Consider the following 72,089-nt stretch of genomic DNA (forward strand, 5'->3'; position numbering starts at 1 on the left):
TTCGGTTGCATTGTTCTTTAATAGCCCCCCTACAAGCTGGAGCAGGAGCATAAAGGTCTTGAAGTTCAAACTTGGAAATTTCTTTGTAAAACAAAGCTGGTGATAATGTCTTAGTGAAACAATCAACAAGTTGATAAGAAGATAAAATAGGAAACAAGTGAACAACATGCTGCTGTAACTTTTCTCTAATGACATGGCAACCTATTTCTATATGCTTTGTTCTCTCATGAAAAATTGGATTGTGTGCTAGTTGCAAAGCGGATTGATTATCACAAAAATCAAGGTTGGCTCGAGTGATCAGTTTATTAATCGTGTAAGAGATATAAGAGCCATTGTAATTCACAAGTGAGATTAGCCATTGCCATGTATTCTGTCTCAGAGGAAGATCTAGAAATAGTGGGTTGTTTCTTAGATTTCCAAGAGATGATAGATTGACCCAGAAAAACACAGATTCTTAAAACAGATTTTCTTGTATTTGAACAAGTGGCCCAGTCACCAGCAAGTTGATGAGAAGATGAAATAAGAAGCAAGTGAACAACATGTTGCTATAACTTTTTTCTAATGACATGACAACCTATTTCTATATGCTTTGTTGTCTCATGAAAAACTGGATTATGTGCCAATTGCAAAGCAGATTGATTATCACAAAAGATCAAGGTTGGATGTGAGTGATCATTAAATAAATCTTGTAAGAGATACAAGAGCCATTGTAACTCACAAGTGAGAGTAGCCATTGCCCTGTATTCTACCTCAGAGAAAGATCTAGAAACAGTGGATTGTTTCCTAGATTTCTAGGAGATGAGAGATTGACCCAGAAAAACACAGAAGAAATTCCTTTACCAGAGAGGATTTAAGGTATTTGAGGATTCTACGTGCAGCTTTTAGATGCAAGTCTGTGAGGCAATCCATATATTGAGATATTTGTTGAACAACAAATGATATATCAGGTCTAGTATTGCTTAGGTAAATGAGCTTTCCCATAAGTTGTCTATATTGAAGTCCATCTGATAATAAGACTCCATCAGTCTTATTGAGCTAATGTGTGGGAACCATAACAGTAGCAGCTGGCTTAGATGTTAAGAAACCAGTTTCTGTCAACATATCCAATGTGTACTTTCTTTGATAGAAGTTGATTCTAGATTTGGATCTTGCAACTTCAAATCCTAGGAATAACTTGACTTGACCAAGATCTTTGATCTTAAAAAGTCTATGTAGATATTTCTTGACAGAATCAACCTCAGAAAGTGAATTGTTGGCAAGGATAACATCATCCACATAAAACCAGAAGAGCAATGAAACGGGTGCCGGTATTTTTCACAAAAAGGGATGGATTAGAAGGTGATGTTTTGAATCCTTGATCAATAAGAGTTATTGTGAGCTTAGTATGCCACTAATGACTTACTTGTTTCAATCGATATAAGGATTTCAATAAGTGACAAACTTTTCTTGGAGGAGCTGTAAAGCCAGGAGGTATAGCCATATAAACCTCTTCTTGTAGATCACCATGCACAAATGCATTATTAATATCTGTCCAGATGCATAGTTCATCATTTTCAGGTGTGCAACTTTAGGTCAGCAACACACGAATAACATGAGCTTCAACACCATCAAGTCATGATTTTGGTCTAATGAACTCAGCAATTCCATGCCAACCATCCGAGAGACATGAATTTAATCCAATCATTTCTGATGTAGCAGCTTCACTATGAAGTTCAACTGCATTGTTTTTAGTATTTATTACTAATGAAATAAAAAAATCTAATTACTCAGAAGATACAGGTTAGTAATAAGAATATACTATTCTAATTGAAAAACTTATATTTGAACTTTAGCAAATGAGAATTTGATTGCGAGAGTTTTTGTTTTTATCAGCCTTTATTATTTTTGTTTTGTTTTATAGAATTTTTGAAGAGAAAAAAATACAGTCAATAATACAGTCAATAAATACACCATTAATAATTGAATTATAATATGATTAAGTATTTCTTTGGACAAATGATGGGTATATTATCTCAATCACAAAGCTATGATTGCCAAAAAATACTTTCATTTAAGAAAGGCAAAGAGGCGCAAGTTTAATCACCATTTCAAAAGAAAGCTAAATTTCGATAGACATTATTGCCAGAATACTCAAAACCATGATTATTATCCTTGTAATTCTCCACCGTTTGCAAATCACTTTAAAAATAAGTAAATCCACCTCCATGTGTTAAATGTTGAGTACCTTTTATTCCTTACTTTCCACAATTTCTAAACACAAAAAAGTTAATCGTCCTCTACAAAACTCTATAGCGTTTGAAAGCCAAAGAATCCCAGTAAAATAAGAACTCAAGAAGAGTATAAGGCATCACTGTACGAAGGTTACATAACCCAAATAATCTATGCCAAAACCAACCATGCGAACTGACAATGAAGGACAATATGCAAACTGTTTTCCTCAATAGAACAATATGTGTTGCCTGTACTTTGTGAAGCAAGAATACCTCTATTGACAAGAACCACATTTGATGAAATCTGATTTCTAGCTAGCAACTAAAGAAAGAATAAGATGCGAGGAGGTGGTTTCAGCTTCCAAAACATAAAAAATGCTGGTTGAGCTGGCTGACAAACTGAAATTGATGCATGCTGGTAACGAAGACCCGACGGACCTAGTGCGCTATTCGTAACAGAACAACATGATTAAATAATAACAATACTAAATAAGCTCTTTCTACATTTTTTAATCTTTTTCTTTTGGTAAGCCCATCCGATTTCTAAAGTTTCGCCCTGACTAATCCAGATCCGATCCGCGTCGCACACCTGACATGGTGGGTGAGTCTGCCAGTGAGAATTTTCTGCATTCACAAGGACTCGAACTCGAGACCTTGCTTAAGCGATAGCAAACCGCTTACCACTTGGACCAACTTTCATTGGTAATCTTTTTAGTGAAATATTAGATCATATAAATAAAGTTAAGTAGGAATTATTTTTCTTCATATTTCTTATTTGGTGTTATCAGCACAAGTTAATAAAACATAAATGTGCATTAAGATTGAAGCAGTTGTTCTTTAATTATAGAGAAAGAATTAAATATATATCTTATACTAGTAGTTTATAATAAAATACGTCCTCAAGAATATATTTTTTATTAATATAAGTTTTATTAAGGGCCACAAAAATGGTAAAAACTCACTATTTAAAAAGCTTACGCCACTTAAGTATATTTGTTTAAGACATAAACAAATTTTAGTTAATTATCAAAATTTGCATATAAAAAATTTCAGATAATAAATGTATTTATTACTAAAATGAATAACTATTAATTTATCAGTAAACTTTTTGTTTGATGAACAATTTATCAGTAAACTAATAACTCAATTAATTTTTTAATTTTCTTAATTTGAATATGTTGATTTATATAAATTCGTTTGTAATAAGAAGTCAATAATTTTGGTCTGCAAACTTATTTTCAATTTGTGTACATTTATTTCCATCATATGCATATGGAAACTTTTTTAAATGAAAAAAGTAGCTCAGCAAATTTAGTTCGTGTGGCATATATTAATTGGTTAAAGTTGTTGAATTAGCCTTAATAAACAAAAAAATAAAAACTTATATGACTAATGATATTTTTTAATCCAAAATTTGAATGATTCTTAATTTTTCTTTATTGAAGAAAAACCTAGCAATCACCACGTATCGTTAGCCACTTAACAAACCCAAAATAGAAAAACCAAGAAACTAGTTCTTAATTTTAGGTAGTTAATATTTTAAAGGTAAATGATGTATATATACCCTCAATAATTTAAGGATAAAAATGTATATATATGTCTAAACAGTGTTTTCAAACCCGGACCGGACCGGCCGGTTCAACCGTTTAAACCGGGAACCGGAGGCTAGTCCGGTTCAATTGCTGCTTAATACCCGGATTTACGGTTCAACCAGTTTGAACCGGAAAAACCCGCAAGAACCGGAAACCCGTTGGACCGTAAAACCCATCAAACTCGGCCGGTTCACAGTAAACCCAAATAAAAGGGATGATTCCAAATGATAGGGGTTAAGAAGATGATGGTTTGGTTGGTTCTCTAGATCGGCTGGGATTTAAGAGATTTAATTCAAAGAAAAATAATAGTAAATCTTTACCTTTTAGTTTATATATAACAATAGAAGCTTTTGTTTTAATTTATGTATAAGCTTCATTAAAGAGATGATATAAATATATGCTCTTATATTTGGTTTATGTGAAAACTTTAGTTTGATGGTGAGAAAGATGATTGTGGCGGCTGGGTGTTAATATTTTGAGAAAAGAGATGACAATAGCTAGGTTAAAAAGTTGAGGTAATAGGTTATTTATTGGGCTGGGCCCATATGATTGTTTGTTTTTAAATATAATAAATTTAAGAAAGTCACATGATTAGTTTATTGAGAAAACCACAAAAATATACATATTTAAATAGAAAATAACAAAAATACACACCAATGTAATAATTTACATTCATACCAAAAAAAGGTAAAAGTTTACATGTTCTAACCAAACCACTAAATAGAAGACATGTGTCACACTCAAAGCGAAAAGAAATGGTCAAAAACGTGTGATTTTTGGTCAAAAATGCGTCTGACGCGCGTCAGAAATGCGTCTGACGCGCGTCTGACACGCGCGGCTGTCACATGTCAGCACGTGTCAGCATGTCAATTTAATATCAAAATGTATCATATATGTATCTGGAATGTATCACAACTACATTTTCTCATATTTCTAAAAACAAAAACAAAAACAAATATATATATATATATACACACACACACACATATTATTTATATGTATTATTTATGTGTGTCTGAAATGTATCTATAATATATTTTAAATTAAAAAATATATGTATCACATATTTTAAAAACGCACAAATTATATTACAAAAAAATATTATATATATATATATATATATATTGTTTCTAATATGTATTCGACATATGTATTTGAAAAACATATCTTTCTATTCAATATTTGATGCTTGTCCCGATCTTTTTTTCCATGTTGCACGAGTTTTCACTTTTTAGCTCAATATATTATTTACATCCATAATGTACTTATGATGTATTGGTCATGTATCTATAGTGTATTGCAAAATATAAATGATATATAGATGATACATCAGTATTGTATTAAAATTTTATTATTAATGTTTCTCTCTATATTTATGATGTATCAATGGTGTATTTATGATATATCAGTAATGTATTACGATGTATTGGCAATGTATCAGTTATTTTGAAATCTATTTTATTGAAAATTGTGACTTAGAAACCGATTCTAAAAATTATTATAATCAATGATGTATTTATAATATTTATTTCGTTAAAATAATTAAAAAAAGATAAGAACATGTATCTACGATATATCATTGCGTATCTATGATGTGTCCAATATGTATATATGTGATATATACATGAACAAACTGAAACAATAACAATATAATATATTCATAAACAATATTTTTTCTAATACATATTAGCGATATATTACAATGTATCTATAATGTATCCTTCATTTTGAAATTTATTTTGTTCAAAATAATCATTCTCAGTTGGAGATAGATTTTAAAAATTATAATCAATGGTGTTTTCAAAAAAATTATTTTGTTAAAATAATAAAAAAGGATAAGAATATGTATCTACAATGTATCAACGATGTATTTATAATGCATCAGCGATTTATCTATGTATCTGCTATGTATCGGAAATGTATTACCTATGTATCACTAATACACACATGTATCGGTCATTTTGAAATTTATTTTGTTGAAAATAATCTTTCTGAGTTGGAGATAGATTCTAAAAAGTTATCAATGGTGTATTTACGAAATTCATTTTGTTGAAATAATAATAAAAAAGAACATGTATCTACAATGTATTAATATTGTTTTTTTATGATTTGTCGATAATTTATCTACAATGTATCGGTGGTGTATATATACGAGGTATACATCATGAATGTATATAATATGTATAATAATATATATACAATAAATTAAACCAATAACTATATAATGCTTTCACTAAATTTATCACTAGTTTGAGTTAATCTCAAAAACAGTCTAAATACATCTCAAAACTACAGTAGCCGATATGAAATATATTAAAAATTCAAAATGTAAAAGCAAATTTACAATTTTTATTTTGCATAAAATTAGATTTTAAAAATTGTTCAATTACATCTCGAAAACATATCACATACATCTAGGATACATTTCGGATACATCTCTAAAACAGTTTAATATGATAAATTTGTGGTTGAAGGGTTTTCAATGATCCTCGGTCTTTTTTTCTTCTGGGTGTTGTTCTTGCTGTCATCACCTTCACTGCTGTTTTTATTTGACGATGAAAAATTCGAAGAATTTTGAGATTTTTTTTGGATCGTTACTCAAACACCAGTTGCATATTTGGTACGATTCAGCTTTTGGGTAAAGATTGCTATCGTATATGTTCCAAGAATTAAAAAAACACACATGAATTTGATAAAATTGAACAACCCAGAACAGAATTATTTGAAGTAAATAATTGAGATTATACCTGTGTTTGGAAAATTTTGCATTGAAAAAGCTGAGAAGAAAGGCCATAATCTCCACACATGCACCATTCAATTAGAATTATCGGAGATTGAAATAATTTTGGTGGTGCTGTGGTCATGTATGTTGACCATAGATCTCCAATTTTTATCAAATGAACAAGAAACCTATTTCTTTGAAGAAAAATTATAGCTTTTTAAAAAGTAAAAAGAAGAAAATAGTGTATCAATTAGCCTAAAAAATAAAACCAACATCGCCGACCTTGTGAGCTGAGAGATGTGAGATTGAGTGTGCGAGAGAGGAGATGGCAGCTTTGGGAAGAAATGGGTAAAAAAAGTAATAATTTTACCAGCTAGGCTATTTAATGTAAAATCCGTTTGATAGAAGAGAAAAGATTCTAGGCTGTTTGTATTTGGAAAAACTATTGCCGCATATTTAATTATTCTGTAATTTTCTCTAGTTTATTTTGTTTATGTTTCAGATCTGTTTTTACATATATTATAATTTATGTAAATACTTTTATTTTTTAGTTAAACGGTTGAACCAGCGGTTGAACCGGTTCAACCGGTTGAACCTTGAACCAGCGGTCCGGGTTTTAAAACATTGTGTCTAAATTTGCAATTTGATAAAATTTAATCCTTTTTATAAAATCGGTTCAAACCATTTATTTTGCTAACAAAAAAATAATCAAAATTAGTTTACATTTACACTAATTTTATAATTTGAAAATCAAATTTCACCGAATTAGAGTTTAAAAAAAACATCAAACGTTAAAACTAGCATCAGCTACTATTTAATAAAATTAAGAGTGTAAAATATTGTTTACAATGACAAAAGAAATTCTAAATATCTTTAAAAATATGATTAATATAACACATAAAAAATGTTTTTAAAATTATAATTTAAATTAATTAGATAAAATGAGTAATAACTCATAGTTTATTTAAATTAAATTTCATATTCATTAATTTGGATATCACATTATGATCATAATGCCAATGTAAACTGAGTTCGTGTGGCATTTCCTCTTTAGTTAATGTTTTTGAAATTAGCCTTTATAAACAAACAATTTAAAAGCTCTGCCAACTTCTATAACTAATGATATTTTTTTATCCAAAATTTGAACGATTCTTCATTTTTCTTTTTTGAAGAAAAAACCTAGCAAAACTATGTTTCAACTTAAGTAACTCAAAATGACAAGATCCAAAAATTAAACTATGTTTCAACTTAAGTAACTCAAAATGACAAGATCCAAAAATTAAGTGCGATTATTATAAGAACAGTGGTGAAATAAAAATAAAGAAAAGAGGCCAAAGAAAAAAAAAGGTGTCGGAATTAGTTAAAGTACTGTTAGAAAGTAGTTGATCATCCTACATTTTTCATTCTGCTATTAATAAAACATACTCCCTCCGTCCCATTCTATTTGAGAGAATTCCAATTACTCATTATTTAAAAAAAAGTTTAGTAATATTATTTTTATATTCTCACATTACATTAAATGCATTCCAACTTTTTAAAAATATACTTTCTAAATGCATTAATTGAAAAGGGTAAAGAGTTTGACAATAAATTGAAATAACGAAGTCATAAATGGTGTTAAACTGGGGAGCCTTATTGTTTAAAATTTCAAACATTGGGAGAAAAGTTGAATACTGGACGTTAATGGCTCATTTGATCCTTACCTCAAACTATAGGGGTATGAATGACCCTTTTTAGTTAAGGGAAAGCCATCTCATTAATGGGAATGGTAGCAACGTAGGATTGAAGTAACGGAGTTACAAACGGTATCAAAATAGGGTGGAGGGGGGGGGGGGGGTTGTCTGTTTGTTCAATATTTCAAAGGTTATGGGACCAAGTTGAACCTTTCCGAATGTTGAGAACTCAATTGATTCTGACCCCAAATTACAGGGGCATGAATGGCTATTTTCCCTTAAAAGGGCCTTTTTATAAAGATACCTATTTTCAGCTAAATGTTTACAAAAATACACTCTTTTAATAGATTATTTATAAATTATTGGTAGATTATTGGTAGATGACGTATTTTTATAAAAATAATAATAATTTAAATAAGATATTTTTGCAACAGGAAAAGTTAGGGCATATGTTTATAAAAATTCCAAAAAAAATCGTACAGAGCATAATTTTTTGATTGAAAAAATAAATATTTTAAAGGAATGTATAACATTAAATCAAATGGACTCGACCGATTTTGTTCGGTCTAACCCATAAATAGCTCAACATCAAAAGAATCAGACTAATTTATTTAAGATTCTTAAATTATACGATTTTATTTTATTTATTAAGTCTCTTAATTTTTATTTGGCTTTTTTTAAATCTCTATATTTTTATTTTTTGGTCAATTGGACTCTAAACTTTTATTTTTAGATTCATTGGTTTCCTAAATTTTCACTTTTTGATTCATTTGGTTTTTAAATGGATCTCCGTTTAACGACCTTAAGGATCCAATGAACAAAAAAAAAATGAAAGTTTAAGGATCCGAAAAAGTTAAATAAAAATTGAGGCACCTATAGTTTATGGACCCAAGATAGATTTAGCCAAAAAATTACTCTTCCCAAGAGACTGTAGTGTAAACATAAATAACCGTGACATTAACATAGCCATTAAAACAACTACAACTACAACTTAATAAATAATAAACTGGTTTTTCTCCAATTGCATCATCATCTCGCTGGCTCCTCTTTATTTATGTGCTCGACACCAACCTCTACCTCCACCGCATACACAAACATTTTCTCTCCTCCCAAACAAACCTTAAACTCCATTAAATCTCTCTCTCTCTCTGCCCCTTCACTTTGATAATTCTCTCCGTTATTTTTCTTGAATTAAATGGGTATATCAAAACGTGGTCATAGGTTTTTCAAGTTTAGAATTCCTCTTAATAGTTCGTGCCAAACCAATCTCACCATCTCTAAATTTTTCTAGATTTTCTTGGTTTGAAAAATTAAAAAGTCTTTTTATTTACTGTTTGGATTCTTGATCATCTCTCAAAAAACTGCAAAAAATAGTGGTTTTGTCTTTTATATAATTTTAAGGTGTGTTAGTTGGATTAAGACAGATGATTAATGCAAAGGAATATCAGTTCGCACATGCAGTAGTTGAAATGGCTAAAATTATGCTAAAAGTGGATTACTCGAGGCTTTTTTGGTTACTTTTTGGTGTTTTTTCTTATGAATATCACGAAGGCAAACCTCGGATCCTCTAGCGTCGACTACTCTCCTCATACATATAGATTTTAGCCTAGTTTTAAACCTCTTTCTACATTTTTTACTGTTTTTGATACTGTTTAGATACTATTATTAAGCTGATATTAAGAGAACAAGGGTTGTTAAAAATCTTTTAATCTCAGCCAGCCATGAAGAAAAGTTGTGGAATTAAAGGAGGTGGATCCATTGATGGAGCAAAGCACCAACTTGGTTATGTCGAAACTGATCCTTCTGCTCGCTATGGACGTGTAAGTTTTCTATTTTTTGTTATTTTAATTTCTCTCTTTTTATAGAACATGCAATTTTTTTAAAATTTTTTTATGTTTGAGATGATGATATTTAAGTTTTATTCTTAGCTGATTATGAATTTGACATGCAATGGATGATCACTCTCATCTCAAACATTTGTAGGCAATAGAATTGAGACCTAATGCCAAACAAATTTAAACGTTTAACGAGAACTTTAATTATATCCAAAGTTTTTAATTTTAACGATTATAATCGTGTTTGGTTTTATTTGTTTTAATTGTAGTTAAATTTATTTAAATGTTTGGATATATTTTGTTTCAAGTTGGCTACAATTGGCATAAAATAGAACACTTTTGCCTATACAATTGAAGTATTTAGATGTAATTATGTTTGAATTTGTTTGGTCATTAAACCTAAAATTAAGATATAATGACTAAAAAAACCAAAACATTTATTTTTGTCAATTGTAATTTTATTTAAAGAATTGTATTTTTCTTAATTGAATAAATCAAACATGAGTTTGTTCAAGCGACATTCAAATGGACTATTGAATATATATCCACTTAGTAAAATATAATCAATTCAATGGTTGCAAGTAGAGGAAATCAAACCCAATTGATTCAATTGAACGAATTTAACTACAATTGAAACAAAATTCTTTAACTCATACTACAATCAATAAAAATGAAAATTTAGCCAGTGCTCCTGTAGCACAGTGGACATGCATATTGGTAAGAGGTCTTTTGGTCGAGCCTCACCCCCCTCCCTAATTATTAAAAAAAATTAGGTTCTAACGGATAAACACGGCAAACATTTGAATATTGTTATTGCTTATAGTTAATGTAATTTTTGAGTTTTCATTTTCATATTAAGAGTAAATTCGATCTTTAACTTGTCAATATTTAGCACATGGGGAATTAATGTTAAAGCTAGCAAAATTAAGGAGTGAGACTATTTTTGGAAAGCATATCAAGGAATTTTCATTAGATCACGACCCAATTTGACTAGGTATAGGTTCATAATCATTATTAACACTAATAGACAACTTTCGGCACTTGACTTTTGTAGAATGTGACAATTCAACCATAAAAATAGATTATGTCTATTCTGTTTTCGGACAGATGACTTTGTTCTCCTTGTCCTTTCTCTGAGTCGTAGCCTCTAGTGTGCCACCTTGAGTGTGCCACTTCTTGTGCGAAAGCTTATGAGTTAAGGTCTTTTGCCACTCCTCGTGGCTTTTAATATACATACTATTCATCAAAAAAAAAATAGATTATGTCTAACTTTAATAAAATTATTGTAATCAATATTTCTAATTTATTCTCAAAAGTTCGAATAAAAAAAAAACATTACAATTATTACAAATTAATCTATCTTAGTTTTTTGATTTCTTGTGATGAAATGGTAGTTTAATTAAAAAAATAAGATGTCAAAGTTGAAGATAGCTCTGGGTGACCTCAAAATTGACAATGACCTTAAAACCAATTTGGCTGTTGAAGTTTGACTTTTAATTAAAAACTAGTGCACAACCCTTGCGTTGCTTCGGGTCTACTATATATTAACATATAAATATATCTTTACGTTTTAGTGTATTTTTGGTGTATTAATAGTGTATTTCTGCCGTTTTTAGTATATTTATGGTGTATTTACAGTGTTTATGGTGTATTTGCAGTGTTTATGGTGTATTTGCAGTGTTTCATGGTTAAACCACAAAAAACACTACAAAATGCCATAAATACACTACTTATACACTATATATACACTAATTTTACACTATATAAACACCATAAAAACACTATATATACACTACTGTTACACTATAAAAAATAAAATAAAAAAACCAGGAAAAAAATCTATAAAAAATAAAAATTAACACTATATATACACTAATCTTACACTATATAAAAAACCGAAAAATAAAAAAAAAAGGTATTTCGACCAAACCGAAATTAAAAACCGAAAAAGGTATTTATGAAATAAAAGAAAGGTATTTTTCGTAAATGAAAAAAGTCGGAAAAAAAGTCAAAACTTGCAATGTAAAGTTGTAAATAAAATGCCAAAACATGTATTTTGGGAAATTACCACTAATTATTTCTTCCGTTCTGTTTAAAAAGAAACGAATAAACTTTCCTGAAAATTAACATAATAATATTTTATTTTATTTTATCTACTCCTATCAATTAGTGAAATTTCACTTAATAGTAAATTATATATATATATAATAAATTGAATTAAATTTAATGACTTTTTGGATAAATAATAAAATTTAATGTACATTAAAATTATTAAAAAAATCAATAAATTAGTACGAAAAGCACAATGTGAAATAGATGATTTTTCTATTTAACTGAGATAGATGGAGCATTTTTTTTTCTCATAAATTATTTTTAATGTCTATGTATAATTTATTTATAATAATGCATTCTAAAATAATGTCCATGTGTAATTGATAGGTTTAAAGTGCAACAGCAAATGTGTTGAGTATATTGAAAGACAATACTAAAACAGTGGTGAGAGAATTAAGGTGAGAACTGAGAAATAAACATCCCCAAAATTAAAAAGAAGAACAACAATCAATTTTGTCCACTGAATGTTAAATGTTTAGTCACAGCCGTCCAATTCTTTCTACAATCTTCAACGTCAGATCAAACGTTTGGTTTATTAGAACCATCCCTTTTACACAACACTTTTGGCTTTTTCTCATAACCCAAATTCTATATCGTTGTTCATTTCATTTCTAAAAGAAAATCTCTCAACTCAAAATCCCTTCAAGCCATATGGCTCAGACAACTAATAATCAAGATTTTTCACCAAATTTAAAGGTAAAATGTTTAATTCCGAGAGTTCACATGTCATAATAACTCATATTCTTTCTCCGACTTAAAAAAGCATGCGGGTAACTGTTCATGTTCGCATAGTTTTTAGGATAAGGGTAAATTCAGGTATTCAGAGCAAAACAGTTCAAAAATGTCCAACGAATTGAGGTCTATCTCATGAAAGTCGCACACTGAATCGATCAGTTTAAATGGGTGGAAGTTTGAATGCATAACCACAGGCTACTGTTAAAAATATCAAGATAAAGCCTATAAATTGATATGGCAACAATTATTTTAAATTTTATGTCACCTCTTTGTTTCTTATAGCAAGAAAATCGAAAATGTTGAGTAAATTTTTAAGATCTCAGGCTAAATTGATTCTAGAATGTGGTCTACATCATCAATTAAATGACTGAAGCTGCTATAAAAATAAATATTTTTTTAAGTACTCACCTATATCTTTTTTTAGACTGGAGCGATTCTTCTTTAAGTGTAACTTTTACACGTGCAGGTGGCTGTGATCAAACTATAAAATGCTCTGCCCAATAAATTGAATTATTAAATACCATCAATTGAGTAGAAGAATTCTTCAAAAGAAAAGAAAGAGTAATCAAAAGAGAGAAAAAACTTGCAAAGCTGATCTAATAACCGAATGTTTTGTTTCCATTTATAGAAAATTTAAAAATGGCTAGTCATTATACACTTATAAAATTGTGGTCAATAATTGTCCAGCAAAACAATGCTAATGATTTGATGTAAAATGACCCCTAAAATTTACCCCCATTTAAAAGATCTTTTAGAATACTAAGGGGTCACTTTAAGGCATCGATACAAAAGGACAAATATTATAGGGGCATAAAAGGCAATATAAATGAACCAATTTCCAGTAAAGGGCAACTACACAAAGACACGGACAAAAATATCCAAGGACAATAGAGTAAATTAAATACAAATGACACTTCACAGTTATATATGACTTATATTGTCCGTTATACCCCACAAATATAAAGAATTGCTGTGGACAAAAGAAACAATTAGAGGGACAATATAGGGTGAAGCAATATCACTGTTCAATGTACAGTGAATAATGCTTCACTTTTATACCTATAATATAGATATTAAACATGTGTTATTGTTAGTTCAATTTGTACAAACAATTTTGATTTTGATTTTGCTTCTCTTCTCTTCTGTTTCTTTTTTAATACAACTTTCCTTAAATTTTTAATGAACTGTAATTTTTTCTCTTTATTGAATTATTTTATCATCAATTTCAACCTGACATTGTTTGTTTTATTTTTATTAAATATTGATCTCGAACTTAAAGTCTACGCTATTGAGAAATACTTCTTTCATTAGACTAAATTTATTTTGATGAATTATTAGTCTAAATTTATAAGAAGAGGTCAACTTTCTTCGGAGTTTCAGAAGTGTTTTAAGAAATAAAATCAAAACGTTAAAACGTAAAATTGGACAACTTTCCGTGCAACATTTTGATTGTGCGAATAATGTACATGAAATCATTTCTCTATATAAATATTGATGCAGTTCAGAGAAATTCTTGGCAAAGGAGCCATGAAGACAGTATACAAAGCCTTTGATGAAGTTCTTGGAATGGAGGTGGCATGGAATCAAGTCCAACTTAACGATGTTTTACGGTCACCGGAGGAACTACAGAGACTATACTCCGAAGTTCATCTCCTTAAGAATCTCAAACACGACTCCATCATCAAATTCTATGCATCCTGGATCGATGTTGAAAGACGAACCTTTAACTTCATCACTGAAATGTTCACCTCAGGAACGTTAAGAGAGTAATGAATGCATTCACTTCGAAAAAATCTCAAATTCTCGTAAATTCAGTTCTTTTCAATTTTGTAAAAGAAAATCAAAATTTCGTTTCAACCCGAATTTGCCTGTTCTGTTCAGTAATTCAGTTTGGTTCTGTTTTTGCACTCATAATTCTGACATTGAAAGATATTATGCAATTGAATGTGATATAGGTACCGAAAGAAGTACCAAGGAGTAAATATTCAAGCAATCAAGAATTGGGCGCGTCAAATTCTCCACGGACTTGCTTATCTTCACGGCCATGATCCTCCGGTGATTCACAGAGATCTCAAGTGCGATAATATATTCGTTAACGGTCATCTTGGACAAGTCAAGATTGGTGATCTCGGCTTGGCAGCTATTCTTCGTGAATCACAACATGCTCATAGTGTCATAGGTAATTTCTCATAATTCCTTTCTAGACTATACGTAATTTCGAGATTTTTCAATTGCATTTCTGATATGTTGGTGACTGAGATTTTGCAGGCACACCAGAATTTATGGCACCAGAATTATATGAAGAGAAATATGATGAACTGGTTGATATATATTCGTTTGGCATGTGCGTGTTAGAAATGCTCACTTCTGAGTATCCTTATAGTGAGTGTTCCAATCCTGCTCAAATTTACAAGAAAGTAACCTCGGTGAGTCTTTTCACTCAACATTATATGTATTATATAAGCTCTCAAATTATTCGGGTATTAAATTTTCAGAATCACTAAATTTTCTTGTTATTTCATTTTGATCATGAAACTTCAATTTGTTTTAATTTACACACTAAACTTCAAAATTACATACAATGAGAAATTTCTTAGTAATTTCTGGTCAAATTGAATATCTAAGGCAACCGGATTTTGCCACGTCATATTTCTCTTGTATTTACGATGGGTATGTATTATTAAATTTTCAGTCATTGAATTTTCATTTCGGTGCAAGAATTTTTCCCTTTTGTTACTTAAAGTGGCAAGATCCAGTATGCTATTACACTAGTTTGGTCTGAAACGCCGTGGTTCGTATTTTCAAATTCAGTAACTATATTGAAACAAATTAAAATTTCATGACCAAAATGAAATTACATGAAGTTTGGTGATCCTGAAAATCAAATATCCAAAATTACTGATAAAGATAGTAGACTAAAGAAAAATTAAAATATAATCAATAAATATCCAAATCAAAATAGAATAATAACAAAATTTGAATCTATTAGACTTTAATGAATAAAATCGTACCTAATTGATCCTACCACATAAGTTTGTGAACTGTAATAACCGTTTTCTCAAAAAAGCTGTCTAGGTAAACTTTGGTGCAATGTTTTTTTCATGTCAGGGAAAGTTGCCTGAGGGATTGTACAGGATTACAGATCCTGAAGCCCAGAAATTTGTGCTGAAATGTTTAGAGACGGCTTCGAAGAGGCTGCCAGCGCGAGAGCTGTTGTTAGACCCATTTCTAGCACCCGGTGAAGCAAAGGTGATGCCGGTCGCAAATATCCCGATTCAAAGGTCACTTTCTAATGGATCAGAAGGGGTGATGCCATCTTTATTGGCTGATCCAACCAAAGACACAGAAATGACTATCACAGGGACTATGGATCCTGACGATGATACAATTTTCCTCAAAGTTCAAATTTCTGACAAAGATGGTATGCACATTTTCTCATCTGCATTATTGAGTATTGATTTTTTACGCATTACTTGTATGTAGGGTGTGCATTTGTTGGAATCGGATTAAAATATTATTTTTCTTAAAAAAAAAAAAAACAGAAACCAAGTTTGCAATAATTTCAAATCAAATCGAACAAATTAATTAGGTTGACGTTTTTTATTCTGTTTGACCTTTTCAGTTCGCTTTGCACTAAAAGTGAATTAAAAAAGATTACTACAAAAATCAAACTGGACCAAATTTTTTAGGCCTAATCACTAAAAAAACCCTCACCTTTAAACTTTTTTTCAATTCCACCCCGACGTTGAAAATTTATCAATTTTACCCACTTTTGAATTTTCCGTTTTCAATTGTACCCCAATATTTTAATTTTTGTTAATTTTTTTACTTAAATGATGAAATCATTCAATTAATTAAGTCTAAACATGAAATCAAATTCTTTTTTATTCAAAAAAGTACAAATAAGTCCTTTATTTTTAAAAACTAACTAAAAACCATAATCAAATTAACACTAATTTAAATTATTAATTAATTTAACTAAATTTAAATAAATTTTAAAAATATACAATCAATATATGCGAGACATGGAGAATGTTTTAAACAAATTTCCAAACGCAAAAGACGTTAATTTAATTTTTCAGGGTACAATTGAAACGCAAAAATGCAAAATAGGGTAAAATTGACAAATTTTCAACGTTAGGGTATGATTGAAAAGGGGCTAAAAGGTCGGGGTTTTTTTAAACATTAGGCCAATTTTTTATAGTATTAAATAGAAGGGTTAATTCCTAAAAAAATCACGAACTTTATACGAAATTTTATTTTAATCATGACCTTTAAAAGTTGCCATTTAAAGGCACGAACTTTCATATTGTTTCAAATTCATCATTTCAGTGTATTTTTATTAATTAAATTCTTCACTAAACCATTAATGAAAGACCTAAGATATTAATCAACATCAAATCTTATTATCTTTCAGTTAGAGTATCTAGGATTAGGAATTTTTAGTCAGATAAAATACACTGAATTTTACTTTGGTGATAGATTTGAAATAAAATGAAAGTTCGTGCCTTTAAATGACAACTTTTAAAGGTCATGATTAAAATGAAATTCCGTGTAAAGTTCGTGATTTTTTTAGGAATTGACCCTAAATAGAATCAAACCAAATTTGTTTGTTTGATTCAGTTATTCTATTTAATTTGATTTTTGCACACCCCTAAATTTACACTGTAGCTCTTGAAAAGGGAGACTCTAAAATAGAAAATACCGAAATAGAAATCTGCCAACTATATTTTTTTTCAGAAATGAGTTATAAAAATGAAGTTCTATAATCCCATAAGTGTTTTCAAAAATGAAAGTGAACCGCCGAATATAAGATCAGAAAAGTTCTCTATTGTCAAAAATAATACTATTGTCTGAGCTTCATCCAACAGCCAACAACTTGAATTTTAAAGTAAATTAGTTATTTGATATGATATCAGAGTCTCTAAGTTTTTGATATTCTATATTACTTATTTGATCATTTAAAATATTTGTGTTAAAAGGAGGTGAGTCCATTTGTTTGTTCACGCTTCAAATTCAATAGACATTCGTGTGAAAATGTGTGTTAAAGATAATATTATTATCGGAATCTTATCCAACAACTTGAGCTATTTTTTATGAATAGGTTATTTGAGACATGCAACATATCTTGTAAATATGATTTATGCAGCAATTCTTTCTACTTTCTAATCTGGTTTGATTTGGCCAAGTTCAGGACACACAAGGAACATATACTTTCCGTACGACACAATGACCGACACAGCAATTGATGTGGCAGCAGAAATGGTGAAAGAATTGGATATTACTGATTGGGAGCCATTGGAGATTGCTGAGATGATTGAGGAACAAATCACATCTCTAATCCCAAGCTCACAAGATCTTTTATTCTCCTCACAAGGCCAACAATACCACCGGCAGATCAGCTTCAACTACGATGATGATGACGAAAACGACGATGAAGTTCATCATCCTTTCCGCTCTGTCTCCTCCCGCTCTTCGTCTCAAGCTTCTCTTTTAGCTCTAAGCTCTTCGTATGAGAATCACCATCTCCAAAGTGGAAGCATCAACAATGTAGCTTCTAGCCATGATTGGCTTCAAGGTAATTACATTTCTTCTTTACAATTTGAAGTTTTTCAAGCTAGAATGATAATAGAAATAATTATTATATTGAGGAACAGAAATAGCAAATAAAAGTAGCTTCGATCTAATATATTTTAAATCTCGTAATTTCAATTTTTTCTGGACTTAAAATGTTTTAATATACGTAATGTTAGCCCGAATTTAGAAAAGAGCAGTAATCTAGTCCAATTCTAAAAATTAATTAAATGGTATATGATATGATGTATAAAAAAATTATTTTTAGAAATCAAATATATAAAATTATAAAAATGAAATGAAAATTCAAATATATATAGATTTCCTTTTATCATTACAAATACTAAAAATACATATCAAATTGAATAATTATTGAAATTGGCTGAGATAAAATTACGGAATTTAAATTTTTTAGTTATATAATTTATATTTTGCGGAAGGGGAAAAAAGGTTTCGATTTTTGAACCATTATAGGCCTAATAAATTTTATTGCTCGTCGTCATATATGACAGGAGAACTTTGTCTTAATGATGACACAAGCTCAGAAAGCTCATCATTCAACTCCTTCAACTACTCCAACATAAATTACTGCTCAGGCATTGAAGACAACAGCTACGAAGAACATTATTCGAGCTCCGAAAAGGTGGCACATCAGTCTACGAGATTCTCTCCGGCAGATAGCAGCTCGTATGCGAGAAATCATCGGGAATGTAGCAGCTCGAATACGCAGCAGAAGTTAAGCAGAGCTCGATCAGTCGTTGATTTACGTAGCCAGTTGCTGCATAGATCATTGGTGGAGGAGATACATAAGAGGAGATTGTTCAAGACTGTTGGTGCTGTTGAAAATATTGGTTTTCAGGAACCTGATTTTTCCAGAAGATGGTGAAAAGAATGTCCCGTTAATCTCTTTTGTTAGAGGTTAAGTTGTAATATATGTAAGCTTTGCTATGTGTGTTTTTTTTTTTTTTCAAAAGAATGTTGCGAGTGAGAACTGTTTATAAACTCAACCAATGTTTTGCGGGTTGCTTATTCCAATAAAATATTTGTTTTTATTTTTAAAGAACTAGAGCAGGGATTAATTCTAAAATATCAAGCTCGAGATTGATTGGATTATTAGCCAAAATGGTGTCCAAACTTTGTACTACCTTGTATTAAAATGCTATTCAATTTTTAATTTGTCTTTTTTTGGTACCATGATTTTACTATTTGTTTCAGATCAGTGTTTTTTATAAAATTTGGCCGTTTTTAATGGTGTGGCAACCGGAGCAATAGTTTTATTTTATTTTTTTTCCACATTAGACTGACCATAATTTCTTTGTCGGGTTTCTACATGTTAGTTTATTTAATTTGTCATTTGATGTGAAAAAAAATATATAAACAATAGTTACTACGGTTGCCGGGCCACTAAAAGTGGCCAGATTTTATTAAAAAACTAATTGGAAACAAATAATAGAAGCTATGGTACTAAAAAGGTACAAATTAAAGATTAGGTAATATTTTGATATAAAGTATAAAGATTGGGCACCATTTTAGCTAATAGCCTTATAAAAGGAGTTTGAATTTGTGTAAAAAATTTAAAGTTTATATTTCAGTAAAAATAAATAAGATTATAAAGTAAAAATGAATTGATTAGTATTAGTTCTAAATTGATTAGAAACAAGGTGTTCAATCATGAAACTAGAATTTTGCAAGAGAACAACAGCATTGTAGTCTTGCTTTAAGTTAGAGTATCTTAAGAGTTAAGGGACTCCAATGGGAGAGTTTGGGCCAAAATCCATCATTTGTTCATTCTTAAATCTGAGAGGGCTCCAGCAAGTAATAAATGTAATTATGATTATCATTTCCACCTTAAACTGGTAGCTATCCAAGAAACTCAATAATAGTTTTTAGGCTTAATTCACCTGAACGTCTATTTAATCTTCAATTTTTATTTAATAGGTCTTTTTTATTCAATTTCACCTTATTTCGTTATTATACAATTTTTTTTATTTATTAAGTTCTAATTGACAGAATTCTCCGCGTTATGGGCGAACGAAGTTCATCTAACTCCTATTAATATCCGTTCGAACGAAGTTCATCTAACTCCTTTTATTATCCATTCTGACGTAAAGGTGCTAGTTATTTAAATGATAGAGGTTTCATAGCTCAGGATTGTATGCTTTTATTGCCTGATATGCAATGTTTAGATCTAGTGTTTGATAGATGGCTTACTACTTAGCTAAGTTTGCTCTACATAACTCTTTTGAATATCAGCTTTGGATCAGGCATTTCCGTCTGAAATTTAGATTTATTTAATGGCTGACCAATCATGTTTTTATTAATAAAATCCCGTTTGATAATTATATTTACAAATTGATTGGGAGATGGATTGCATTATTGACCAATAATTTATTTGAACAATTCCATAAAGAACAACTTAAAAGATTAATTCCCGACAAATAAAAATTTTAATTGTTGTGAATAAGCATATAAAATTCTCTCTTTTGTATATTAAAATTTATGTTGTTATTTAAACAATTTAGTAAAATGATACAGATTAATAAACAAGGAGAAGAGATATGCTAATTTAAATTACGTTGAAAAGTGTAATATATAGAAACAAGAAATGAAGAATATATGCGAACTAAAAAAGGTTTAATTGTCAAAAAGAAAATTAATAACTAAGAAACTATAACTCAAATAGCAAAAACTTTGAGCGTCATTCTGTCAAGATCATAGGTTCAATTTCTCACGCAAACGCTTTTTCTTTTTCAATTATATACAAAATGTATAATAATAAACATCGTCTTATATCATAAAATAAAATTATACATTGAATTATAATGGCGGATAGAAACTTTAATCATATAATATTACAAAATTTAATAAATTTCAAGTAATTATTCTCGACGAATTCAACATTTCATATCTTTAAATTTTTCCTTGATAATTATATCTTTAAATTATTAGATAATTATATTATTACTTATTTGTTACTCAAGTGTGTTTGCTTATTAGATATAACATCTATAGATTGAGATTGTTTTATGAAATTTTAACATTTAAAACTTGTATGCACTAATACAACATCATGAACGGGTCCTTAATTTGTTTTTTATTTAAATTTTAAATCTATCACTCAGCGAGAGGTCATTTTGATTTCAATTTTAATTCTAAATAGATAGCTACACAGGTAAAATAATGTTTTATCTTTTATTTTATATACCAACAAATATTTATTTTCAAATCAAATTGAATCAAACCAACATAATTTATTCTCTGTAAAGCTTAATTATATTTTTCTCCGGTATAATCATATTTTTTTCAAATATATATTTTTCTAGTTGCATCTCGATTATTTAGATGGTGATTATTTTAAGATTAGTAGAAAATATATTCAAGTCTAACTCTCCTTTTTTATTAAAAAAATTATATTTTATATTTTATTATTATTATATGAGCTCATTTTATTATTTATGTAAATTGACTGATAAGGAATATAGTATAATTTTAAAAATATAATAATAATAGTTCAAATGATATAAGTGCTTGACGATAAACCGATAAGTTGTAGTTTCAATTACTCCTACAAGTGCTCACCTCTTCGATAATAAAAAAAAATCAGTAGTTTGAATTTTGATTTTTCTTTTTATAAAGTCATTTTTTAATATTTTTTGATAACACTACCTAAACAAATCATAATGTGCCACCACATCAACATAGAAAACAGAGGACGTGCCAACCACTACAATGGGCCCCCACTTAATCAAAACCATAAAGCCCACCACCTTCCTCTGCTCTTTCTTCTCCAATTCCTCCTCTCCCTCCCTCTCTCACATCCAACCCCAAACAATGTCTTCTCTTATACGCAACACAAGCGCCTTAAACCTATCGGCGCCGCCTCCGTCTCCAATCCCCACCGGAAAAGGCTCACGATCCGCCGCCAACGAAAACTTCTCCGAATACCTCGATAAAACCTTCAACATTCCCGATCTCTCCCTCCCTGCACCTCACTTTCCACTATACAATAACAATGACTACGCCGATCACGATCACGATCACGATCATGATGATGATCGGACGGATACATATATTCCGGAGAAAATTGATTACCGGTTGTTGGAATTAGGTGATTATGAGACGATTGATCGGCTGTTACGCTCGGCTAGAGAGTTCGGTGTGTTCATGATTATTGACCATGAGATTTTTTATGATCATGATGATCGTGATTTGTTGCCGTTGCTACACGTGGATGTTGATCGGGTTTTTTGTGATTTGGAGAAGGGTAGTTTTGGTAATGAGAAGAAGGGGAATATTTCTTGGGTTCGTTCCAGTGATAAACGTATGAAATGCACAAGATCTCAGTTTGTGACTGATAGATATGGGAGTTTCAGGTAATATTTGAAGTTTTAAATCAATTTTTAATGATTTACGACGTTTTTTTTAGATTTAAACATGCTTTTGGTTTGTTTTAATCTAGATTGGTTAAGTTCGGAATTCTTTAGCTAGGATCTTTATTAAAAAAATTAACATGAAAGCTCATCTTTATTAATGAACAGAAGTTGTTAATATTGAATCAGTACACTAGAATATTTCAACGATGATGTTTTACATAAAGAGCTTTATTCTTTTCCAAGTCTTTTTTTTGGAAAGCTTATATCTACTCTTTTTAGAATTTTTTATTTTTATTTATGAACTCCTCCTATATTTGAAATTAGAATGTTTAACTTTTAAAAATATACTTTTAGTTTATTTATAATGTGATCACCGGGTTGCTAACACAGCAATTTGATAAATTTTAAATTTATCTATATAAATAGATATTTTAATTTCATATATATATGCAAGTGTATCATTTGGAAATATACTATCGTCATTTTTGTGGCATCAAAACTTTTAATAAATATTTTTTAGTATAAAGATAATAAAAAGACTAAGGATGTTTATTTTACATATTTTTATTTTTTTTGAAATATATTAAAATTTAAACCCGGAACTAGTAGGTTAATTTAAGTTTAGATTTTGTGTCCTATTCTGTATTTTAGTTTATTTTAAGCAAAATGTACAAGTTTATCCACAACTTTAGTTTATTTGTGAAATATAACATATTTTTAATATCGTGTCTTTAGACTCTTTACTATTATCTTTTCGACCTTTGTCAAATACGCCAAGAATCAGTTTCGATCTGATATGTCATGGCGATGTACATTTATATATTTATAAAATTAATATTACATGAAATAAATAATATCTCGCCGCATCAGCTTCAAATCTATTTTAGTTATATTTGACAAAGGTCGAAAGATGATAGTCCATCTGTCACAACTTTAAAAACATTGGTATATTTGAAAAATAACCAAAATTGTGAGTAGATAAATATAATTTGCCGTTATTATTTTCTGTAAATAGTACATGATATACTGCATGCATGCATGCATAGTGTCTAAACTTTAAAGTAATGAACATTAGCATCACAAATTCACAATGCAGATAAGCCAATACATAATTAAGTGAACCTTTTACAAAACACATATTAATAACTAAGTGAATATATCCTGTTGATTAAGGAAATGTGAGCTTGCTAGTAATTAATGAGTGTATATGGCAAGTTTTCAGTGAAAAGATGGAGATAATTGCGAGTAAACTGGATGAAATGGCTGAACAATTGCGTCATATATTTGTGGAAAACATAGCAAGATTGCAATTTGGAAGTAGAATTCAAGGGAACGAGTCTGTGCTCAGTTTATACAGATACTCGGGCAATCATAGTTCGGTACAAAATCCATTGTCATCAACTGATCAGACAAGCAGCAAACATAGTGATCATACTTTGTGTCTTCATCTGCCTGCAACGCGGTCTCAGTTTCATGTCCAGTCTGCAAGTGGCCCTTTGTCTTTTCATGTTGGTCCAGACACCATTGTTGTCACTGTTGGACAACGTATTGAGGTAATTCTATCTCTCTCAGCTTCCTTAATTTGTGCTACTTTTGAATTGGGTTTAAGTCAGGACAACAGCTCGTAATTAATCAAGATTAAAATGAAAAATATTTGATATTTTTTGAATCAAACTCGAAGTTAAGTTACTGGAGTACATTCTGCAATACTTAACTTATAAAGCTATATAATCTTTCTTATTTTACATTTTAGTTAATAAAGTATTAGAGTCTAATATGTTTCACGTAATTTAAGTCTAATTTAAATATAATGAATATTCTATCAAATTGAATTTCAGTTTTGAAAACAGAGTTCAATGAAACACGGGTTATATATACTTGTACTTTTGAACTGAATTCTTGTATTATTGCAACTCAACTCAATTAGGTCCTTACTGATTCTGAATAGCTAGCTATCTTAAGATTATCAGTGGATTCAATTTAGACTATGAAAATTGCATACATAATTGAACCTTGTAAAGTCAATAAATTTGTCGAGCCAACTCGAGAAGTATTAGAAATTTAGAATTGACTCACAATATTCAGAATCAACTCAATATTAAATCGAGTTAATTTCAAATTCCAACTACTCGGGTTAACTTGCGAGTCGAGCTCGATTAATGCTAAAATGTAAATACAATTTTTTTTCTATAAATAATCGAGTTGAATCGATTCTTGATTTGAATCGATTCTTGATTATTCTATCACGACTTTGAGTCTGGTCTCTTAAGTAAAACTCGATCGTGTTTAAATCAAATTTTGAATTTTAAATTTTAGAGTAGAGTCGAGCTTGAAAATAATAACGGTTTGGTTCGATTACACATCTAATATATGTATAAATCATACATGATATGCTGTGAAAGTAAAGAATATTGAAACCTTTTAACACACAGGAATGGAGCATGGGCGATTTCAAATGTGTATCTAGTGAATTAATCTGTGAGCCAGAGCTCGAAGCAAACAATGCTACATTCTCTATAGAGCTTAAATGCAAGTCATTAGATTTAGATGCAAGTTCCAACAAAAATAATTGTAACACAATCACTATAAGACACCAAATCCTAGTGATGGTAGTCATTATTTTCTTGTACAAAATTATTATGTTTCTTTTCTCATAATCTGCTACAACACTAGAATTTAGCAGCAGGTTCGTACAGAGTTTGATTTTGATAGAGAGATTCTCATAGTTAGGTTCGTTTAACCGGATCAACCGGCGGGTCGGCTTGAATTGGCTTGGATTTTATGGCGACTAAAGAGCTGAAAGACGTGTTGTCATGGGCCTTTATTGGATGGGTTTGCTGTTTGTGGGCTTTAAAAGGTATTTTGGGCTTTCCTTTTGGGCTTTTGATTCATTTAGAATCAGTTTTGGGGTTAAGAGCCTACAGACTCTTCTATGATTGTTTGATCTGATTGTGAATCCATACTTTATATATTCAGCCTGAATTTTGTTAAGATTAGTAATGAGCAAAAATCAAATTAAATTAGTGTTTGAAACATTGAGTTAGATCTGACTGAGTAGAAAGTTTAACTTTTGATTTTAGTTTGATTTCTATAATTGGTTGACCAAACCAATAAAAAAAATCATTTAGATCTTCTTTCAATTTATTAGTGGTTTCAATTGAACTACTCCTTCTCATGTCATATTCTTATTTATATATAAATCACTTTTGAAGATATAAAAAAACTAGCCCAAGTGGCTAAGACTCTCCATTGTATTTTGCGGTTTTGGTTTCAAATCTAGTAGGGTCAGAGGTTTAAAACTGATTTAAAATCTGAAAATCTAACTATTAAGCACTAACTATTAATGTAATTAGATTCCATCTCTAAAGAAAAAAACAAATCGAGGGGATTACTATAATAATACACATGTAGATTTTGTTCAATTTATATGTATAATCTTTAAACTATACTCCCTCCGGTTCTTAATATTTGTCGCATTTGAAAAATAATTTAGTTCATAATATTTGTCATGTTATAATATCAAGAGAGCATTAATTGATATTTTTCCAAGTTCCCCCCCCCCCAATTAATTTATTGAAAGAATACAATAAACAAATAAAAATGGTAATTATAAATGTAAATAAGTTTTAATGTAGGGTTAATTTAGTAAAAGTGTTTACAAATTAAGGCATGTTAACTGTTTTCTAGGTTCTTGTGACAAAGTCAAATGCGACAAATATTATGGACGGGAGGGAGTAATTAAAAAGAAATGAAGGGAGTATAATCCTTAAACAAATCTTTGCATAATTTGAGAGCATGCACCTCGAAACTATGCTTAAAAGTTAAATCAGTGGAGGGTCCATCCATCTTTTAAAGATTTTGTTTAACTCCTAATTAGATCATTAGTTGGTGTTTGACAGCAGGAGAGCTTCATCAATTTCTTAATCTAATCTTGATTGTTATTTTCTTTTCATTTTAATTTCAGTTTTACTGTGTGATCGTGATAGGAAGCTTCATTAATTTCTTAATCTAATCTTGATTGTTATTTTCTTTTTATTTTAATTTCAATTTTACTGTGTGATAATGATAGGAAGCTTCATTATAGTTAGTTGACATATCACATTTTATGTCCCATCATAAAATCCAACGATGTAACAAATTTAGATTTCTCTTGTTTAACCAATTAAATGGTCAAGTACCTTGCACATGCACCAAAGGAAAAAATAATTAAATAAAGAAATCCCTACCAACTTAATTATCTTTACCTTCAATAAAAGTTTAGATATGTCAAATATTCTAGTGATGGATTTATAAAATAATTTTCCTTAAGAACAATTATAAAATAAAAAAAGTTGAGGACAATAGATACAATTTGATGTTAAAAAAATTGAAATTAATAATAATTGATAATTAGCATTTAAAAGAAAGTGACCACCTTTTGTTTGCAACAGTGTTTTAGAAATTGAATTATTGGCCGAACTGATACGATCATCAATCTATGGTTCAATCGATTAAACAACAATTATAGATGTAAACAATCACATGATATCTATATAAATTTGAACAAAGGGTCAACGCCCCCTTAAACTTCTGACACGGAGTTATCTAACTGAATTTATATTTTTTTGACCAACTAACCCCAAAACTCTTTATTTTTGGGTCAAATAACCCCATAATTGTATTTTTAAAACACGTAAAATACAAATCGGATGTGAGGGATATAAAAAACTAATTAGATACTTCTCTAATTGTTGCGATATAATTATCCTAAATTTATTTTTTGAAATAAAAATATAAATTATGGGGTTATTTGACCCCAAAATGAAGAGTTTTGGGGTTAGTTGCTCAAAAAAGTTTAAATTGGGTTAGATGATCGTATGTCACAAGTTTAGGGGCACGTTGACCCTTTGTTCATATAAATTTTATAATAAATTTTCATATTTAAATTTAGAATACATAATTAAAATTTTAACTAGAAGATAAAATTGAAATCTAGTAAATAAATTACCCTTTAACTAATCAATTGATTACATTAAAATACTAAATAAAGTATCATATTATTTTTGCAGTTTAATCGGCTCAATAATTTAAAATTTTTGTGATTTTGTGATTTCTTTTGTTTTCCAAAAGTTGAACTAAAAATTTAATTTTAATTAAGAATTGATACTTAATTTGTGACCAAATTGATGGAATGATTCGTATAATCTGATTCTTGAAATACTGGTTTGTAATATGTGTATGTGTGTGTTTTTTTTATGTATACATACATATAGACAGTGATGAAACTAGCTCAAGTTTTGAGATTCGAGCGTAATTTAATTTTAAATATTTGAAATACCATACCATGAAAAATATATTAAAAAAATATAATTATTAAAATTTTGAGGTAGGGCTTTTTTAGGAATTTTTTTAAGAGGGAAAAAATAATGAGGGGTGCTATGTCCTCCATGCTAGACCCTTAGTTATGTACAAATCCATCATATATATTTGATTGTCTCTCCATATGTTATCAACTTTAAAAGTTTCACAAACTTTTGCACAAAAAAGTCTACCAAGGTGTAGTCATCAATTTATGATACGGTCGGTTCCCATATACTTCAAAGCATGCATTTTGGACACAACTGTATGGTACTCCCCTATTTTCTTCGCTATTCAACCCTCAATTTGCCTCTTTCTTTAAAGATTTTTTCTTTGATGAGTTAGTGATGGAATAAATGTGTGGTTTTGGCTTTTTGGGTAATAAATCTTGTTTTATTCCATGTCTCATGATATATAAGTATATGATAAGCTTCAATATTAACTAATGGAGTGTTTATCCCACACAACGGATGTGTCACGTCATTTTACAATAAGCCAATAAATATATACGATAAAAAAACTTTATTTATTATTTACTTTTTTATTATTAAATATTCATATATGGCAAACGTCATACTGGTTCGTTTCACGAATGACGTGGCGCAACCCGTTTTATTGTATAATTATTCTGATTAATGACATTCATTCAATTGAATGAGCCCAACCTTGCTTCTACTTTTGGATCTTTTGACTACAAGGATTTCCAAATTATGTCAAAATATATAATTTACTTAACCTACAAATTTTAGTTTATAAAACTATCAATGAGGATAAATTAATATAAATTTACTTTTTTAAAGTCTTGAAGCCTTTGTTATTGATTTATAATTTAGTTTCAATGCATTTACATTATTTCATTTTTCGTTGACAAATACTTTTAACCTTGATCAAACATAAATGGTGAAATGAGCTAGCTACCATCACTAAAAGCAGTATTTGGTTAAGCAATAGTCATATATATTATAGTTATGTTATTAATCACAATACAATATAACTATTAAAAGTCCAAAAAAAAATGATGTAGAATATTGAAAAACATGAAGTATTTAATTTTATTTCATGCACAAGAGGACTTGGCCTAATGGCCAGATCCTTAGAGTTGCATGAGGTCGGAGGTTCGACCCTCCAATTCTCCCTCAGGCCGTGGTTTGCCTGTTTAAAAATGAATAATGATACTAATTAATTCCCGCTAATAATTAATATAGAATAGTTCTATTTCTGTTAAAAAAATTATATGTTATGTATATATTTCTATTTTCACCAATGATAGTGAATTTTAACTTAAATTTGTGATAACTATTAAAATATATAAGAAAATATAAAATTACTTGTAGTTAGATGAATTGTGCAGTTCACTTTGGCCTTAATATGGCAGCAGATCTTCCCTTTTCCAAGTCAATTTGTGAATGTGATGCTGCAAACGTTATCAGCAGATTGAAGAATGAGAATGCCATTGTCACATTCAACTTCCCATCGAGGACTGTTTAGTTAGTCGTTATGGTAGAGACGTTTCATTTATTTATATTAGTAGAGATTGTAACCAAGTAGCGCACTCTTTAGCTAAATGCGATATTTTCTTCGGTAAAAATTGCTTATTTGACGGAAGTTTTTCGTATCCGGTCAATGAACTTCTTTTCTATTACTTAGTTTCGAATTTTTCTTCTAAAAAAGAATTTGCGCCATCTAGATAACTATATATTCCCTCTATTTCTTTAACTGTATTTCTTATAACAAAACACACATAAAAAAATTACTAAAATTTTATTTATACAACAAAAACCATTTACACATGTATATTACAAATTAACATATTAATAAATATTCTATCTACTTTAATTAAATTAAAAAAACAATACATCATTAAAATTTAGGTTTAATAGCATAAAAAATTACGAACTTTTAATTTTGACAAATTAATACATGAAGTATCAGATTTTAGCAAATTTTAAACCCTGAACAATTTTCTGCCAAAACAATACTGATGTGTACACCGAAATAACTACTGTTCCAGCATATCAGCATATTTTTGACGGAAATTACTCAATGCTAAAATTACAAAAAATCAAAAGTTGGTGTATTAATTTGACAAAATTAAAAGTTTGTGTTATATTTACAAAACACGCTAAAATTCATGATTTTTTACGCTATTAAATCATAAAATTTATAATGACAACCATTTTATTAAAAACACCGAAGACAGATTTTTTAGTCTTGACGGGGAGCATTTTCAACAGTTGCTGATGCCATAGGCTTCAAACTTCAAAAACAATTAAAAAAAAAACAAAGATACTAACTTTTCTAATCAATGACTAACTGTTTTTTAATTATCTCAGCCATAGAAAAATCCACTACAGTATAAGGGTTAGTGGTCAAAATAATTAAAGAAAGAGATAATATGATAAGGGTAATGCTGTAAATAAATTGAGTCGAGTAGAGTTTTAAAATGTTCATATTTTGGTTCGCTACATAATAGAAAATGAGAAGAGAGAAATGTAAATCTTTATTGAATCAGAAAATGAAATCTTGATTACAAATGAAGATTAAACTAGCTAGTCTATTTATACTAAGCTAGAGAAGTAACTGCTCCTAACAAACTTGCTGACATGGCATCACACACTGAAAGTGTGTTTTCATCAGCAACAGAAACTTATGACTGAGATCGATGACATGGCACAGATGACAGCTACAACAGCAAGACTGTGAATCTTGCTCAGGAAGAAAGCAAATGCAGCTGAGGCAAATGCAGCTGAAGCAAATGCAGATACAGATACTTGTGTTACCCTCCCTCAAGCTTAACCATACACATTGTGTGGACAAAGCTTGGCAACAGCAAGATCAAATGCAGCAGGTGGCAAAGGTTTAGTAAAACAGTCTGCAATCTGAAATTCAGAACTGATAGGAAGCAAATGCAGTAAACCAATGCCAATCTTTTCTCGAATAATGTGGCAATCTATCTCTATATGTTTTGTCCTTTCATGGTATACAGGATTATGAGCTAACCGAATAGCTGACTTGTTATCACAAAAAACCTGAGCTGGCAAAGAGAATGATTGGTGAAGATCATTAAGTAGATAAACAACCCATTGAAGCTCACAAGTCAATCCTGCAAGGGCCCTGTATTCAGCCTCTGAGCTAGAACGAGATACAGTGGTCTGTTTCTTGGATCTCCAGGAAATTAATGAATTTCCAAGAAAAACACAGTTACCAGAGATAGATTTTCTTGTGTCAGGGCAAGCTACCCAATCTGAATCACAGAATGCTTGTAGTTTGAGAGTGGATGTAGCAGAGAAAAAGAGGCCTTTGCCAGGAGCCTTCTTAATGTATCTCAACACTCTATGTACAGCTTGCATATGAACATTAGTTGGACAATCAAGAAATTGAGAAAGTTGCTGCATAGCAAAGGAAAGATCAGGCCTGGTTGTGCACAAATACAGAAGTTTACCAACAAGCTTTCTGTATTCTGTGTTATCAGGAAGAAGATCTGCAGGATCCTTAATGAGTTTTTTTGAAGTAATCATAGGTGTTGGAACAAGTTTACTGTCAAGAAAACTAGTCTCTGTCAAAAGATCCAAGGCATACTTCCTTTGAGACAAATTTATACCAGAATCAGTTCTGGCTACTTCAAGACCTAAAAAGTACTTGAGTTTGCCAAGATCTTTTATACTGAATGTGACATGAAGATAGTATGTCTTGAATAGCAGAACTAGAATTACTTGCAACTATAACATCATCCACATAGATCAATAAAGCAATGAATGTACCTTCTGCATTCTTGACATAAAGAGAAGGATCAGCAACTGCAGGCTTAAATCCTTGAGCACAGAGAGCAGAGGTTGGCTTAGAATGCCATTGTCTACTGGCTTGTTTGAGACCATAGATGGATTTCTGAAGCTTACAAACTGTGGATGATTTCTTAGTGCTATCAAAACCTGGAGGTAGTTGCATATAGACCTCTTCTAGTAAATCTCCATGCAGAAAGGCATTATTAATGTCTAACTGATGTAGTTGCCAATTATTTATAGCTGCTAATGACAATAAAGTTCTAATGGTTGTCATTTTGGCAACTGGAGAAAATGTCTCAAAATAATCCAATCCTTCTTGTTGATTGTAACCTTTGGCAACCAGTCTAGCCTTACACCTTTCAATTTCTCCATTGGATCTATATTTTACTTTATAGACCCATTTACATCCTATGGCCTGCTTTTCTGGTGGCAAGTCAGTCAGTATCCAGGTTTTATTTGCTTCCAGAGCATTGATCTCAGTCTGCATTGCTTCCTTCCAACAAGGAAGCTTAATGGCTTCACTATAATTTTTAGGCTCAGAAATGGAAGAAATGCTTAAGGAAAAAGCTTTTTGAGTAGGTGAGAGATGTGTGTAGTTTAGAACTGAGGATAGGGTGTGTGGTGTGGTTGTTGTTTTAGTAGATGGTAGTGAAACAATGTAATCCTTCAAGTGTTCTGGTAAGTGTGTTACTCTCTGAGACCTTCTGAGTATAGGAAATTCATCTTCTTGAAACTGAGCAGGAACTGGCAAATGATTCCTGGAAGGTGAACTCCAAGGTAAAACTGGAGAAGGAGGAGTTTCAGAAAGATGTCTCTGAGTATTAATGGTTTGAGAGTGAAGAAAATCAATATCCAGAACAGGATTATCATTTTGGCTAGAAGGTGAGTAAGATGATTTTTCAGAAGAGGGAAAGATGTGTTCATAAAAGACAACATCTCTAGAAATAAAAAGTTGGTGAGTTGAGAGATTGTATAATATGAAGCCTTTAGTGTTTGAAGGATATCCTAGAAACAAGCATTTTGATGCTCTGGAATCAAACTTTTTCTTGTGTTGCTCTACATTTGCTGCAAAACTGAGACAACCAAAAGTCTTGAGATGATCATAGGATGGTTTGTTTCCATGACACTACTAGAAATACCTGAATTGGCGACGGAAATTAGCGACGGAACAAGTTTCCGTCGCTAATTTGGCTAATCACCGACTGATCTGGCGACAGATTGGTTATCAGTCGCCAAAATTAAGAGAAAATGGTTACCGACGGAATTTTCGTCGGTAATCCGTCGTTGATTTTGGCGGGGTGAGGGAGGGAAGAATTGCCGCGTTTTTGTTTGCCAAAATTAGCGACGGATAGTACAGTTCCGTCGCTAATTGCACAACCATATGAAACGCACAGTTTCATTAAACTAATTAGCGACGGAAACTGATAATCGGTCGCTAATTAGTTTAATGAAACTGTGCATTTCATTTATCTTGATTTTAGCGACGGAATTACTGTCCGTCGCTAAAAACAAGATAAAGGAAACGCAGCAGCCGGTCTTCTTCCATTTCAGAAACCTAATTGAAAAAAAAACGCAGCCCGGTGTCTTCTTCTTTCTGCTGCCGCCGGTGTCTTCTCCATCTGCTGCCGCCGGTGTCTTCTTCATCTGCTGCCGCCGGTCTCCCTCCTCCGCTAGTCTCTTTCTTCATCTGGTCTCCCTCCTCCGCTGCTCCTCCTCTTCCCTACTGCCGGAGCTAAACCGCTGCCGTCCTCCTCTCACCGGCCACCGCACATTTGTAAGTTTTGTTTTTTAATTAATGAATTGGTTAACTGAATTTAGGGTATTTTTAGGGTTTAATATTGTTTAATTAATTGAATTGTTAGGTTAGTTTAATTAGATTTTAATTAGATTAGGTTTAAATTAGATTAGGTTTTAATTTAATTTCTAGAATTAAATTATAAAAATTTCAGATTATTAGGTTTTAATTTAATTGAATTAGATTAGGTTTTAATTTAATTGAATTAGATTAGGTTTTAATTTAATTGAATTACATTAGGTTAGTATTTATTTTGATTTAATAGATTATTTTAATTAATCCTTAAGTTTATTTTAATTAGGTTAGTATTATTGGATTAGGTTAGGATATTTTGTTTTATTTTATTTTAGTTAAAAAATAAAATAGTTTATTTAAATTTATTAGATTATTAATTAGTAAAATTTTATTAATTTTCTAAAAATAGTAATAAAATTAGGGTCATTTATAATTAGATTTTTATAGTTAATTATGATAATTTGAAATTATAGAGAATACTATTAGTTTGTTTAAGTTGATCTATACAATTAAAATTACATTATATTATTATTATAATAAATAATAATATAATTAGATTATAATGATGTTCTTTAAAATTAGTTGAATAGAATAGTAGTAAAAATATTACTTAATACTTGTAAAATTATGTAAAAATTGACATAATTCATGATGGTTTAATGATATAATGAATTGATGGAATTGGTGTATTGAATATCTTTGAATATGTAATATTTTGCTTGCAGGATTTCCCTAAAAAATGGGTGATGCTCATTTTTAAGGGAAATGCTGCCGGATTTTCGTTAATAATTAGGAAAAAATTTAGTAGTACTCAAAGAGACATTTAATGTTAACTTGTAGTGCTCTAACAGACTTATTTGAAACTATTATTGTAGGTTTTGTCCTTATTACGTTTATTCCTATTGTCGTCCACCCACACCGTTTTTACCATCCACATTCTCTTCTCATTTGCGGTTCTGCTCTTCAACAAGTAAGTATTACTGCATTTTTGTATTTCATTTTAATTAGTTAGAGTAAATTGAATAACTGTGCAATTTAATTAACAAAGATTTTATTCACACCGAATAAAATCTTACCTAGCCGTAGAAACCCGTCCCGTGTGTTCAAGAGATTGAACGACACGGGATTGTACGTGTGTACAGTTCGTAAAACTGCTGTCGTCTGCGTAATTTGATCACGAAAAAACATATATGTATGGATATGGTATAAAAATATTCGGTAGTTTTCTGGCGTATGTTCTCCGGGTGGCTATTTAATATAGGCTGTGTAACGCTTATTCCTTACGGAATATATAATTACCGTTACACACCCTATATTATGTAATGCACCTGGGGAACGACGCCGGAAGGCTGCCGAATATTTTTTCCGTATTCATGCATATATCGTGATCGAATTATGGGGCGCTGTTGAGAATAAACCCAACTCGTAGTAAATCCGGAAGTCGGATGTCGATCCCACGAGGACTAAAGGTTTAAAGTGAGTGAAATCGCTTATGAAATTCAATTCGGAAAGCACAAATAAAGATTGGTTTTTTTGTAACAATTCTAACAACGAAGAATCAACTAAACGCTAAAATGTAATAACTCAAAAAGCACTAATTATCAACGATTTAAAATCAATAAAGGGAAACGTCAAGGGATTGGTAATCACACCTAGGTCATGCATTCATGGTTGGTCAAATCGGAAGTGTTTCAAGGGCCGAGTGAAGTCTAAAGCGTTATTCTCGCTCTCTCGAGCCTCAAGGAGCAACAAAACCGCTACCTAATCACCTAATCAATACCAAGCTCACTCTCGTGTTACAAGGCATAACCAAACAATTAACTAGCGATTAATCAATCAACTCTAGAGCCACCTAAGTTCAAACCCACTCTCGTGGCGCTCTAAAACCTAGGTTTTCAATCCTATTAGTCAATCTAATCAACCACCTCTCGGTGCATCAATCAAACTCTAAACATGCTTAGGGTAGCTAATCCTAAACAAGCAATAAGCAATAGGAGTAAAACATGAGTAAACAACATCAAGAACCAACCAATCATACAACCCTAGGCTATCATACCAACCCCCTAACAAGGGGCTTAGCCACTCATGGCTAAGTTCTCAATACAAGCACTAATCAAACAACTAAACATTAAAAAGTAGAGAAAGATTACCTTAAGTAAAATGGAAGAACAATAACTCATAAAAGATAATGAAGATTCCACAATAAATAAGCTTGCATTAATTAATAAAAGACCTTGTTCAATCAAAACATTAAAAGCTTCACTTCACCAACAATGGTGGAAAAGATGGAGCACACAACTCTAAAGAGATTCTAAGCTATTTTTAGGAGGCAACACAAAAGGAATAAAAATAATGAATGTTGCATACCCTAATTTGAATCATAAAGTAGTACTTGTAGTAGTCTCAAAAAGGAAATAAAAACATCCTACAAATGAGTGTTGGGCAAAAAGAGGAAATGTGCAAAAGCCTTAGTCCTTTCTTCAAATTTCTGAATCCCTCGAATAAGTCATTGCACGATCCGTGCAACTCAACTTATCCAAGCTTGCACGAATCGTGCAAGAGTCTTCAAAAGCTTCTGCCCACAAATCTGGAGGTTGCACGATCCGTGCAAGGTGATGCACGATCCGTGCAATGCTCTGGATTCTAGGAATTCTGCCATTCTTTCGCTTCCGGCTTTGCTCTTCGCTTCCTTTCTTTGAATCTCCCTCTTTTCACGCCAAAGATGCATCCTAACGCTCCATAATCCTGAAACGCTTAAGCACACAAATAAGATATAAAAATACCTCAAAGTGCATAGCAAGAGACACTAAAATGCATCAAAAACACTCTATATTATAGGAGTAATTTACTCCTATCAGGCGCCAGTTTTGCGAATGGGATAGGACCCTACCCTTTTAGCAGTCAATTACATTGACTTTGCTACTGAGCTTATGAACCAGTGCCTAATTGTACGTCCTCCAGAAATGAATCCAGACCGCAGCTGGATGTATACGAGGCATGACAGAGGCTTCCTGCCGCCAGATTTTTTCCCTAATCTTGAAGAGTTCGTGAATTTTGCTGTGCAACATCCCGAGTGTATGAATGGAGAAGAGATAAAATGCCCCTGTTCTAGGACAAAATGTAGAAATACGAATTTTCGAGATGTCGAAGTTGTGAAACTACATGTCTTGCAGTCTGGGTTTGTTCCAGATTACTATGTCTGGATTCACCACGGTGAGGTGAATGTCCCTCCTGTTGTTCAGCAGCCGGTTAATGAATACGATTACTATAATGAGGGAGGGGGAGATTTAAACTCCGGTCAGAGAATGGTTATTGATGCTGCTGGTCCTGAAGTTTTTGAGGAAGAGACCCCGAATGAAGAAGCTCAGAAGTTTTTTGATATGATGAGTGCGGCAGAAGAAGAAATATGGCCCGGAAATAGCAGACACTCACCCCTGTCCGCATCTGTTGAAATTTTGGATATTAAGTGTCGACATCAGGGGTCGATATCTTTAATTGACGACACCTGCCGTTTATTACAAGAACTGCTTCCAGAGAACAACAAAATGCCGAAAAATTTTGCTAATATCAAGAAGCTGGTGAAAGGTCTCGGGTTGCCGGTTGAGGTTATTGAGTGCTGTTTGCACAACTGTATGATTTACTGGGGGGCGGACGAGGATTTAACCCACTGGGGTTCCTCGTGGAAGAAGATTACAGCAGAGCATAAGGGCTTCTACTTCGAGGAGTTCAAGGTTGTTAAATATTTAAAATTTTAAATATATGTTTAACTTTCTTTTTTATTTCTAATTATATTTATTTTTTAATGGTTTGCAGAAGGGTTTTTGCTGGGACCCGACCTACCCTGAGGATCTGATTAGAGGGGTCTTCTACCGACATGCGGGCAATCGGTATAAAGATACTCTCCACAACATGAAGCCGGATAAAAAAGAGGGCAGTGTTAGTGCTGATACTTGGGCGTCATGGAAGCGAGACTGGGATACTGCTGAGGCTAAGAAAAAGTCCGATATAGCACGAGCTAATCGGATGAGTGAGCCGTCCGGAGCTGGCACCGGACCTGTTCGACATACCGCAGGATCGCGATCGGCTACGAGGCATAAGACAGTTATGGTATGTTTTTAATATTAATAATCGTGTTAAATATTTTGTTTATCTATTAATTAATTTGTTCATTTCATATAATAGACTGAGGAGCTTGGTCGAGAGCCCACTTTGGCTGAGTTGCATGTACGGTTGCACCTGACCAAAGCAGATCGGACTGTCTTTGTTGACAAGAGATCAAAGGATAAAAATGTAAGTTTATTTTAACCTTAAGTGACTGTTTAATATGACTTATATATAACTTTAATTATATAGACGTTGTTTATAGGATGTTTACGTGTTTGTTATGGGTGTTGTGATTGCTGTTACTTATAGTTGAACAGAGTGTCTGTAGTTTTTGCAGGATGTCCCTGAAAAATGGGTGATGATCAAATTATAGACAAAATGCTGCCCAATTTTAGTTAGAAATGTAAGTTTAACTAATTTAAAAATTTGTATTTTTTAAATCTCAGGACCGTTTTCAGGCAGAGCTTGCTGCAGCAACACAGTCTCAGGCAGCTGGAGAAGGGAGTTCGTCGACTCCAGAGCCGATCGACGAGAACGAGCTGTTTTTGTCTCTCGAGGCAATCAAGAAGCAGCGAGTCTACGGTATTGGATCGGCTTCAGCATCCTACATCGGCCAGAGCAGCGCTAGCCGATTGCGCCGCGACGGATCATCCCAGCTGGGGAACGTTAGTACTGAGGACATAGAGCAGCGTATTGCTAGGGAGGTTGAGGAGCGGCTCGAGCAGCGGATTCGTACTGTGGAGGCGGGTTTCGAAGAGCGGGTCGAGCAGCGGATCCGTAGTGTGGAGGCGGGTTTCGACGAGCGGATCCGTACTGAGCTTGCGCGGCTGATGACTACACTCCCACCCGAGTTACGCCCGCAGTTCCCACCACCCCCACCCCCTCCTGCTGATGACACCACCAGTTTAGAGTAGGCTTGTGATACACTTGGACATATTTATGTTTTTTGTTCGTATACTTTAATATTAATGTTTTTTGTATGCTTTTTGACGTTTATATATATATATATATATTACGGATTTGGTTATATATATTTATTGTTTCTTATGTATGTGAATGGTATATTTAACAGGTCTAACGAATAACAGAAAAAATATGAAAATAAGCCGTAAAAAAATAAAATTTTGCCAAAAATAGGTAATTTAGCGACTACCTGTTTTAACTTTAGCGACGGATTTTCCGTCGCTAATTAATCATGACACGACTGTTTCTTGCAGTTGGCGACGGAATTTTCCGTCGCCAATTGAAAGAAACAGCGACGGAATTTCCGTCGCCAAGTTAGCGACGGAAATTCCGTCGGTAATCCGTCGGAAAATTGGTCGGCTGGCCGACCAATTTACCGACCTTCTGCCTCCAACTTACCGACGGAATATTCCGTCGGTAAGTTGGCGACAGACAGTGTTTTGGGTCGCTATTACAATTAGCGACCCAAAATTTACCGACGGACGGAGTCCGTCGGTAATCCGTCGCTAATTACAATTGGCGACGGATCTCAGGTGTTTAGCGACAGATATTTCCGTCGCTAAACACCTGTTTTCTAGTAGTGTGAAGTCTTTGATATGGTGTTTCTTCATTAATAACAGGAGAGGGGATCCTGTTGATTAGGTAAACTTCATGACTAACACAATGTGCCCAAAACTGCATAGAAATCCCAGACTGGAACTTCAGGGCTCTTGCCACATTCAATATGTGTTGATGTTTGCGTTCTACAATGCTATTCTGCTGTGGTGTATGAACACAGCTTGTTTGATGCAGAATTCCATATTTATGGTATAGCTCTGGAAATTTGAACTCAAGACCATTATCTGACCTCACAGTCTTTATAGTTTTGGAGAATTGATTCTGTGCATAAACCACAAAATTCTTCAAATGGCCCCTGGTTTCTGACTTATCTTTCATTAGAAAAATCCAAGTATGTCTAGAATGATCATCAACCAAAGTCAGAAAGTACCTATAACCTTGAATGGAATTTGTAGAAACTGGTCCCCATATGTCTACATGTAACAAATCAAAAATAGCATTGCTAACAGAAGAACTCACTGGAAAAGGCAACCTTTTTTGTTTAGCATAGTGACATACATCACAAACATCTAATCCAGAAACTTGAATAGATGAGTCTATCTTGTGAAGTAATCTTATTCTATTAGGTGACAAATGACCTAATCTGTAATGCCAAACATTAGAGTCATCAATACTATGCTTAGCAACTTTATTACATGAAGAAATTCTCAAATCATCCTGCATCATGATGTACAACCCCTTTTGCTTTCTAGCTAAGCCAATCATTCTCCATGTAGTTACTTCCTGAATAAAGCAAGCATCATGATAAAGAATTAAGCATAACTTCTTATCATCTGTGAGTTTGCTTGCTGAAATGAGATTGAAAGTGAAGTCTGGGACATGTAGAACATTGTGCAGAACTAGATGATCACTCAACTGTATTTCACCTACATGTGTTACTGAAACTAGCTGGCCAGTAGGTAATTTCACATGAACATTTGTAACACTATAATAGGTTTTAAAGAAACTTGAATTGCAAACAATATGATCAGTTGCTCCTGTGTCTAGGATCCAAGTATCTTTATAGGAAGTAGCAGTAAAAGAACAAGTATGAATAGTACCTTGTTCAATGGGGATAGAGTTGAAATTTGCAGTCAGAGAATCAACAGAATTGACATGTGTTGTACTTCCTTGTGGTATACCTTTAGCATCCTGTTGAATTAAGGCCATGATCTTCTGGCATTGTTCAGGTGTGAAAGGGAAAACTGATCCTGTTGAAACAGAAGAATCAATATTTCTATGATGAGCATTATAAGAATCAGTGTTTGGTCCATGCTGCCCAGGATCATTCATTCCAGCATTTTGATTCATTTCTGATGGACCATGAGTTGAGAAATCAACTTGATTAGCATAAGAGCTCTCTCCTCTGCCTTTTGAAGCAAAACCTGGTGGATAACCATGTTTTCTATAGCATATGTCAATAGTATGACCTGTATAACCACAGTAAGAACACAGTTTTGGTTTAGCTCCTGGTATGAATGGAAAACCAGGAGGAGGCTTTCTGAAATTTCCTCTGTAGTTGTTTCCACCTCTTCCTCTAGCATAACATACACTAGACTCATAATCAGAATTCAGATCAGTATTATCTCCATCATATTGATTGTTTCCTCTAGCAAGTAAGATATTAGGATCAACTGCATTTCTGGCATTATATGAACCAGAAAGCTGTCTCTCATTTTGAATCACCATTGAAAAAACCTTGTTCATAGGAGGAAGAGGTTCAATCATAAGAATTTGCTGTCTCACAGTTCCATATTGATCAATCAAACCTTTCAAAAACTTAATGACCTGATCATTAGCAAAATTCTTCTTAACAATCTCATATCCATTGCAAGAGCATTTAGGCAAACAAATACAAACAGGAAAAGGTCTTAAACTCATCCATTCATCCCAAAGTGTCTTGAGATGAGTAAAATACTCAGTAACTGATAAAGAATTTTGTTGAAAACTGTAAATTTCTTCTTGAATATCACCTAACCTGTATGAATCTCCTTCTGAAAAACGATCTTTCAAATCATTCCATATGTCTAATGCTGTATCCATACAAGATATACTATCTGCTATGGTAGGAGTAACAGATCTATAGATCCAGGACATCACCATTGTGTTACACCTCTCCCAAGCAGCAAACAAATTATCATTTTCATTAGGAACAAGAATTGAGCCATTAACGAACTTGAACTTGTTCTTGGAGATGAGTGCCATCTTCATAGATCTGAACCACGAATGGTAGTTGCTTCCATTGAGTAAGTTTGAAACAAGAATCAGCGAGGGATTCTCATTAGGATGTAAGAAAAACGGACTTGACATTGATTCTTCTGGTCTACCTTGAAAATTTGCCATAATAAAACTGTTTGTTTGCTAAGAAAATTCTTGTTTGTTTGCTGAGAAAATACGAACTGAGAAAATCAAAAGATGGTTTTAAAGCTCCGATACCATAATAGAAAATGAGAGAAGAGAGAAATGTAAATCTTTATTGAATCAGAAAATGAAATCTTGATTACAAATGAAGATTAAACTAGCTAGTCTATTTATACTAAGCTAGAGAAGTAACTGCTCCTAACAAACTTGCTGACATGGCATCACACACTGAAAGTGTGTTTTCATCAGCAACAGAAACTTATGACTGAGATCGATGACATGGCACAGATGACAGCTGCAACAGCAAGACTGTGAATCTTGCTCAGGAAGAAAGCAAATGCAGCTGAGGCAAATGCAGCTGAAGCAAATGCAGATACAGATACTTGTGTTACTACATAAACGGGGGATGTTCATGTTTATTCAAGTTTTGAACAAAGAGGTGTTCATATTCAGTTCATTTATAGTATATTGTGTTTATGTTCGCTTAAATTACTATAGTAGCCTATATTTTATTATTTTATACTTTATTCTTTCTCGCCAACTTTTTTCTATTTGTTTAGTTCATGTTAGTTCGTTTAACTACTAAATGAGCTTGCGGTGCATTAAACAAGCTCTCCCGCGAGATTGTTCGTTTAGCAGATAAGTGAACGAGCATAAATAATTAAACATTTATATTTTGGGTTAATTACATATAAAATCACCACCTTTACACGAAATTGCAAAAATAACACGACCTTTAAAACGTGGCAATTCAGGGCACCACCTTTCATTTCTTTTCAAAAATAACACGGGCACATTTTTAGTGGCATTTTTACTGACGTGGCATGACACGTGGCACTCCTATTGGGTGTCAAGGTCAGCAAAATTTTATCTAAAAACGTGTCCATGTTGTTTTTGAAAAGAAATGAAAGGTGATGCCCTGAATTGACACGTTTTAAAGGTCGTGTTATTTTTGAAAATTCGTGTAAAGGTGGTGATTTTATATGTAATTAACCCTTATATTTTTTATATCAAAACTAAATAATTTTATTTTAAAACTATATAGTTTTACTAAATTAATAAAATATTTTAAATTTAATTAATTAGGAGCTATTTCAGAAACTCTTAATCGGTCATCCATACAAGTCGATTTGCGATCTTTTTATCAAGCTCATACATGAGTGTCACGACCCAAAATATTGAGCCGCAACCGGCGCTAGAGAACGGGAGTGATAGCTCCGGAACCCGTAGCAAGCCTTAAATCACTATAAATTTTTCGCAAATAATAAACAAATCACAATAAACAACGGAAGCAAATATACATATATAATACATAAACCAATATTCACACTAACTGTTCTGTTATCCTCGCGGGCTCTAATTACCGTACCTCGTACGAACTGGCCTCGCGGTACTATATACATCAGTTAGTGAAACACAACATATCACCGACATCTGGTGCCGTGAATGAAACTTAAAATACGTAGCCTATCAAAACATATAAACAAGACAGCAAGTATTATGTACAATCAAAATGTACTGCTGTCTAGGCTATGACTCTGTCACATGGGACCACTACTGCAGCATTCACAGAAGTCAAATACTATACATATTACAGCTGACTTCTGGACTTCAAAATTGGCCTCTAGCTAGGTCCACATACTAAGCACCTGAAAGACATCAAAGGTGAGGGGTCAGTATTTGGGAAAATACTGAGTGAGTTTGCATTTACTAACGGTATTAATATAAAAACATAGCATCGTATCTCAAGAAAACAATAATATAAAACATATAAACAGGTATTTGATCCGTACGAAACTAATATCCTAGCATGCGACACATCTCTTGAATAATCATATATCGTTCAACCCAATCATAAATTTCAAGTTGTGAGTCCAACTCACTGGTGGGCCCAGCCCACTAGATACGGGAACTTCCAGACTACACCGTAGCCGAGTTCACTCTCGTATCGAATTCATATCATATCATACATATCCAATCATTTCTCAAATGCAAACACACTAAACTGACTCAATACTGGTGATCACACAGCCTATTGACACCCAATAGGTAGCTAGTTTCTTCGGATCGCATACTAGTTCTCGTATATAAACTTGATAGAAACATATAACATTTAATCAAATCATATATTATGCGATGCGTATAAACAATATATATATCTATATAAAATAACTTTAATATATAATACACGAAAGTAAAGTGCAACTCACAGTGACCGCAATCCAATCAATATTGTGGTCGATGAAATGATATTCCCTCGCTATCCCACGTCTACTGACCTCTCTGCTCGCTGACACGTCTGATAAATAATTAACGTTTAATGATTAGACGTGAATCTCGTATTCCTATACGTATAATACTTTTAAGTTTTAGGGTTTAGTTTCATTCTGATGAAGTTTCAAGGAGTTTTCAGGACAATGCGCAGGTGCTGCCTGCACGCTGACACTGTTTAGTAAAATGACGATCTCTCCCAATTGAACCGTTGGATCAAGATGAAATTTGACAGAGGCGTTCCTAAGGGCAAATCTATAAACTGACCGTTGGGATTTTGAATCTGTCAAGATTTGGGTAGTGTGCGAACGCACACAATGAGTGTGCGAACGCACACCCTAAAATTCAAGGAGTGTGCGAACGCACACTCATGACAGCCCCCGGAAAGTTGTTTTTCGGGGCTTTTCAACCATCCCGACGTGCTATACATTCAACTATACAAACCCGCATCTCGGTTTTCATTAAAACGCTATAATAACTTCAAAAACGTTAAATTCGATCCTAATATTCTATATACCTAAAACAGCCCCTTTTTAACCATTTTTAACCAAAATTTTCGAAGATTTACCTTGAAACAAAGCTTAGGATCGATAGAGGATTCGATTATGAAGAAATCGCCGCGAAAATCACTTGAATCGGACATCGAACAACGAAATGGCGGCGAAACGATCGTAATCGGCGATAATTTCTTTAACTCTCTCGATCCTTCTCTCTGCTTCTTTCTTTCATATATCATTCCATATATATTTTGGCTAAAATGCCATTTAGTCCTTGTCCTTTCTGTTTCTTACCATTTATCCTTTAAACTTTTCTTTCGTACGATTTAGTCCATAACTAAATCGATAAATTCTTAAATTATAACTTATACCCAATAAATAATATGAAACTCGATATTAATACTATCCCGTCAAAATCCAAAATTTCCATTTTCGACACAAAGTGGCTAAATTACCACTTTGGTCCCTGTACTATATTTTGGACTTTTCTTGACATTTTTTCTTTTAATTCCAATTCTAACTTTAGAATTGAAATATAATCTAAATTTTCTCATAGTTAATTTCTCATAACCGACCTACTTGAAACTTATTTACTTTATCTTTTCAGAAATTCTTCTGATATCGTCACTCTGGCGAATCAAAACTGGACACGTGGTCCAATTAGCTAATTAAATATTTTGGGGTATTACAATGAGCCTATTCACAAACAATTAAACGAGATCTCATACAAGCTGTTCGTGACCATAAACGAGTTAAACACTACTATATCCATGTTTAACTTGTTGAAATAAATGAATATAAAATCAAGCTCGAATTCAGTTCGTTTAGGATATAAACGAATACAATATGAGTTCTTATTGAGCCAAACGTCGAGTTTTTCGTGAGCGTCTCAGTTCATTTACAGCCCTAGATAAGGGTATCTCCAAATCCAATTTTATTTAAAGTGTAATCTTATCGTATAGAATAAAGCAAATTCAACTTAAGTTAATAAATTTGTTTTATTTTATAGTTTTTATATTATTATATAGTAAAGTATTTTTCTTTAAACTTCTATTATTAATAAAACTTATTTTTTTTATTTTTTATTGCTTACGTATCATTAAAAAGTGTATTAGCAAAAATACGGCAGTAAGAAGAGGTAATACAAAAGTATGTAAATTAATATATATGTAAAAAAATTTAAATTTTAATTAAAATAATAAAACAATATAGTAAAACATGTTTTAGAGTTCCGTGCTTCAAAAACAACTTACTCCATCCGGTTAATAATATTTATCGCTTTTTGCTATTTTACATAGATTAAAAAATAATAAGTATGTCTTGATTTATAATTATATAAACTTTTACTAAATTGATCATATCATTACAAACACTATTTTTATGTTTGACTAGACGTTTAGTCCCATTAAATTATTTATTACTAATACGAATAAAATTAAGAAAAAAACTCTAAATTAAGTGATAAGTTTTATATATGGATCTATTTTTTAAAAATGATAAATATTATAGATAAAAGAGAGTATTTTATTTTTATATAAAATTATTATTTTTGTATAATTGGAGAGGGGGAGTGCTTGTTGGCAGAATTGAACTACAACCTAACAGATTGTGAATTATAAAGTTTTTTTGTATAAAGTTTTTTAAAATAGAAATGAATTAAAGGGTTCTAAAACCTTTATAATACTCAAAGTTTGAGAGCATTAATTAATCAAATTGATCTGGTTCTGATAGTCTTATTTGTGGGCAACCTTCATTTCCCCTTGCCCGAGTTTGAGTGATAATAATGGAGCTGAAAACGGAAAAATTAAAACAACACAAAACAAAAATCGTCGTGTTTTGAGTATATTTGCATGAGAAGAATAGACGACAAACTGAAATAGTGACAAGCGCACATGAAAGTCAGTGACTTTTTTCACTAAATTGTGTATATCTACTCTCTTTATTAAACTATTTTTCACCCTCTATTTGGATTCCATTAAGATTTTTGTCTCCAACACGTGCAACTTTCCCTATCCATGTCCTTACATTTTCATTTTCTTCTTCCAATTATAACGTTTTTATTAGTATAATATTTTTTTAATTTAACGAATTCTATAGTAAATTGTTTCACTTAAATTTTATAACATTTCATTAGATTTGTGGAATAAAATGGCAAATCAATTCATGAATGATTGTTTGGTATATATTATACAGAGAAAAAAAATTAAGAGTATTTCTGATAAAGATATCTTACAACGATTTCAAATGATGAAGACTCGTAGAATATAATTGTCTCTTATTAAAAAGCGACAATTTCTTGATTTTGTAATGTTTTTGTACTATCAGTTGTATTTTACATTAGAAAATTTAATGATCATACATCATGGTGTTTATTTTTTGTGGTATGATTTTTAACTTTTTTTATATTAAATTGTGCCCTATTCTAATTTTAGGTCTGGCTTCGTCACTGCCTCTTGCTCTTACTCCTTATAGTAAGTATAAGTGATATATACCTTGTAAAATCTATAGATAATTCTTTTAGTTTTGATAGAATATTGTTTGAATAAATTATTTATTTTATTTTTTATAAAGCAGGTTAACTTCCGGTTGAACTCAAATTAAACTTCAAACCTTTCATTCTTTTCTATCGACGGGTCAAGTATTGTACTGAGTTTTACAACATCGCTTATTATACAATTAAATGATACTTAGTAAAGAAATAATAATTCGGTAAGAAAACTTGACAAATGATATACATATAATACTGAACATGTTATGAATAAAAATATTAAAATTTAAACTAAATATATATATATATCATGATCAGTATGAAAGAAAACATTGTCTCATATTTAATTAAAAGATTATATTGTACATCTGAATGGGGATTGTGACAATTCAGGGAAGCAATAATGTGAGCAACAAACAAGAATAATAACGTGAAAATTCAACAAAAGAGGTTAAAAGAAAAAACAAAATTAGCGTCACACGTGCAAAGTTTTGGTTGGAAAAAAGATATGTTTGGGCAATAATTGGGACAATGGCCACCTCACCTAGTCTACGTACCATGCCACTGTCTATAGCTAAAAAGGATAGGGTTAAATTAAATTAAATTAAATTTCATTACTTTTATTAAGGTAAAATCCAGAATCTACGGATAAATGTTGGTCCTTTGGTCTCTTCTTACCATTTTATGAGCACAAGATATTGTTCTTTTTGACTCACCATATTATTCACCCTCTACTGTTCCTGCGCCTCGCCGACACTCTCTTCAGTTTAGTACTAGTTTGACATACCCATATCTAATTATCAATCACGAAAAAGTAAAATTCTCAGAACAATTTTAAAAAAAATTTGAAGAAAAATGAACAATCAATAGTGATAAATCACTGCCGCTTGATCAGGTCAACTGAGCTTGAAAAGACAAAAATAAAGAGCAGAACGTCAGTCAAAATACCGATGGGGGACACCGGCAAATCGCTCCGACGGTCTAGTCAGTATTTAAGGAAGAAGAGAAAGAAGAGAAGAGAAAACAGAGTGTAGAATCAGAAATAAGTACCTTTTAAGGTTTGTCCATAAGGTGGTTTATATAGTTTTACCTGGTACAGTCTTACCATAGTGGATTATTGCTCTTTTTGGTCCCAACAGAATCGGTTATCTGAGGTGGCGCCTTCTTATTGCTTCTCGTTTATCGAGTAGAATAAGCGACGCATAGAACCATCTATGTGTCAGATTCTGTTAGAGTTTGTTAGAAAAAAGGATTAGCTCGGTCGCGAGACAGGATGCCGAGCTCCGATTCGCCTGTGACCGATGTGTCTCGCACCGAGGTGATCGTACTTTGATCCGACCTTTAGTGTAATCTCCGTTTTAGCAGGTCGGTCACAGTAAATATCTTGTGTCGGGTCCCCATGTTTGCTTGACATGGTGAGGTCATATGTAGGTGAGGCTGTTTTACCGCCTTTATATTACTGGTCCCGTTATCAATTAGTGTATTGCAAACGGGGGTAAACATTTAAGCAATGGCAGCATATGCAAATAAAGGTTACACCCTAAGTTGCACGGAAACGTTTTCGAAATGAGAAAGCTCTCCTTACATAAGGTTTCCATACATTCTAGGTCACACCCATTAAATCTCGCTCAATGCCCTAACATGGTTAATAGGATTTCAAAAAATAATGATACTCTGAAGAAATCAATATCTGATGTGGGCAAAGACGGATCTAGAAAGAGTATTTAGTCGGAAAACTATCCAGTTTATAATTTTAAATATCTTAAAAAATAGTAATATAAGATTGAAAATAAATGCAAACGAGTCGCAACACCTCACAGCTGGTTTAATTTCTTTTTTTAAGTTAAATAATCCTTCATAATTTTATTTCTTCTTCAATAAGTCTATTTTCTTCCTCTCTCTTTTTCTTCATTTTCTTAAAAAATGGACCAAATTTTTCGTTTAGTCTATTTTTTTTTAAATAATCAGATTACACATCGTTTGACTTAAATTTTTTTATTTAAAATAGTCAGAACGATGTTTAGTTTGAATTAAGTAAATTAAAAAATAGCCGAAAGAATCGAATGATGAAATTCCGCTCCTTCCGAATTGAAATCCTGATAAGCACGTGCACGTAAGACATGAAGAAGGTGATTTTTCGGTAAAAAAAAATACCACAAACTCTTCTAAACTATGAACTTGGAGTTTTTTGTGCTCGAAAGAAAGTGAGGTTTTAGAGGGAGTATACGGTATCAAATATTAAGCTTTTCTGTATTAATTACACTGATTAAGGAATTAGATGGAACATTTTCACAACTAATCTATTACTAATATATTATAATCAATTAACCGATTATTCCATCCACACCTAGATCTTTAGTCTTGGCCAGCCAAATTGGTGGGTCCAGAATTGCATGGCAAGATAGAATGCTTGTGGCGAAAGTAGAGGCTAATCATGGTCATCAACTCTTTGCATTCCATACCAAAGCTGCGGAAATTAGACGATTCTGTCGTAATTTGTATCAATAAACAACAAACTAGCAAATTGATTTATTTTGTTATGTTTTATTTCGTTACTATTTGTAGCTCATGGCATGGTCCAAATAGAATAAATATGTTTAAAATGGCTAAGGTGACAAATTATGGGTACCTAATTTGCTATATTTAAAGCCATTCCCCCTCCAGGTGGGTCTATGTTCATGTGTCTATTGAGTAGTAGTTACTTTGTTATCTCAAAGAAAAAATTGTTTTTTTGACTCTGTACAATATTTTTAGACCACATACCTAAATAATACTGCTAAACTACTAATGTTGAATTATTATGAGAGCAGCAAATTGTTAATGAACAAAGGATTAATTTACCCCTTCAATCTAATATGAAAGATCAAAAAGGTCATTTCTTGGCAAATTTGGATCGATTCAACCAACGTCTATGCCAAACCGGATTGCTTTCACCCCTCTGATAAAAAAAGATAGTGAGTTAATAAATTAAAAAAATTAATTATAATTAACTCTAATTAAATCTAATTAACATTCTAATTAAAAATCTAATTAAACCCAGTTATATTAATTTTTAAATTAAATTTGAGGATTTTTTTACACCTTTTTTATTTTCCAATCTTCTTCCCCACTTGATATCTTCTTTCTTCAGCAAGTGAGCAGGAAAAACCCAGTAATTCAATTTATTCTTAATTAAATCGCATTTGAAATACCAACAACCGGGAGGGGGGGGTGTTATTTAAGGTTTTGTTTAAAAAATAAAAAATCTATTTAAAAAGAATTAATAGAATGTTAGGATTTAAAGAGATCTGCGAGGAGATTTTAGGGTGCTTCGGAGCTTCGGATTTTAAAACAATCCTTCATACACTATTCAATAAAAGATTGAGATTTGCAACATGACAGAACTCGCTTACAAGTTACAAAAAGACAAAATCCATACGGATACCCCTCTACTCTATCAGTTTTTTTAAGAGGTCTCTACCCCAAAATTGTTTATATTTAGGTCCCCGTAGTTGGCAAAATTCCAATTTTCAAATTCTTTTGAGGGACTGTAGGAACAAAAAAATTATAAGTATATGACTGGTGAAAACTAAAAAGGACCTGAAAATTAAAAATAATATAAGTAAAGGGACCTGAATAATAAAAAAATAGTACAAGAGTTTTTTGAACAAAAATAATATATTATAAGGATTTTTAGATAGATTTAGCCTTACAAAAATGGAGTTTGAAGCTCAACACCAAATTTAGAGTATTTATTAAAGCTAAACCCCTAACTCATAAACTAAATTTAATTTTACAAAGTTAATCAACAACTCGTTATGTGAATCGATGACGGAAGGAGGAGAAGGTATGAGAGTGTCATTGTCCTTTCCAAATTTTCAAAATTTTAGCACCAAGTGGTATCCAAAACACATAATACTATATAATTATAAATATAATCGAAATAAAATACAATGCCTAATTTATTTTTTATAATAATTGAATGTAATTTTAAATTTTTATTAAACATATTTTAAAATAATTATAGCGATAAACAAAAATATATTAAATTTAATTAATCTTTTTATGTTTATAATTTTTTAAAAAATTTATTTTAATAAACTAAAATATTTATAGAAATATTATGGTTTGATAAATAGTCAAAAGTTATCTGAATTTTGACTTTTTTTGAAAGAAATATAAATTTAAGGTTTAAAATAAATTTTATTTTTGACAATCAAACCTTTTGACTAAGTCAAATAGCATAGTTAATTAACGAAAGGGGGTAATAGTTAATTTAATCAAGGTCAAATGTATGGATTGGACCCTCTCGTTAGGTTCTATTTTGAATTTGGACCCTAATAAACTTTTTTTAGATGGAGGTGCTTAACATTATAAAATAATTTCACATCGGATCTTCCGAACTTAAAATGTCACGTGTTCGTTAGTGATTGACATACTTAGCGCTAACGTATTAGATTCGATGGTCACATCTGCCAATCATTAACGAACATGTGATATTTTAGGTTCGGAGTGTCCGATTTGAATTTTTTTTATAATGTTAAGTACCTTCATCGAAAAAAAAGTTCATTAGAATTTAAATTCAAAACCGAACCAAATGTGAGGGTTCAATATGTACATTTAGCCTATAATCAAACATCAAGGATAAATAATTGACTTTTTAGAAATCATGGAGGAACTAACTATAGTCTAAAATCGAGGAGGAATTAGTAATTATTCCAAAAGGATATAGCATCCACTTCATCATCCTTGGAAAAGTAATTCTTTTATCAAATTTTATTGTATTAAATTTTGCAAATTGGAATGAGATGAAGTCTATGCTTTACACCATTTTATAATTGTAAGTTTCACTGGAAGAGAACTATTGCAACCGCAAAATTAGGGACTCTCTAAATATTTATTTTAAGTGAGATTCTACTATTGTTTTGGATGTCAATCAAGCATGAAATTGCTGGTCTAACAAAGAGACAACACTAAGCATCCATCAACCATGCTTTCTAATCAACACAATTATTTATATTTATATCAATTTTCTCCCTTTTTCACAGATCCAAAGTATATTATATGGAAGTTTTAATTGACAACTGCATAATCATTTGTTAAAGAGATGAAAGAAATAAAGCAACTTAGCAATTTAGACAACTACTATAAAATAACATAATTTTCAAAAGTGCATGTGATTGATTACTCTCTTTTTTTTATTTAAATAAGGTTGCGGATTGAAATCGTACGTATTTATATATAACCATTTAAAATTTGAGTATGTAGGTTTATCTCTCGCTAAAAATATATTCGGTTTGAATGAAAATTAATCTAGATGTAAAAAGTTTAAAGATGTCGCTATATAATTAGAACTAGTTTAGAGCATTTCATAATTAAATTTAAAAAAATATAAAGAAAATTTATGTATATATGAATGAGAATCCAACATAAAATATTTTAATTACTACAAGTTCCAATCTTGAATAGATACATTTATAAATAGGATTAAATCAAATGATTTAGTTGATGTGATGAAATTCAATTCGGTGGTTATATCTACGGATCACGTAATTGTCATAATTTACCTAAAAAGATTTCCATATTAAGTTATTGAGGATCCTACAAAAGTAATCATTTAATTAGGACCATTGATTATCTTGCCATGACAAATATAAACCCTTAATTAGATTAATTAAGCTGTCTTCAATATATAATGCGCATGGTCTTTCCTCTCTAGCTAGTTCTTATAACTTGCTAATCTCCTCTTCAGCTTTTGAAATATTCTATGCAATAACTTTTACTTTTTTAGAAAGAAAATTTCTCAACTTTAGACAAAGTAAAAAGAAATTTTGAAAAATCATTAAATAATATTTGGTGTGCTATAGAAAAGCTTTTCATGTTTTTTTAGTTGAAATTTTGAAATTTAACCTTTTCATATTTTAACAGCCATTGTTCAATTCAACTTTATTAAAGATTTTGAATTAATAACAACAGTTTTTTTCTCTGTTTCTCTCGAATTTGGAGAGTACCTGAAACTGAAAATTTGCTAAGTGTGCCCTAGAAATTGAAGAACAAACAAATAAAACTGAATCTTTGTCCTTAAAGTGTATCTTCTTTTGGAGTAAAAGCTCAAGTTTTTGTGACTTTGTATGTCAGTTATTTTTCTTTGATTATTCCAGCAATCCACATGCTAAATTTTAGTACTATTTGTTTTATTTAATTCTACTTTACAATTGATTTTATTTAAAATAAAATATTATCAATTTTATAAAATTAAAAAATAGAGTTTGTTTTGAGAATTAGTAACAAAGTGAATACAAATATATTAATTTATAATAATTTGGTAAAATTTAGTTTTGATCCAAAAATTCAATGTATTATGTAATTTCCATTAGTAAGAACAATAGGAGATAGGGATAGAACTTAGGATTAGTTACTATTATTCTCATTAGTTTAGGTCTAAACTGCTGTTTTTTCTTGAATTTAAAATATTACTTTTTTCCCTCTTACATTTTAGTTTTCTTTTTTTCAACTGAAATCCCCTTTTATAAGATGGTTTCATTTATGTAAAATATAAAATTCAAGAATATAATAGTATTTTTTCAAAATCAAAGGGAAATTAAACTTAAGGATGTAATAGTAATTAACCCTAGAAATTATAGGGTGAATTGTGTTGATGTAGTGAAGAAACATTTGTCTGACTTTTTGGTTTCTTTGTACATAAAGAAATGTACAATTTGAATAAAAAGATTGGGTGTTCAGAACCTCTTTTTGAATATAAATCATTCAAGTGGGGTTATATGATATCCAAAAATTAAAAAGAAAAATCGAGTGGGGCAGATGAAATAAATTAAATAAAATTACCTGAAGGATTTGTTAGATAAAATTAAACAGCCGATAATAAAAAAAATTAACAGTTTTTATTTCAACCGTTTAATTAGCTCTCGAATCTCTCTCGACATCTAAATTAAATACGACCTATGGTGGGTACCAGATAATAATTTTTTTTTTTTCACGTTTTTGAGTAGTAGTCCCAAGTCTTTTTTAGAGTGTGCAAAGAGAAGAAATTGAATAAGGATTGCAAAAAACTAAATCATTAGAATTTATAACCCCACCCCCAATAAATTAGAGAATTAAAAGAAAAAACTTCTACAAAAAGTATATACAAGTACAGCATAATAAAAATAATTACCAAATTCTACTTAAATTGATTCTCCATGCTAAATTAACCCTTAAATACTCTGTTTCTTTAACATATTTAAATTTTATATGAGAATCTTATAAAGATTGAAGAACAAGAAATGAAAAATAATTACTTGGATGGAATTTCTTTCAAATCAAACCAGATTTGCTTGAACACCTTGATAATAAGATGATGATACTCATCAGAATTTAAAGAAAGATAGCAAGCAAGAAGCTCTTCTAAATCCTTTGATGATCTGATATTATTTTCCACTATCATCTCCACCATTGATTCCCTGAAATCTTTCTGTGGATCAAACGATGATTTCACTATTGCAAGACTATCAGACAGGCTTTTTCTCGAGCTCGAACTCGAATTCGACGACGAAACGCTCTTTCGAGCGTTCTGAACTCTCCGGCCCGCGATTCTTGGCGAGTTAACTCGGAGCTTGAGCCCTCCAGGAGAGTTTAAAGATTGTCTCTTGACATAGTTAAATTTTTTCTGTTCTTGAATTTTGAGTTTGACTACATTTCTGTAGTTGGATGGTTCTTGCTTTTTGTCGATCTTTTTTGTTATAATCGGAGGAAGATCAAGATCGGATATTTCTAGCTTGTTATCGAAATTTGTAGCGTGTAATGATTTTTTATCGACGTCGATGATTATGTCGTCGTCAATGGCGTGAGAAATGAACATTAGTTTATCAAGAACACGATCAGACCTGAATTCTGGCGGAAACGAGTCGTCTTCCTCGCAGAATTCTGATGATTCGTCGCGAGAGCTGTTTGAGCTGGAGGAAAAGTACGCCGGTGGGGAATCACGGCAGGTGCAGGCGGCGGAGACAGGCTTGGGAGAGGAGTGTTTTACGGCGGCTCTTCTCTTGGGGAGTCTTCTTTTTGATGATTTTCTTGGTGGGTCATGGAAATTATGAGTTGGAGAATTGTGTAATCTTTGATCATTTGGTGTAAGTTCTCGAGTGAAATGGTAAGATTTTCTGGGATACGAGGAGTGACAGCGGCGGCGGTGGTGGTGGTTCTGGTTAGTTTTTGACGGCGGAAAAACTGGCGGTGGTTGTTTTTTCTTGGGAGGAGGAGGGTTAGGGTTTTTGGATTTGCCGATGTCTTTAAGCTTGTAAAACCAAGCATTGGGCATCATATCAGATAATCGGAATCTGTAGTTGCCCATGAAAACTTGATCTTCTTCTTCTTCTATCTCTGAGTGGTTTGGTCTGAGAGTGAGTGTTCGTGCGTGTGTCTGTGTCTGTGTATCTATGGAATCAAATTTTTGTCTGTTTGGCTGTAAGCAAATGATAGAAATGAATTGAAACATTGATATATAAATAAAGATTGGCAATTGGGGTGGGAGAGGGGTGGTGGGGTGGGGCAAGAGCATAAAATTAAATTTTATTTTTTATTTTGTCTGGAAGCTATGTATAAGATATATTTGTTTAAGTGGACTATCTTAATACATTGTGAATTTTATGCATGAGTATATAATACGGAACAACAAATATAAAATTTGCATCCATATTATGATCATTGGGACGGATCGGTGATTTAAAGACCGGACTGGTTGAACCGATTGAAACGAAAATCAATCAGTTGTTCGATACTACTGATTTAAAAAATCAAAAGCTTAGTTTGACCATACCATTAAGTTGTTTTGGAAGTTCGACCTAAAACTGAAAACATGTGGCCCTAATAATTCGGCCACCAGTTCGGTTTTTAAAGGACAAGAATATAAGACCGTAGTTCAAATCAGCATTCTAAAACTAAACCAACTATTATAGTCATCGATTTATATTTCAAGTGGTTCAACTATCGCTCTAACAAGTTAGATAAACAATATATATGAATTTATACATTTAAAATTTAAAAATGATTGAATTATTAGTAAAATAAAATAATTTAAAAAATAAACAATAGATTCAATTATCTTTACGCTTTAATTAGTTAATATATTTGATTTAATGACATTGGATTAGAAATTAAATTTTTATAGAAAAATCAAACCAGACCGATCCGGTTCGGTTCTTAGAAAACTCTTGAAACTAATAATGAATTTTTTAATGAATAAATTCAAAAAGAAAAAGGAAAAAGTGGAGTGGGTCCAAATGGTAAATGGGCTTATTGGATTCTGACTAAAAACCTAGCAAAGCAAACAGAAAATTGTTCTTTTATCATGATTGAGATTTTGTTTATTTGTTAACTACAAGAGATTCCTTCAAGTTTATCTTGTGTTGAGTGTAAGTAATGCAGCAATGCTAGCTAAGCTATGGAGCTCGAATCCGTTTTCGTACTACGGCTAGGTCAGTTGTTCATGTCCATGTGGCTTACATGCAATTCAAATTCTGCCTTCTTTACCTTCCATTAATCCACCGGTTGCTTTGTTTCTTCGTTTGAGAGGAATCAACAAGTAGGGTGGCCACGATTCATAAACCGGACGTTCTCAGTTTGAAACCGTCGATCTCCGGTTCCACCAAGACAATAATGGGCTTGAGACCACCCGATTAGTGTTTGTAAGACGGTTCGGAACTAGCCGGTTCAATTTACAGTTAAATTTTAAAAAAAATGAGCAAAAAGATTATATAAAATTAAATTGATGAAAAAAAGACGGGATGATTTTTTTAAAAAATTGAATTAATAATTATATTTTTGGGTTTGAAATCAAAACTGGTGGTTTTTATTCCAAGAAATACTGGACTGAACAGTCTTTTGATTCCACATTTAACCAGTCTCGAGCTGATTTCGACCAGACCTATTCTAATCTTGCTCCGAGCAGAAACCGACCTGGGGCCACTTCTAGCAACAATAAACGAATAACTATGTGTTACAAAATAAGAAATATTAGTTGTTTACTACTACTAACACATGCTTTGACATAATGAAACATTACAATCAATAAAAAATACTAATTATGAAGGATGGTGCAAATCATATACGTATTTCATTGAGGATGTTTTGTTCTTGATTGAGCAATGATAAGCTTACTAATTATCAAAATTAATAAATTAATTAAAACTATAAAATACTCCTATTAAAATTTAGAATCTATTCTTGTTGAGAAGTAAACAAAAACACAATCATAATAAAAGAACAATTTTCCGTTTAATTTGCTAGTTTTTTAGTCACAATACAAGCTAAGGTATGCAGCTGAATTCCGTTGTGGTACTACGGCTAACTCCATGTGGCTTACATGCAATAATACAATATATACCTTCTTTACCTTCCATTTATCCATATCATACTTGTGGCTTTGTTTTTGAGTTTTATAGGACAAAAAAACAATAAACTAATTATTAATTTACCTCCAAATCATTCACAATTCTTATCCCAAATTTAACTGAATTTTATAACAACATAACACATGCACCCCGTTTCATATGCCACAAGGGGAGATTCATTAGTAGATGCAACCAGAGGCGGAACTAACTTCTGTGAAATGGAAGGCTTGATTATACAATATTTTTTTCGGGAGCTAATTGTATAAAAATGCTATATATTTCTTGTAAGAAGAGAAAAATTGAGGGAGATTTATGTAAAAGATAAAATTGGGGAATGCCTCTAATGATATATGTCCGGATCCGCCCTAGATGGAACTATACTGTTTTAAAAATCAGTCCGGATCGGCCGGTTCATGTTGTTTTAAAAGAATATAAACAATATTAAATTTAAAATTATTTACTATTATCTTTATAGTTTATATATAATATATTATTATCTCATAATTTTTAAAAAATATTATTTAATTACAATATTTTAATTTTATTTAATTAAAAATTATTTGTAAAAGGGGTTCGGTTATATAAAATTATAGAAGTAAAAAAAAGTTATTTTTAAAAGTTATGGGAAAAATGCTAAGTCAGACCTAAACCAAGAGAATTATATACTAGTAGTTATCCTTTAATTTAACATTGCAAATTTGAAAAATTTAAGTACAAAATGTGTTATTAAATTCATATGAACAAATAACTTAATTAGACTATGCAACATTACCAAAACAATACCTAATTAGCTTTTGATTCAAATTAAGCAAGAACTGCAAACCTTCCACATCATTACCTTTAAAATATTTTTTAAGATGCAGGTATTTCTGTTTATTATCCGGCCAAAAGAGATGGCTTAGGTAAATCATGAATAGGCTCAAGATTTAGAGTGCCAATTGGGTGAATTTTAAGATATTTTTTTTCTTATGGATACTTTATTAAATCAATTATTAATTTTAGAAAACAAAATATAATTATTGTTCATCCCTAAATTGCCAGGAACGAATCAAATTAATAATTATCATTGTTTTTTGAGGAAGCATATTTAAAAATAAAGTAAAAATTAAACTAATATAGAATGTGGGCATGTTGTCCTTCAATTAACTAGTGAGTAGTGATTTATGCCTTTGTCTTAATAGATTTAGAATAATTAATTAATTAAGCTTATTGTTAAAACTTAAGAGAAAAAGAAGAACCAACATAGACAGGACAATGACATCAATTTAATGCTATGGACTTTATTTGTATATCTAGATCCACTAGGTTTCTACATAAGTGAGTGTAGTAGTGCCTATTATTTATTTAAATTATTATTTACACCAATTTTTTTTATTAATATTTATAACAAAATTTTCAATACTCCCTTCGTTCCATAATATTTGTCACATTTAGCCATTTCACATAAATTAAGAAAATAATAAATATGTCTTGATTTATATATAGTTTTACTAAATTGTCCATATTAATTACCACTTGTTTTATGCTTAACTAGTTCTTTTAACCTTACAAAGTATTTATTGCTAGGGATAATTTTGAAAAAATAGCAATTAATGCTTTCTTAAAACTCTAATGTGACAAATATTATAAACCAAAAGAAATTCTCAAATGCGACAAATATTATGGACCGGAGAGAGTATTATTTTTAAATTAGTAGCATATCACGGTGTTAAATTATTACTCTCTCTATTCCGTTTAAAAGGAGATGTATCCGCATGAATCAAAAAACAATAATTAATACTTCATCCATACTATTTTTAAAAATTCCATCGTAATTTACACGCAATTTAAAAAATTATTAAATTTTTCTTTTCTATTTATTTGTCCCTATTAACTGAGTCTCATAAATTATGTTTAGTATTGACCATTTACTTCAAGAATAAAATAAAAGGTAAATAAATAATTTAAATTTATTTTGCTTAAAAATGAGATTTTTAGAATTAAACATCCAAAAAAAGTGAGACTTTTCAAATAAAACGGAAAAAGTATTATTTTTCTCATTTTTTACCTTTTATTACCGATAATGTTATAAATTTAAATTGTTTTAGAGTTGTAGACTGTAGTCATTAGTTTAAAAAAAGATGGAGAAAAAAAATTATATTAAATGGTATTAAAAATCTAATATATTTTTTTTAGATATAATATGAAAAATAAGATACATTCATTTTTAGTCAGGATAGACCGATAGAGGATGCAAGCTTTATTTTTAATTTTTTTATAATTTTTGATTTTAATTTTGTAAATCCAACTCACAAATTTTTTAGTGGTCATAATAAACATTTTTATCGCATTATCACTGACAGCCAAATCTATTACACATGCTTAAGCTACCTATTTCACTTTAATTTTTCTTATTTTTGGGCTTTTTGTTTGAGACAAAGATTTTTTTTTTCAGGCTCTGCAACATTAAGCCCGCTTTAATTGCAAAACAATCCATTAGGTATACCAACTTTCAGAATTCTCCTTCCACACATTCTATTTATATATTTTCTACTTTACTTTTAAAGGACGAAATGTGACAACTGACAAACATTCTAGTTTATTTTTTTATTAAATTTTGCAAAAAAAAAATAGTGAAAAACCCATAAATTCTATATACAATCGGAACTCGAAAAATAAATTTATATCCGCGCTGAATCTGAGACGAATTTAAACTCACGTTTAAACGACTCAACTTCGATTAAATATATCTAAATTCGGCCTTTAAACAAGTATAGACAGAATTTTAAGTTAGGAGGGTGTTCTTGTAGCTGCTAAATATTGATTATCTCCGATTACTTTTTACTCCTTTTAGTTTTTTTAATTATCATGCCCTTTTTTCTGTATTATAGTTATTAATCGTTTTCTCCTATATTTGAGTTTTTGCCACAACGCAATGGACGTTTTAATCTTTTAAAAGAAAAAAAATCACTATTTTACAAAAAAATATTATCTATACACTGTCCATGACCTTATTTGTAGATAGACTCAATAATATTAACACATCATTAAATGTATTAGAATTTTTATTAAATAAATTATATTACTAATATTTTTTAATGACGTATAATAATATAGTTGTTTTTATCCATAAATAATGTAATTTACATACATATATAGATACTTTTTGATTTTTACATAATCTAATAAATGAATTTTCTGTTGAAATCATGTGTATTATGACTTTATACATGAACTAATTGTCTGAACGACAAGCAGTACTCCTGGCCCCTGAATTAAATAAGAACTCAACTAATTAAATAACTTGATCAAATAAACTCACACATTAATTGATACTTGTTTAAATCACGAAACACCATTAAATCCGCCATTGATAAGTACCTCTCAAAATTACTTCCTTTTTCCCCTTTTTAACAAATTGAAGATGAAACTCATTAATGATGAACACAATCATACATAAATAACACAATAATTTTGCATATAATTTTTGTTTGTCATATCGTTTTCCATATCTTGAATACTAGCTATGGCTTTAAATAGGTAAATATTACATAATTTTAGCTAATGTTTATTTTTCAATTCTTTTCCGAAGATAAAAACTTTCATAGATAATAACGAAAATTACATAAATGAATAATCACTCAACAAATTGAAAGAACTTTTATGCTGAGAGCTGTTTAATACAGTCATCGATTAAGCCTATTCACCCATTAAAAAGTTACACAAATACATAAATAGTTCAAATATCGAGACAATGATCTTGAAACTGCTTAATGCTTAAAACTTCAAATTTTTCAAGTCTCATTTAAATATAGATTTAAAAGACTTTCAATCTGCTAGATCCGTTAAAATTTTATATTTTCCGATTTTCATCTTCAAAAAAATTCTAAAAAAATTAAAGAAATCGACAAGAAAATTGGAAAAAAAAAATAAAAAAATATAAATAGATTTGTTTTATGTAAATTTTAATTTTTTTTTACAATTTTTTATTTTAAATTATTAGTTAAATTTTTTTAGATAAGAAGGTGTTTTGTATAATTGATAACATTACCCTCTAATTAGAATATAGGTTAAAAATGAAGAACTATTTTAATTTTTTTTCAGATGAAAAGAGACCGATTTAATGCTACGGGCAGGGGCGGAACCACGTTTAGGCTCGGGTAGGCTCGAGCCCGGGCTGCCGTGGAAAAATTACAAGTCGGAAATAGGATCGTTAAATTTAGAGGTTAATATGCTTGTAGATCCGGTTAGGCTATAGCTTCTAGCCCTGGCTGAGATTCAGAGTTAGAGGCTCCCGTGAAGGAGTGAAGAGGTTGGAGCTCTGTTCGACCGCCGCCGCAGCTGTGTATTAACCCTAATGTTGTACTGGAGAAGACGATTATTTTTTAGTTTTTTAGTTAGAAGACAAACGACATCGTTTGGCCTTCCATTTAATGTGAAAAATAAGGGCCTAAAAGCCCCTTACTGTTTCAATCAACGTAGGCTTGACAAATTTAAAGGGCCTTTTAACCATAATGTCTTAATGATGTCTTATAATATTTGCTTTTTCTTTTCTTTAAGGAAATGTCTTATAATATCTGTTGCATATGAGTTTTTCACAACTCTACAATAATATCTAAAAAATTTACTAAATATTTTAATCTAATTCATTAAATATTTTTTCAATTATCTTACTCAATTATTCTAATATTTTAATCTAGATATCTAGTTTTTATTTTTTTTAATTAAATTGGAAATCTTCAATAATATATTACTAATTATAATAATTATTAAAATAAATCTTTTAAAATCAAATCACCTCTAGTTTTGAGTAAAGTTTTTTTCTTTTATATTTTATTTATACAAATTAACTTAATTAATTTATATTTTTGTGTAATAATAATTTTAAATTATATACTTTTCAGTTTTTTTTTAGTAATGAAAAAATATATATCAAAATCCTCTTAAGTAAAAGTCATGTTCGGTAAATGTACAACATCCATTGCTAATGATTCATTCATATTAAAAGAGTTTAATCCTTTCAGTTAATTACGAATGGTATAAATTTACCGAACATGACGTCTCACAATTTAAGTGAATTTGACATCCAATGATAAAATATATGAAATTAATTAGACTACTATAAATAAATGTTTTGAATTTTATTTTTTTGATAATTTATGAATGTTTAATTTATGATTTTTTGTTAATTCTTAAAAAAAGAAATTGATAAAAACTAATCAAACAAATAAATTAAAATTATGAATAATTTTTTTATTAGAACATCAAAATTTATTGTACACTTTAATCATCATTTCGGGTTAAAAGAGGGATGATATTAAGCCCGGGCTGGAAAAAAATCCTGGTTCCGCCACTGGCTACGGGTGTATATGGAACCTGAAAACCCAAAATAAGATATTATGAAAAAAAATTCTATGTCGGGATATAAACGCAAAAAAAATAAGGCGGAATTTTTTTAAGTAATTAGACTTATTTCTTCACATTTATACATTTTTTAAATGGCTTCTAGAATATTTTTGGTTGTGTTCTAACTTAACAAATCTGGATTAAAGGAATATTCAAAGAATATCTTTGAGGCTAATGTTGGATTTTGCCTAATTATAACTCTTCTTCTTCATTAATTGTTTTCAAGTGAGATTTTGAGATAAAAATTCACTTCTAGCGAGAGAAACCTTTTATACATTGTTTAATATGTTAATCACTAATTTTATTAAGTTTCATTTCTTGGTGTTTTTTTAAACTCAAATATTTATAAGCTAAAATGTATTTTTAGGTTTTTAATACACTAAAAAGAACAATTGATGTTGAGAGATTTTGTAAACGCATACATTAGAAGTTTAATGGTTATAAAATTTTTGGTATTAGAAAAAATCAGGTTGAAAATGTGATTATTAGTATTGTATTTTCAAGATTTTTATTTCTGGTCCAGGAGAGATATTAATAATGGAATATTCGAAGGAATACATACCTTGGAGATAAAATGTAAGTGGTTGTTGAATTACTATGGATCTCACTTTTCTGTTGTTTATCTTATACTCTGATTAAATTAGTTATTAGTTATCCGAATTTCTTGTGTAAAATCTATAAATTTTAGTCATCCGAATTTCTTCAATCAAAACGGTGCCATATTTATAAGTTTTTGGTTATCGTTTTCTGTTTGGGATACTTTTTAAAGAAATAAATGAAGATGACAAAGATGACCAATGTGTAAAAGCAAGTATGATTGGTTAGCAGGATTGAATGAACATGGTGCATACACATATTCTCTCAAAAGAAAGCATTGAAATACTAAAAAGAAAATGACGTGAAAGTGCACATATCATCTCTATATAGAGCCAAGTGATTTCATTTCATATTATAGCATTCTGTCGTGTTTCATTATTTATGAATTTTTGATACATGATTGAAACTTCTTGCGTCCAAATTTATAACACATGCCCGAGCTAGTAGCACGCAAATACACACCAAAAAGAAACATTTAGATACGGATGTGGATGTGGATATAGATGCGGTGAAATAGTGTTATTTAAAAAAATATGGATGTCCAAAATATTTTCTTTAACACATTTTCTAAATAGAAAACGTAAATTGAATGAAGTATTATCTAAAACCTTAACTTAAAAAGTAATTTGCTATTTTAAATTTTTTAACCTTTTTGGAAACTATGGTCCCATTATGCCGATCTAAAAAAAAACAATAAAAATGATAAAATAGCATAATAGAGTAATAAGAAAATATATATAAAAAAAAGAAAAACTGATACGTATAAGAATGATCACTCATCCTATAAAACGGTAACAATCTGTAATATCCCGTATTTTTTCGTCATGGTTTTGTTGTGTTTCCGATTTAGTTTCGGATTATTAATGGTGGACTTAGCAAGTGTGAAACTTTAATTGGGGTTGGAGTTGTATCTTGTATGTGTCGCATGTGTCGTGTGAGTTTTCGATGGCGATTTGATTTGTATCCGGATTATAATCGATGTTGTGTTCGTGCGCCTTCTGAATCTGACATGTTTTGATAAAAACATCTATATCTCCCAATTGCACCGTTGGATCGGGTTCATCTTTGGATATGCTGTGCATGAAAACAAGTTGACCGTTAGATCCAAATTTAAGACGCGTTGGAGGCGCGATGGATTGCACAATCGTGCACTGTGCTGTTACGGAAATTCAGGCGTTTAAAAGACCTGTTACGTTTTTAAACCCTATTTTCCATATTATTTTGTTTTCTATCAACCCTAGCCGACTCCCTCACCCTCAAACACACTCTGAAACATTCTACCCTCATCCCTTATCATTAGCTTTTGGATTCGGTAAGTAATTCACATCTTTTTCTTCATTATTCTTTTATTCGATATCGTAACGTCGTTTGTGTTTGGTGATGTTCTTCATGCTAGCTTCATATCTGAAGTCTTTATCTATGTTTTATCTGTATCAATCATTCTCGATCATCCTTACGCGTTGGAAACATTTTCGGTACGTAAAAAATCCTTCTGTTCCTATGCCGTGTCGATTGTCGTTTACTGTTAGTGTTGTAACTATTGTCCTCTTTGATTTCGTTGCTGCCATTGCTAGGGTCTGTGACCTATGAGGGCTGAAGTAGTTAGTCCTTTTGTTTATGATTGTGATTATTCCATCGTTGTTCCTGCCATTGTCAATTTCGGCCTTCATCCGAATTGGTTTGTTCGGCTACCATTATGCTGTTGTCCATTGTTCTAAATTCTTGAGCAGTGTATATATTTATGGGTGTCCTATAGAGTTGAAAGTTCTGCTATTTGAGTTTCATGCTTTTATTATGTCTTGTTATTGAACTCGGTTTTGTTTTTTTTGAAACCAAACAAGAGGAAATTACCCAAATTCATAAAAGTGTTTTAATTACTCATGTCTGAGATGGTGCATTAAAGAGATTATATGTATCTTGAGTTGCTACTGTCAAGGGTTCTTCTTACTCACACTCAACTTTGCCACGTTAGATGGGTTAAAAGAATTGGTACAAAGTGTTGGGTTATAAAGCATTTTCCTTTTAAATGCATGATTGGGGGGGTGGTTTATTTTTATTTGAATAAAAGAGTCGAACTTTATTTAAACTCTTAGACTATAGTAGTGCTAGTGATATTGTTATTATTTTACTCTGTTGTTTCGCCAGTTGATCTGATTACCTATTATTTTACTTACACTAGCATATTATACTTGGAATTCTGGAATATATATATTATTGGCATGCTGTTGGAGTCTCGGGTTTGAACCGAGCATTTAATTATATATATGTTGTTTGTATAAACTGTTAGATTTAGGTTGAAATTTCGGTTGCTCTCGAGCAAGTTCTATGCAGATTTAATTATGATATTTGATGTTCCGCGAGGCTAGTTACGGGTTTCGGTACGACCCTACCTATACCCTAGGGCCGGTCAGGATCTCTGAAATTGGGTTGTGACATGAACGGTTTTTAATTTTTATAATAATATTCTGATTTTTATTCCGTTGCAATTCTAGCCAAATTTTTATTTAATTGCTTTAATTGTTTAAATTTTTAGTTTAATTTATAAACTAACTCTGATATCAGCAAAATTCATTTTTTAAAATTCCAAAATTTAACTTCTAATATTAAAAAGAATTGTTAAAATTTAATTCTAAATTCTTTAACTTTTCGGTGGTTAAAGGGGAAAAAGCTAAGAATTATAAAATAAAAAAAAGTCAATTAAAGATAATAGTATTGTATTGAGGTGAAAAATTAAAAACATTAAATTAATCAAAAAATAGTTAAAATAATAACAACACATTGATATCATGCTATTTTTATAAAATAAAAAATTTTGGTTAAAATTAAATGATCTGTAAAAATTTGTATTTACTTTTTTATTAGGCTTAAAAATTGTACTATTTTTAAGTGGAAAAAAAAAAGACAAAAGACTTATAAGTAGGGTGGTAAGAGTTATTTTTAGATTAAAAAAATAAATATAAAACATGTTTGAGTATTTCTTTTTTACGTGAGGATGTGAAGGGCCTTGAGTTGAAGCTCAGAACAAGTTAGGGTTAAACGGGGTCATGTGCTACAGGTTGCAACTAAAGTATTTTCAATAAATTATTTTCTGGTGATAAACGGAGCCTAAATGTAGAAGTTTAATGAGGCATAAATTAACAAATTAATTTTAAATTATAAAATAGATAAAAAAAATATATTATTTCCGTCCCAATTAAAAAATGTCATATTTAATTTTAAGATATCTCATTTTAAAAGTTTTATTTTTATTTTTGAAAAATTATACCATGAAATTTCTCTTTTTATTCTTATTTAAATCACCTTAAAAGAATTAATATGGAAAATTTCATCATTATTAATGACAAAATAAAAAAATATAAAAAAATAAAAATAATAAATATATTTTTAATATGTGTGTAAAAGTAAATAAAACTCCTAAAATGAAATAAAAAGAATATATATTAAAATATTTTAAAAAATAAATATTACTAATATTTATTGGAGAAAAGCAGTATTAAGAGATTTGATCGAGTACCAAAAACATAAGAGAGCATAGTAGACTTGTATCTAGTTGATTTTGTCTCCAAATGTATTTCACAAAAATTCGATGATCCAACACAGTAACACTAATTTCTCATGAAAAAAAAATAATGGCAGTTGCCATATTAATATCATGAGTTTTTGTTATATAATAATTTAAATTACAATTCGTTTTTTATTAATTACAAAACTAGTTCAAAAACACTTATTCGTTTTTTAAAAATTACAAAACTAGTTCAAAAACACTTTATAAAATATAAACATCGATTACAAAAACAACTGAACAAATCTTCTAAGATATTGGAGTAAATTAAAATTTTAAGACTTATTTATTTTAAGTCATATTAGGTAAAAAGTTCAAAAATAATTTTATATTTTTACTCAGATTTTTAAGACCCTTTCATGTTTTTCGAGACTCAATTATAATCTTCATATTAAAGAAATCTTAAAATTTGCACCTCTCTCTAAAAATATGAAGAGTCGTAATGAGTCTCGAAGAGGGGTGAATTTAAGGTTTCGTTAACATGAGGATCATAATTAAGCCTTAAAAAAACATAGAAGAGCCTCAAAAATTTGGGTAAAAATATGGAGATCATTTTTTAGCCCTTTTCCGGTCTCATTGTGCTTTAGCAAAGTGAAAGGTGAAATAATAGGCTTGGTGTTATTTGTTTAACTCCAAACAAGTATTAATTACTGTATAAATTTGCTGCTGGTATCCAATCAATTGATAAGAAAAATAATAGACTCGGTTGATTGAAGGAAATTTGTCAATCTTTACATAATAAGCTGTTTTTGTTCTACCAAATTCCTTAATTATAATAAAACTTAATGGTAAAAAAAACAAATCTTTTTGATTTTTATAAATCTATCAAACTTTTTTTTTTAAAGAATCAAAAACTTTATTAATGGATATTCGAAACAGTTATAAAGATAAGATATTTAGGAAAGTTTAAAAACCAATCCCGATAATCTGACAAAAAATGAGCATTACGGCATACACGCTAGAACGTATGCAATTTGATTCACATATCGCTTTACCAATAAAATATTAAACTAAAAAAATTGTTTTGCTAAATCAATGCATTTATCAAAGATATTTATTTTTCTTGGCAGGTCTGGAAATTAGAGCCCGCTGAACTAGTATTTTTTTGGATCGATCATTATTGAATCATAATGAACATCCAGCCCAAACTTCTCAAACCCATCAATCTCCACACATTCTGGCCTTTTCCTTTTGGAGTCCATAATCAACTCATCCTCATCTTCTCTATTTATGATAACTGCCAAGTAAAGAGATTTTTAGGTATACTCAGTCTAACACATCATCCGTGCACTAAACTATAATATAATAACACGTCATTAAAATTATGGCAATCTTGTAAATTCGTTTATTACTTATTTACACATTTGAATAGTAATATTATAAAATTGCCATCATTTTAATGACGTGTCATTATGTGATAGGCTTAGTACACAAATGACGTGCTGGACTGAATCTAGCTAAGAATTTTTCTGCCAAGTAATTATCTCTTGACATATTTACTTTCATCCCTTCTCCTTTAGAACCGGATTAGATTATTTAATTTGAAATTTCTTTCCATTTCCTTACAGCAGGATTTGATATAGGAGAAATTTTTAGATAGACTCAGTTCATCACGTCATCCGTAAACTAAATCGATCATATCATAACACCTCATTAAAATGAAGGTATTTTTGTAATATCATTATTCAAAAGTGTATACAAATAACAAACGAAATTATAAAAATACCCTTATTTTAATGAGGTGTTATGATATGATTGGCTCAGTCCACACGAATGACGTGTTAGACTGAGTTTATATAAGTATTTCTCTTGATATAGTAAGATTTTTAAAAATCTTTTCATTTAGTTGTGCCACCTCAACGTCACCTTCTCCACTACAAACCCTAGCTGGGCTGGATGGACGGATATAATTGTCTCCAATATAAACGATAGTTCGCCGGACATTAACTCACATAATTGTCTCCAGTATCTATCAAACTTTTTTAAAAATTGTAAAATTATTTTAATTTGGTCAAGTCACTCAAAATTTATTCAATTTTTCAAAATTGATTTAAAAATGATTTATCGGAACCATTTAGCATTCCAATTAATAACTATTTTTCTTTTAAATTTGAAAAAAATTACATATTCAATTGCTATTTTAAGCATAATTTAATCAATTTTGGAAAAAGTAGATATATTTCTAGCAAATTAGTCAAATTGTGATAAATTTACAACTTCTAATATATACTTATGGATACATTTTCAAAAATTCAAAAAAAAATTGACTTTTTGACACCATTACGCCATATAATAAATGTCTAGTTTTAAAATGACTAAAACTGATGCGGGCTTTAATGAAAAGAAAAGAATCTATGGAATAGGAGTAGTCATCAGGAACTGGAGAGGAGATGTCATTAAGTCTGGGAATAAGAAATATGCAGGTGCAGTTGCTGTTAGCACAGGAGAAGCTGTGGCTATCCAAGATACAATGCATGGCTATAGAAGCTAATTTAACTCCCTTCATAATCAAATCTGATGCGAATGTAGTAGTGGATTACTTCAATCACAGTTTAAAGTCTTGTAATGAAGTTGACTTGTTAGTTAGAGACTGCTTTTTGTTAGCTAACAATATGAAATGCCAGGGTTACCAATTTGTTAGCAGGAATGAAAATCGAGTAGCTCACTTTTTAGCTAGAAAATCAGTTAATGATAACGAGTATTATAATGTTTGGGAGGAGTCTGTTCCCCCGAATATAATTCACATTGTATTGGCTGATCTCAGCTTAGTTTCTTTTTAATACAACTCTTTTTCCTAAAAAAAAAAACTGATAATTCAATAGACATACAATTAACACATGTCAAAATATATCTAATTATAATTAACACATGTCAAATAATATTTATTTCATATTAAATAAAAATAAACAAACCCGAATGCATCTCATCTCGACCCTAAATCACTACCACTTTTTTATCTAAAGCATTTTTTTTATTTCGACAGTTTCATTGTCGCCTCCACTATTTATCAGAAAACAAACACTGAACAGAGCAACTATATTGATTGAAGTTTGTGATTACAAAAATTGAAATACAAACTACAAACCTAAAGCTATTTATACACTAATTATGAGCGGGAAATGAGCTGTAACTACAGCTGTAATTTAGCTGTAATACAGCTATAATCTAGCTGGAAAAGACAGCCAATACAGCAACCATAAGGAGCTTCACAGCAGCAGCAATAATATGCTCTAATATCCCCCCTCAAGCTGGACATAAGTAGTTATGTTCAGCTTGAAATAGCTTTGTAGAAGTATTTGCAACAGCCTTGAAAAAATCTTGATGCCAGCAGACTGAAGCAATAGATTACTTCACACAACAACAATTTACATAAAAGAATATGCAGCAGTTTTGAAGCAGTTCTGGAACATTGAAGCATCAATCTTCTTCAACACAACAGCCACAACATTTTGTATACATCAGCTTTGCAGTAAAATAGTAATTTGACAACAGCCATAAGTGCAGCCAGCAGCAGCAACAAAAGAAGTAGCAGAATAGCAGCAATAGAATAGGTAGTCCCAACATAAAAGTATCAACACTCATCACTCATTCAGGCCGCTTCAATTTTTTTTTTTTGCATATTTCTTGATAATATTGGTTTTAAGGCCACCGTTCAGTATTGGCAGTCTAATGAACAAGTGCTTTGTCTACCTTATTTCTCTTGAACTCCCTAATCTGCTCCATGAACTATAGCAACAGCAGCCATAAACATCAAAGAGACCAAACTTCTCATTGAAGACTTTTATCAAACAGGTAATGAGCACTGCTGTAAAATGATTTTGTCTTACCAATTTGAAGATAGAACCGTTCCAATCAAATCAAAAAATTATCATGAAACTTTTTGCATAAACCAAAACAACAATCAATCTAAATCGATTAACTGAAACATATCAGACATTGAACAAAGAAGAATCTGAAATTGAACAGTAGTTGATTGATACTGAAAAATTGACTAAGAAATAATCTGAGATTATAGATTGAAATTATGAGAAAAGAAAATTTCAGAACTTCAGAATGATAGAAATTGATTGATAACTAAACAAATCAGACATTGAATGAAAATGTCACGACCCAATTTCATGAATCGTGACTGGCGCTAGGGTATGGGTATGGTTGTACCAAAACCCGTAGCAAGTCTCGCGGAAATCAAATAAATATTTAAACCTGCAGAAACTGCTCGGGAGCAACCGAGACTCCAACCTAGGTCTAGCAATTTATATTACAGTTCTAATATAAATAACTTAAATATCTTAAATGTTCAACAGCATGCCTTATATATAACAACATCGTAATCCATAGTAATCATGCCAATATAAATAATCGAATATATCGACAATCTCAAAGTGTAATAATCAAATGTAATAAATAAACTAGTTCTACTGCGGTCTAAGAGTTCGAAAACAATAACTAGTTTAAATATCATAAAGACCTCCGAAGAAACAAAAGAATCGGAGTGGACCAGCTTTCAAATCATAAACCTGAAAAATTTGGGGAAAACAACGGGGTCAGATATACTGAGATGAGTTCGCAATACTATTTACATTTATTAAGTTTAAAACTCTTAAAACAAAACATTTTTATACTAATATAGTATGATTATGGAAAACAGTATTGAAATGATCCCAGCGTAAGTATGACATAGCATACCGATAAACCCAGAGTGGACGGGAACAAATCCCCGTCATATATTTATACCAGCGTAAGCAAGACTTTAGTCTGCCGTTTCCCAGAGTACTTACCGGTGCACACAGTCTCGATACAAGCTTATCGAGTAGCTCGTTTCAATCCAGATCCATAATCCGTAAAAACAGTTCATAAATATTTATAATATTAAAATATGACGCGGTACTTAATAAAGCGGTAAATAGCACTACAAACCCACTGCTTGCTTATCCACGTGAAATCTTGGCAAACAGCTAACCCTGCGTAGACTCCGAAGCAAGAGCAGTCGACGGGTCTAAAACAATGTATAAGTTAAAATCCATACAACTCCTAACTCTAAGAATACTAGACACCTCATAGGACTAGCATCTTGAACATAACCAAAGTACAACCCAAGTAAGGTAAACATCTATGCACCAAACAAATCAAAGAATTCATACCATT

The 72,089-nt window shown here is 31.0% G+C and overlaps 5 protein-coding genes and 1 long non-coding RNA gene across 6 annotated transcripts; 3 read left to right on the top strand and 3 right to left on the bottom strand.

The window, feature by feature from the left end:
* Window positions 1–6,097: 6,097 nt before the first annotated feature.
* LOC126664946 (uncharacterized) lies at window positions 6,098–6,984 on the bottom strand. The gene is made up of 2 exons (XR_007637487.2): window positions 6,550–6,984; window positions 6,098–6,450 (listed from the first exon to the last, which is right to left on the bottom strand). It is a non-coding gene; the product is annotated as an uncharacterized LOC126664946 (long non-coding RNA).
* Window positions 6,985–9,221: 2,237 nt separating this feature from the next.
* On the top strand, window positions 9,222–19,647 carry LOC126665899 (probable serine/threonine-protein kinase WNK5). Its single transcript, XM_050358834.2, has 7 exons — window positions 9,222–10,017; window positions 14,380–14,645; window positions 14,835–15,058; window positions 15,148–15,305; window positions 15,988–16,300; window positions 18,074–18,457; window positions 18,966–19,647. The coding sequence occupies exons 1-7, from the start codon at window positions 9,919–9,921 to the stop codon at window positions 19,337–19,339; spliced, it is 1,818 nt and encodes a 605-aa protein (XP_050214791.1). The 5' UTR covers window positions 9,222–9,918; the 3' UTR covers window positions 19,340–19,647.
* A 2,512-nt stretch (window positions 19,648–22,159) lies between these two features.
* LOC126677715 (uncharacterized) lies at window positions 22,160–25,817 on the top strand. Its single transcript, XM_050372482.2, has 3 exons — window positions 22,160–22,826; window positions 24,049–24,379; window positions 25,259–25,817. The coding sequence occupies exons 1-3, from the start codon at window positions 22,183–22,185 to the stop codon at window positions 25,481–25,483; spliced, it is 1,200 nt and encodes a 399-aa protein (XP_050228439.2). The 5' UTR covers window positions 22,160–22,182; the 3' UTR covers window positions 25,484–25,817.
* A 7,923-nt stretch (window positions 25,818–33,740) lies between these two features.
* LOC126684446 (uncharacterized) lies at window positions 33,741–38,850 on the top strand. The gene is made up of 8 exons (XM_056104787.1): window positions 33,741–33,764; window positions 34,481–34,562; window positions 34,631–34,725; window positions 36,695–37,063; window positions 37,235–37,486; window positions 37,569–37,862; window positions 37,938–38,045; window positions 38,306–38,850. The coding sequence occupies exons 1-8, from the start codon at window positions 33,741–33,743 to the stop codon at window positions 38,771–38,773; spliced, it is 1,692 nt and encodes a 563-aa protein (XP_055960762.1). The 3' UTR covers window positions 38,774–38,850.
* A 74-nt stretch (window positions 38,851–38,924) lies between these two features.
* LOC126684602 (uncharacterized) lies at window positions 38,925–41,762 on the bottom strand. Its single transcript, XM_050379501.1, has 2 exons — window positions 39,390–41,762; window positions 38,925–38,933 (listed from the first exon to the last, which is right to left on the bottom strand). Exons 1-2 carry the CDS (start codon window positions 41,760–41,762, stop codon window positions 38,925–38,927), a joined length of 2,382 nt encoding a protein of 793 aa, XP_050235458.1.
* Window positions 41,763–54,185: 12,423 nt separating this feature from the next.
* Window positions 54,186–55,526, bottom strand: LOC126676441 (transcription repressor OFP1-like). The gene has a single exon (XM_050370652.2). It carries the CDS (start codon window positions 55,504–55,506, stop codon window positions 54,310–54,312), a length of 1,197 nt encoding a protein of 398 aa, XP_050226609.1. The 5' UTR covers window positions 55,507–55,526; the 3' UTR covers window positions 54,186–54,309.
* Window positions 55,527–72,089: the final 16,563 nt, after the last annotated feature.

The sequence above is a fragment of the Mercurialis annua genome, linkage group LG1-X, assembly GCF_937616625.2.
Source record: "Mercurialis annua linkage group LG1-X, ddMerAnnu1.2, whole genome shotgun sequence".
Taxonomy (NCBI): Eukaryota; Viridiplantae; Streptophyta; class Magnoliopsida; order Malpighiales; family Euphorbiaceae; genus Mercurialis; species Mercurialis annua.

Bases quoted from the DNA above. Each gene is read 5' to 3' on its own strand.
- LOC126665899 (XM_050358834.2), top strand. From the start codon at position 9,919: ATGAAGAAAAGTTGTGGAATTAAAGGAGGTGGATCCATTGATGGAGCA. The intron at 15,059-15,147 runs GTAATTTCTCAT...GAGATTTTGCAG, and splicing joins ACATGCTCATAGTGTCATAG to GCACACCAGAATTTATGGCA. The intron at 16,301-18,073 runs GTATGCACATTT...GGCCAAGTTCAG, and splicing joins TCAAATTTCTGACAAAGATG to GACACACAAGGAACATATAC.
- LOC126684446 (XM_056104787.1), top strand. From the start codon at position 33,741: ATGAATTGGTTAACTGAATTTAGG. The intron at 37,064-37,234 runs GTTATTGATGCT...TGTCGACATCAG, and splicing joins TAAACTCCGGTCAGAGAATG to GGGTCGATATCTTTAATTGA. The intron at 37,863-37,937 runs GTATGTTTTTAA...TTCATATAATAG, and splicing joins CGAGGCATAAGACAGTTATG to ACTGAGGAGCTTGGTCGAGA.
- LOC126676441 (XM_050370652.2), bottom strand. From the start codon at position 55,506: ATGTTTCAATTCATTTCTATCATTTGCTTACAGCCAAACAGACAAAAA.
- LOC126677715 (XM_050372482.2), top strand. From the start codon at position 22,183: ATGGGCCCCCACTTAATCAAAACCATAAAGCCCACCACCTTCCTCTGC. The intron at 22,827-24,048 runs GTAATATTTGAA...GCAAGTTTTCAG, and splicing joins GATAGATATGGGAGTTTCAG to TGAAAAGATGGAGATAATTG. The intron at 24,380-25,258 runs GTAATTCTATCT...TTTAACACACAG, and splicing joins CTGTTGGACAACGTATTGAG to GAATGGAGCATGGGCGATTT.
- LOC126684602 (XM_050379501.1), bottom strand. From the start codon at position 41,762: ATGGCAAATTTTCAAGGTAGACCAGAAGAATCAATGTCAAGTCCGTTT.